The 72,089-nt window shown below is 41.7% G+C and overlaps 1 protein-coding gene and 1 long non-coding RNA gene across 3 annotated transcripts; one reads left to right on the plus strand and one right to left on the minus strand.

Annotated features, from left to right (window-relative positions):
* Window positions 1-26,327: 26,327 nt before the first annotated feature.
* LOC115619802 (cerebellin-1) lies at window positions 26,328-29,403 on the minus strand. Its single transcript, XM_030512676.1, has 3 exons — window positions 28,759-29,403; window positions 28,440-28,559; window positions 26,328-27,262 (listed from the first exon to the last, which is right to left on the minus strand). Exons 1-3 carry the CDS (start codon window positions 29,023-29,025, stop codon window positions 27,065-27,067), a joined length of 585 nt encoding a protein of 194 aa, XP_030368536.1. The 5' UTR covers window positions 29,026-29,403; the 3' UTR covers window positions 26,328-27,064.
* A 103-nt stretch (window positions 29,404-29,506) lies between these two features.
* LOC115619923 lies at window positions 29,507-47,373 on the plus strand. 2 transcript variants are annotated; one of them, XR_003995170.1, is made up of 4 exons: window positions 29,507-29,617; window positions 39,914-40,032; window positions 44,359-44,496; window positions 47,115-47,373. It is a non-coding gene; the product is annotated as an uncharacterized LOC115619923 (long non-coding RNA). The 2 variants fall into 2 exon arrangements; XR_003995171.1 differs by lacking the exon at window positions 47,115-47,373 and having other exon boundaries at window positions 44,359-46,104.
* The last annotated feature ends 24,716 nt before the right edge of the window (window positions 47,374-72,089 follow it).

Below are 72,089 nucleotides of genomic sequence, written 5' to 3' on the forward strand. Positions count from 1 at the left end.
GAGGAACAGGCATCTGGTGAACCCCTGCTTCTTGTGGTTCCCCAGAATAGTGTCAGTGGCTGCAGAGGCTGAAACTCACCAGCAGTTCCAGCAGACCACACTGGACTGGCACCTCAGGGGAAAAGTGAAGAATGACTCAAGCTGGATCTGTTTCCTGCACCCATGGCTGTCCGGGCAGATGCACAGGAGTAACCACTCAACACTGGCAAAAAGAACATCATTTTGCTATGGATGCGCTAGTGACTTCTCTGTCCTTACCCCATTAAGGAGTGGCATCAGAATTTTCTGGTTTTCAATAGCAAGTTGATCTCAAAATCTCTTAATTACAAAATTATATAAAAATGCATAAAAAAATATATAAAGTGTATTAAGCAGAATTTATATTTGAAAAATACAGCACTTTAATTACAGAAGTGGAAGTGATTTAAGTGATTTAAGGGAAGCGATTAGTGCAATTTCTTCATTAGGTCATAGTTTCACCGTTTAAGAAAACATCATTTAAAAGGTGTGGTATTATCTTTTATTGCACACTGTTAAAACTCCAGCAAAACATATGCAAACACTTGAATACTCTCCTCCTAGCAACCAAGGTCTTTCATCAGAAAAGCAGCATATTTGTCTTTTTTCTGTACTTTGTATTAAGCCAAATTTCTAAATTTCTAGTTTGCAATCCTTCAGGCCATTCAATAACCATTACTCCATTCCTGGAATATAATTTTAGGTGCAAGTCTAAGCCAGAGTCCATCTCTTTGCTCATTTTCTTAAAAAAAAAAAAAGAAAAAAGATGATTAAAAATTACAAAAAAACCCAAAGAGGTGGGTTTTTTTTTTTCCCACTCCAAAACCACCACCCAAGTAACAAGAGTGCCCTCAGCTTTAAAAACCACCTACCAAGCCACCCAAATCACTATGGGCCAGAATTCCACACTGGATACATCTGAATCCCTACCTGAATGCCTGTGTCATCTCCACTTACATGTAACACTATGGTTGTAGGCCCAGATTTTCAGAATTACGGGTATCACTTCCACCGACAGAAATATCAAGAAATTACTTTTAGGCATTAAGCTTCTTCACATTTACTAACCTCCCGCATCTGACCCAACTGCTCAGTTTTCTGCAAGTCTCACTGCAGTGAGGAAAAAGTACAGATGCCAAGTGTTCCCTTGGGATTTAGCTCTGTCTTTAAAGGCTGGAATAATGGTGATGTTTTTACTGAAGAAACAGGGCTTTTGGATCTCTTAAAACCTTTGCAGGATACTGGGAATCAAAACAAACAAAACCAGACCAGAAAATTCCTACACTAAGATAATCCTCTCTTCTACAGCTTTTCTTCTACATCTTACAGAAGGGCAAGTTCTCCTTTCTTTCTTATCTGAGGGAGACCTTGCTAACTCTTAAAAAAAAAAGGAGCAACTGGAATATCTGTCTTCCATGGAAAAGACAAAACATAGCTAAGTGAGAAGATGTGTCCTTCTCATCACTTACAGTGTGGTCAAAGAGCCAGCTCCCCCCTTTTCCCCAAAGAGTTCGCAGACAACTGTCCACAAGTACACGGTCTCCCCACCAGTTCTGCTAACAGCAGGATGTACTGCAGCACTCTGGACTGCTGCTGTTATGTCATTTCAGTGCCTCCAAGGTTAGCTGAGTGTATTAAATTAACGCTGTTCCCAGGCAAAGCAAAATGTCTGCAAACAGAATGGTGTAGCATAATAATGGGATGTGAGGGGTAGATACATGACTAAACGTTAAATGGTTGCAGAAGAGGGGTGCACTGCTGTGGTTTTGACTTATGTGTCTTAGTGCCAAATGCACATTACCACACAGACCTCCCAGCAGATTATGTGTTTGTTCACCACCACTTAACATTTTCACAGTTTATTTCAGTACTTTTGTGTTTGTTTCACCCTTAATAATTTATTTATGAGCTTAAAATTTGAAGCTGTATTACAAATTATCCTGGACGAATCTCATCTGCCTCATCTGATTATTATTCTCAAGTATCTAATTTATAAGACAACAACTGAACATATATAAAATAATAATGAATTAATAAAAACTATAGCTTCCTAGAACTACTAGTAGCTTAAATATGCGAGCAAACACAGTGCACAGTCTGGAGGTCAGCTGTCAAATCTCTCTGAGAATATCTGTCAGAAACATTTAGTATTTAGAATATAGTAGCAAGCCATAAAAATATTTAATTGCTATACTCTTCAAGTAATTCTTGTGATAATTGTGAGCCGTACCAACCTGTGAACCTATAAGGCAGAGCTGGGAAGTAACCAAGTGTTCCGTGTAAGTAAGAAGGCCGTGCAAAATGCCATACATGCCTAAGGGACTCCATGTGCCTGTGAAATGAAATGGCAGAAGCATTCTGGTTCGAGTAAATATTTTTTTACTGTAATATGATCTCTTAAAGTGAAACAATTTCTTTTTCTATACAGAAAGTTAAGATACATCCTTTTTTTACTGACTTAAGCCTCTGCCTAAGAACACTAAAACAGCATAGTTCAACATTATGGGTTGGGTGTTCTAACAAAGTATCAATCGAAAGGACAAGCTTTGGCAACTATGTCTACCCTGACAGAAGGGGCATTATTTCACCCCAGGGAATTTTGGTAACAGCTCTAACTCTATTGCACCCTGCAGGTCCACAGTGCTGTTTATCACTAATGGGGGATCACTTTCATGTACATTTCCTAAACTCAGACAAAGCCCACATGAGGCTTTATGGAGGAAGGGGAAGCACAAGAGTCAGAATTTTCATTCTGGACTTTGTCTTTACCAAGTTCTTATTATGTAGTTTCCTTTATGGTTCAAATTTTATCAGGGCTGGCAAAAGAGCCTCAGATGGAAAAGATGGCCATACTGTCAGTAGCATGCTTCTCTATCCCAGTCCACAAAGAATCACTTACCCCCATTCTTCAAAATGACTCCACCGAAGTCAGTGAACATGCCTCAGCCCCTCACTTCAGTAGGATTTACGTGAGGACTTTAAACGCCCATCTGTGGAACCGAAGCCAAAAGACAGCATTACCCTTCTATGACAGTCTGTTATTTTTTAATATTCACTGACTCTCCTTTTCATCCACAACACATTTGTCATTTTAACTGCTCATGTCCACTGTCCGGATATCTCCATTACAGAAGCAAGGATTCTAAGGCCAGTAAGGACAGTTTGTCCTCGGGCATGCAACATGGGGTCATGCAAACATTACATTCCCATTTGAAACCTAAATGCCACTTGGGATGTTCCCAAGTCCACTGAGATGTGTGTTTCAAACCCTCACACAGAGAGGTTTCAGTTTAACATTTTTAACAATGTTAAGATCTAACAGGGCCATGAGACATTCTGGTCTGACCTCCTACATCAGATTTTTACTTCTGTATCAACCCCCCTAGCTCCTATTTCACTAAAACACCTCTTTCTGAAATATTTCCAGCCTTAATCTGTAAATAGAAAATCCATCGTCTCCTCTCAGCCGGTTACACTAGTGTTAACTACCCTGCACTTAAAAGCGCATCTCAATTGAGCTTGTCAGGTTGTCACTCCCCCTCACCGACTTTCACCTCCCTATGGTACACAGTGCTTTGGCCGTCCATGTTTTGGTCCCATGGGGTGCTCATACTCTACAACCTGGGTGAGCTGGAGTCAACAGTATGAGCCATGCTACCATTCAGAAACACACAAGCAGTTGCATGCACACCTCCACAGTTCTAGGTACCTCTTTTAACCACGAAGGATTCATCAAAGCCCAGAATCAAAGACGTGTCCTATGTTCCTCCTGAGCAGATCCTCCTGGGGCACTCTCACAGGGAAAAGATGTCTAGTTTAACTCTGAAAGCACTTGCCTAAAGCTTTGAGAGATGGTTCTAATTTTAGGGCAACCTGCTTACCACATTTTTCCATTTCTTCTCATTTAACCACATTCAAATTTTGAAAGAAAAATATCACTTACCTCCCTTCTTAAAAAATTTCCACCATGGACTAGTTTCACTGCCCTCATTCAATCAAACTACTTGCTGACTTGAAGAGGTACATTCTTGAGTAAAAAAGGACAAAGTCTTCCATTTCTGGGCCTTCTTTGCAACAGAGCCTGTGAAAAACAAAATAATGTACACTAATTCACCTTCAGTGAGTGCAAAAACAGTGCCTCGGAGTGATAGCTATTGGTTTGTCCCCAGTAAGCGCTGTATAACCTCGTCTGTAAACACGACAACGAGTAACGACCAGTATCTTACTCCTCTTACTCTCCTGTGTGACAGACCCTTAATTACGGCTATTACATTATTAATTGTTTCAGAGAATTCTACATGGCTAAAGCTGCATTCTCCTCTGAACATCGAAGACAGTATTAAAACCCTGGTTAGGATAGCTCCTCAGAATCATCTGCTGACGTTCACCCCAACTAAGGAATGCTCTGTTCTAGATAGAAAGCACACAGCTGCCTCCTACTCCCAGCTGGTGAGAGAGCCCGCAAAAATGGATATACCACTGAAAAGGAAGAGATTTCCACTGAGAGAAAAGTCCACCTTTCATTAAGCTCTGACTATATCCTGCAATGTTCACCCATGCAATGCTCAAGTTTGTGACCATTGAAGGCATGCGAGACAACAATGATAAAGCAGTATCGCAAATCATGACTGTGTAACAGAATACTGAACTAAGAGACCACTCACTAAGGCACTGTACCACCAGCAGCTATTACTGCACCACAAGCAGAGCTGTAACATTTTAATTCTGCATGCATAGCGTTCACAGGCATCCTTCAGGAATAAACCTAGCTCTACATACTTCTATATTCAACTAAGAAGGATGTCTATCAGGTACCCCATGGAGGAAACAGCACAGTCTCAAGATTCACGTTTGTACCAAGCAATGAATGATTCATAAACTCTTTATATGAAGGTAACACAAATCAATTCTTACAGTAATTACTAGAAAATTAATGTAACTGCCTCTCAAGAGCATTACTAGAGAACACAGTTATCTTCTGCAGGTATGCAGATGCAAGCTAAAGCTAAGTATATCCAACAGGTAATGATGCATAGTATGATAATGCATTTGGTCTAGACTTGTTTTGGAGTATGTAGCGACTTATTGATAGCCAACATCTTACAACATTATCTATGTGAAAAGTAATGCTCAGCAATTTATCAATTCTTAAAGCTCTGTGCTTCTACGTATTACTGTTGATGCTGCTCTCAATTCGGATTCAGTTGATTTTTGTCAAGGTTCAGCACTGTGGCTGATCTATGTTTCCCGAGCTCCCTCAGGATTTGGAAATACAAATTTCTACTTGATGAGCCTGTTAAAAATATTAAGAACTGCACATGAAGCACTGCCTTTGTCTGCCCCCAGTCTGTCCATGAAATCAACACTGGTTCAGGATGCTAGCAAGGGATACGTATGTACTAAAACCAGAGGTTCCAGGAAGAACATTTTATTATCCATAAGCAAATTATACTCTTAACAGCATACTGTCCAGCTGTACTACCACATTCAATTAAGTCTGTATGTGCCATGCAGGGAAAAAATTTTCAGATGAACCACACCTGTAAAGGGAAGTTTCTTCAGAACTTCACAGCCACATAGTGATGAAGCAAAAATACCAGATTTAAAACACTACTCTGCCAAAACTTAAGCCTGTTCCGCACATGTACTGTAATCATTACTTTAGATGATTCTAAAGCATGACTGCATTTCAACCAGAGTTTAATTACGTCACACATCTCAATCATAAAAAGCTGCTGCAAACAATTATGATATACAAAGACACGAGTCTCAGTTATATCCTTAGACAGCAGTAACATTTCTTTGTGAACACTTCCCTTTCCAAGTATCTCTTAATCAACATCACGTCAGCTACAACATCAGCCATGTTCCTCAGCTGTGGGAGCTCAGCAGCTTTCCACTGATTGAGTCAACTGGGAGGGTTGCTAAAAATCAGGTCTCATGTGATACTGAGTTCACAAAAGTGTTCTAAAGGACATTTTAAACGAATCACAATTCTGTTTGCAGTTTAAATCCTGTTTAGTATTTTTGATGAAGCTCTATGACTCAAAAAATACACAGTCTAAATGAAGGACTGCTAAAAAACCTCTGATTTGCCACAAAAATTGATCTTCAGCTGCCCAATTCCATTCTTAACAAGACAATTCAGAGACCTACAGGAACATGCCTTATTGATTCATTCACAAGTCACTAAAGCCTGCTGCCCGTGTACTCTCCAATAAGAATAAACACACAGTGCTTCTCGTGTACTGAATTACAGGAAAAGATGATGACTCCAGATCTGTTCTGCTAGAGGTCCAGTGAGACTAAACATACCAAATAAATGTAAACACAGTACATCACTAAGTTAATGATAAATGTGTGTAGGAGACAAAGGGACTTACATTTTCTACTTTATTACCCCTTCAGTTGAGCCACTGCCTTCTCTGCAATTTATTTACCCAGAACAGTTGGACCCAGATGCATACCTGTTTTTTCACAGAGGTACTTGTTTTTCTCAATTTTGCAGATGGATTAAATAAGCCAGGAGGAGGCCAACCTACATGTGTGAGGTCACACAGTGGACTGTAATCTACACTGCAGCAAACGCCTGAATCCATTCAGGCTCAAGACCTAGTTTGGCATAAACCTGGTGTGTAGCTGTACTGCACTATGTATTTTATAAACATATCTTTCAATAATCTCCTGTGCTTCTTATGAAAGCAATATTCTATTCTAATAACAAGTAGTCAGAACAGCAAAGCCTATGCTGGACAAGCTTTCCTATTAAATTCCACTTACGCATGTCGGCTGTGACCTGTAGTAATTTGGGTAACCTAATAAGGCTGAATGCTCCGTAAGAATCTGGGATGATAAAATGTCTGCCTGCAAGATAACGAGGAAGTACAAGAGCAATTGGACACCAAATACTACCTAGCAGTCAGAACAAAAGTGAACTTAAAAAACAGATGTAAGAAAATATAGGAAGAGAAAACACATTATCAAGAAAAAGAAAATCTGCTTCACATAGTCCTACAGGTACTTTCAAGTACCACCATTTCAACATTCATTTCCAGCTCAAAACATCGCATCTGCTTGTCTGCTTAGGGGAATATGCTACATTCAGACTTAGTATCAGGCTTTACGGTAACTACAGCTACTACAATAAATCCAATACAAATATCTTAAGTATGGTGTCTCCTCAGACTGACAGGTTTTGCCAGAAAAAGGCAGTCTTCTGCCTTCTACCTTATGACATAACAGGTTCTAGAGAGTCCACTTCTCTTACATCATTCTAATACTCTTCTTCCTTTACATATGCTTCTGGTTAAGTGTGCACAGACCTAGTTAAGCCTAACACTCTCTACGGCAAAACTTAGCTGTTCACTTGTATCATTTCAGTCCCTTAATGGCTTTAGTGCAATGCTATGTAGAGAATGGCTTCAGAAAGCAACCTCTGCTCTGAGGCAGCTGTTAGTTGGATAAATAAGGTAACAAGCAATTTAGTGATGTGCAGAGGAATTAGAAGACTTTTTTAAGCTCTTTAATATTTACCCTAATTCTAAAATCAGCCAAAACCCCAGCACAAAAACTACTTTTCCTTCAGAATTGTCTCTCAGCAGGGTAGTGTGCTGCTAACTGCCAAGTTATCGCTTTGTGCCATGCCGCATGTTCAAAGCCACCAGTATTCGATGTGCTAAAATGTGACACTTAATCTCACAATCAGAAATAAAAACGAAAGTTTCAAAAAGATTTCAGAATTTAGATGAATATAAATAGCTGCTTTGAAGATGGAAAGCATTTTAGAGATTTACATTCTAGTCTGTTCTGAACAGATAAACAGACAAAACTATGTTTTGTAAAGGAAGAGTAAGATTTCCAGTTTAACACTTTCCCTAGTTAGATGGTAAGAAATACTAGGAGCCACAGAAAGAATTATTTACATTCCCTGTACAGAAAGCTTATGTTTCACTTCTGCTTATTACTTCAGTTTCTGAAAAGCATCTAATTTTATAACCTTAACAACTATTAACGTAAGTCACAAAGCTTTCCGCACTTGTACATTCCCACTATCATCTTTCCCAGCTGACTACAAGGATCCAAACCAACCAGGACGCTATCCTTGTTTAGTCAAGAGATTCAGAAGTTTTAACAAAGGTGTTCCTTCTTCTGAAAGACTCAACTACTGTTGCCAAAGCATTCATACATACTTAGAATTAAAATTGTTGAGAAAAGGCCTCTAAAAGGAAAATTAATTGGAAAGATTTATTCTCTAACACTGCTTCCTGTCACTTCACTCCTAACGACTGTGTTCTCCCTTACTTTTGCACAATTTGATTTCCAAATCCCCCGAGAGCTCTGTGAGAAACCTCCAGGGTGCTTTCAGGATGTAAGGGTCAAGCTGAAGAAGATGGGGATGGAGTGTGCCAAAGCCAAGTCTCAGAAACTCTGACTTCAAATCCGTCATGGGCACAGACACCAGGGACAGTAAAGCACAACCGATAGTCTCTTAGAGGAAAATCAACCCTGATGGGAACCTCTTAAAGATCCTAGAGTAACTGCCAACAGAATCCAAGTGACATTCCTTAAATCGAGGAAAAAAAAGGTTTCCCAGAGATGATCTACATGGAAATCAAATAGCTTTACAAATTTCTTGAATGAAAGCCTTACACTGGGAAGCCCAAACAACGTGGCTTGTATGCTTGGGTCATGTGTAACACTTGGTATTTAGGGAAATGCTCCTGTGCTGTATTCCTGGACTTCTTCCCACCCCATCCCCCAAAGACATGTTTCCTTAGCCAGCTGCTTCACTGTCCTCACACCAGCCTCCAAATTCGTGACAAGATATTGCTGCTTTGGTTTAGACATTATATGACCGTCTCTGTGCTGGCTGGCTCCATTACTGCTTAAGAAGTGCCAGCCAATCTCTATCTTTGGGTTCCCTAACAACCTTATTTTCTTTTTTACTGGTTAATTAACATAATCACTTCCTAAGAACAACTGCAATACCAGTTAGTGGAACAGGTGTTGTAACTAGTAAAAGTCTATAAAGAGAAAAATCCGTATCCCACCAGATGTATGGAGAAGATGTACCTTCCAACATCACAAATTCCCTTGTGGGGACCCAAAAGAATTCTGTGCCGCTTTTGCATGATGTGCTCCAATTTCACCTTATTTGTTATTCTCTGTTTAATCAAATTCTTCTGTAGTATAAACTTGATCATCATTATGCAAATCTCTGCACTAGACATGCAAATATATAAACATTTGTGTGCCAAATTATTAAGGTTTTGTCTATAATGTTATGCCCCTATTTACTATCTATATTTTATGTCTTATGGATTTTTAAACATTTAAATTTACATCAGTGCTGTCACATATCTGCTAGCAGAGACAGTTTTATGAGCACTAAAAAAGCTGTAACACACAACCACTAAATACTAATGACATAAATGGTATCCACTAATGGTGTCTATTTTTATTACAATGCAAAACTTCAATATATTGCAATTACCATTGCTCTCAGACTGAACCATACACACTGTATAATGCCAACTTCCATCTCTGTAGCATAAAACGGCATTATTTGTTGTGTATAGTTCAGCCCTGTACCGCAGATGTTGACTGCTCAAGTCAGCAGTTGTAGCTAAAATTCACTCTATTTACAGAGTCTTACTGTTAACTAATACCCTAAATTGTCAGATATGCCAATGAATTAGACATCTTTCAAAGCCTACTGCACTAATAGCATGTAAGCGTAGCACGTCTTCTTGTACCTGTCAACAGCCCAGTAACTTTGCAAAGGTAAAGCATGTCAAAAAAAGAAGTAATCTCTTTATGCTCCTCTTTTAAAAAATCTTTAGTGAGGAATTTTTTTCTAAAATACTGCAATACAAAAGTGCATTCTGCAAAGTTCAGTCTCTTGTAAGTAGGTTTCTGTTTTACCTTTTTCATGTTAAATTTTAAATTCTTCTTTCATAATTAGAACAGTGTCTCTTTTTTACTTCAGCTATCAAAGAGACAAAAGCTTGCTCTTAGGATTTTGAGACAGTGGAAACTTCAACTTTGTCTGTACAGCTGGATTTAAAAAAGTGTATGGCAAAATCCCTCACATGTGAATTGGGGGGCAGTGGGATTAATTTCATTTCATCTGTGCATTTTAACTTGCCAGAAACGTCCACCAAAAAAGGACAGCTAAGTTAATTTCTCAGACTTTCTCCTGCCTGTTCATCGCACATAAAACAAGCCAAGTAATATTCCCTTCCATTGACTTCAACTGAGAATAACCTCCAGAAAGCTGGAAGTTTTGTTTGCAGCAGGAGACATTTTTCCTATTTCCATGCAGCCAAGTAGTCATTTACACAAGGAAAACACTGGAGACAAAGTAGGTGTCAGACTTGGTAGCATTTTACATGCATTTTCTGACACAAAGCAGACAGCAGAAACGTGCACACCAAAATATCTCCCTTCAAGGGCTGACTAGTGAGAACAGCAAAAAATAGAAGACATTAGTGTAATTATTACAGAGTTACCAAATACTGCTTGTCCTTAAGTATACAATGCAATTATCACCCTTAAGCATGGAAAACCACTCCACCTTAAAGCAGTATTTTCTTCAAATGTTCCCACTCAGCTTCCATAAGTCTAAACATACATGACCGACTATAGAAAAAGACTGATGTAAAATACAACAGAATAACATCACCTGAAGCTCGCAACTGGGAATAGTGATATGGTATTACTTATTTTTTCATCTTCCTTTCTCTGCCAATAATCTTGAACATGACAAGTGCTTTCTAATGTAATCTGAACCCACTTCGATGTCCTAATATTTTGCCTAAAAAGGTTTTATCAAGGATCCCAGTTAACTGTCTCTGTTCTACAATAAAAAAATATTACAACTGAAAATTAAATGACAGTTTAATTTCAGAATACAGGACTTTTCAAAAGAGCAAATCCAGTAGTTTAAGTATTTGTAAGAAAACACAGCATTTCTAAGTAAAATATTCTAGCTCACTTTCTCAACCAGAATAAAATAACAGCTCATTATTGCAATTCAAAATGTGGGGTTTGTTGTGTATAGTATAGGGTTTTTTTTTTTCATTTTTAATCCTCTCTACACATCTTGAAACATACCAGACTGACTGACTGCACTCACTAACACAAAATGAAATATTTGAGTACATTAAAAGCATTTAATTTTTTAACAAAGTCTAAATTTTTCTTGAAGAAACTGTTGGGTAACTGCAGTCCATTTTGAGGAATATTTTTGGGACATTTTGAAATGCCGTCTTTGACAACCTGTACTGTTCACTGAAATTCTTTCTCCCTGCTTAACAATAACATTGTACCAAAGGAGGAAATGAGCTCTTTTAAATAAGACCTTGGACAAAATCCAAAGCACATCAATTTGAAAGAAATTGGTTGACTTTATGTAAGTTTGTAAGTGCAATGCCTCTGTCAGAAAAGTAGCAATAGGTCACAGATCTGCTAAAAGTCAAGCCAGTAAGTGCCTGACCCGTTTATTTGTGTGTGGTTTTGGTTTTTTTTTTTCCCCTGACTTGGGGTTCACAAGTTTACCAGTATAACACTCTAATGAGCAATGCCCAATGTTATTTTATTTCCCTCACAGACAGCACTTTGGTGAGGTCCCTAATTTAGGAAAGTAGCTGCCCAAGAAAGGCTGCAGTATCAAGAGGAAAAAGCGAGACACATGTAGAGGCCAAGTCAGATGGTCTCCACAAAAGAGTGCTCCCAGGCTCCTAATCCAGGTGTCTTTTAGATAGCCAAACTAGATGGCTGGAATTCGAACCAGGATCTAAACTGACCTCCCCTAAAAAACCTCACTCAATTAGTTTTGTGAGTAAGGATTTCTAGTTTAGCCTAAAGAGTGTATGTTCGCTAAGGGCACTGAAAGAGAACACAGGTAACACCACAGCTGCCACCCAAAATCACAAATACAAAGGTCTCCACATACATTCACACAGCAGTATGTCCAGTGGGTTTGTGAACATACAGACTTGATGGCTGTTGCTGGACACCTTTCCCACCCTATTGCTCAAGCCTCTTCAACAGTAAAAAAGAAGGAGCTCTTATGGAGCATCTCTCTACCCGGTTACACACAGTAAAACCATACTTCTTCAATGAAATGATAAAAAACCCATGGAAAACAAGAGCCTTTCTGTACAATTCAAAGGGTGGTCGATCAAGACCTAAACTAAAAGCCTTTTGCCCCATTTACCTGCTTGGACATTTGGCTACAGATAGTTTTGTTTTCACATGCAAAGACACTATTTTAAAAAGCACTCTAGGAAGGATGGCTGGCTGTACCTGCATTCCCTCCAAAGGCAATGGGGAGGAATATTACACCTAAGGCAATGTTTTTTTGAGGTGTTTCTTCTCTTTATAACAATACAATAAACCAGCTATAATATCTGGAAGGTTTAGACTTTTGTCTTGTAACCATGCAGATGAATAGCTTCAACCTTTGAAAGAAATTGCAGTATGAATGTCTATTTTATTCCAGCGTTGTGTCTGAGCAGACTATTAATAGAATACTGATAAATGTTACAATAGCTGTTCTTTTTCCTTTCCCTTCTACTTTTATGCCATTGCCAATACCTATCCTTCCCCTGGTGCTGTCAGCTGATGCCTGTCTCATAACTCTCAGGGTAACAGCATTAGAAGAAAAAGAAATTAAGTTCAAATAAAACTGCCAGGTAGAATTCAACATTATGAGATTATAGATTGAATTGTTTTCTGAAGCAGGCACATATATGCAGAGTTATACCACTAATGACCTGCAAAGACCTTACATATTAAAATTTAATTACTATAATATTATTTAAGAGAACGGAGATGATACTAAAGCTGATTATTTTTCTTTCTGTAGTAGCTCAGCGGTATTTAAGGGCAAGTAATACCCAAACTTCATCTTCTCCATGTATTTTCTGAGCACCGCATGTGCACAATGTTCACACAAAACCATCAGGTGCTATGAAATCTTTGTAAAATACGCATGTGGCTAGCACGACATTTAACTAGGCCTCTGCAAATCTCACTAGGCATTCTTATGCACATAGCTGCATTTGTGCAATTCTCTTGTTTGTGTTCGTGTAGTAAATCTAAAAAGATAAGGAGCTGCAACTGTTGGTCCTGTAAGTAAAAATAAATCAGGGATATTATGGAGAAGAACATGCAATATAAGGACTACACAATAATAATGAAGAAATCCAAAAAGTAGTTGCAAGCCATGCAAGTAAGAACAGATGAGGACTTCATTATGATATCAATGGCTTTAAATTATCAGTATAGAATTGTTTAAGTGTCTTGTGAAGCAAACGAGTGAAGTTGCTTAACATACAACAGAAAAGTTATTGATGCTATAATTTATGTCACGTATCTTAAAACCACAGCCAGATACTTCACTCGGATTGCAGCAACAGCTATCACTATCAAAAACCAGTCCTTAACTGGCTGTTTAAAGGAAGCCAAATAAAGAAGTGCCACAGAGAATAAATACATTTTTCGTTCCCTGAAGCAATGTCTTCAGTGAGTTAGAGGAAACAGCTATGCCCCAGAGAAGCTTATAAGGCTGTAACTGATGTTTCATTTGCTTTGAAAATTTCTTTTTCTATAGCTCCTGGGCGATTAGGGTCAGAGCAATAATAGCCCATGTAAAAGACACTAAGGGACAAATATCTTTTTTTCTCATAAATACCTAAATAAATTTGAGAAAGACAGAAACATCTAGATGTTTGTCCAACCTTAACGCAACCCAATCCAGCAACATTTTGTTCAAAAGACTCCAGCATGTCCATGCTTAGAGTAACAGTCCTACTGAGTAAGGATGGTCAAGTACTGCTGCAACATACATGCATGCATTTTAGGAATAACTAACATTTGCTTATGGCTGGAAAGCTGCCTTGGTGAAGACAATCAATCTTATAGAAATGCTGCAATAAAACTAACAAGAAAACTTAAATGTAGTAGGTGTGTAGCAGGATGGTCAAGGAAAAGGAAGCATATGGCAATTTCAGTTTTTAGGACAGCTGAGCCAACTGTGGCTCTGTTAGGTGGAAGCCTGAACAGCAAGAGACATCAGAGGAAATCCTGCATGTCTGCCCACCAAAGGAAACCTGACTAGTGGGAATTTCAGTACACAAAGGACTAGACACTGTAACTGTATTCAAACACTATTATGGGAATGAAAATAAATTAGCAATGCTAATTGCTGATAGCCAGTGAATGCAAAAGTGTAGGAAATTAGAAGGATGCAGTAGTCATGGTGAAACAGGTATCAAAAGATTAAAGAAAATCTAAGTAGATCTGGGAAGGCAGGTAAAATTGACAAATGGTACATAAAACAGGAGCTGATAGAAAACGGGGATTGACAGTTAAGATGCAGAAGAAACAGAAAGAAGCTGGAGCATTTATCAGGAGTCTTACATAAAGCAATGTGTAAATATATCTTGACATTTATAAAAGGCAAGGATTTCTCTTCATTTTCTTTGTGCACTTATCCGTGGAGACTATCAGTTTTGTAGATTACATCATATGCGTAAGTCTTCCAACATACTGAAACATTTTTTTTTCACCTTTCCTGAATAAGAGGTGTTTTTATGTAATTTAGTCTGATTCACTGTGATTTCTAATCTTTGTCATTGTATCAAATACCTTAAAGATATTGGGCATGCTTCCCATAGCACAACTGTATCAAAGAATGAACAAACTGAGAGTAAGTAAAAACATGCTGGTAACTTTAACGATTACCACTGGTAACTTTAATGATTACCCAAAGAGTCACCCCGAAACTGTATTTTAAATGCTAGGAAGTTTGCTGTTTCTTTCACAGATGTCAGAGATCCAGCACTTTTCACATCCCATGGCAGCTCACACTGGTGTGTCCTCCAAGCAAACTTCAAAGATTCCAGTAAACCAGGCTATCGGACTCTGCAAGCCACAATGGAGGAAATGTTTCTAGCATTACACTGAACTCTGTTGAAACCTGCTCTCCTCCACTTTTTCCCTGCCCAAACCTGCTCTCCTCCACTTTTTCCCTGCCCACTCTGTGCCTCACCTGTGTGCAGCCTGACTGACTCCCTGCAGACCTTTCTGTCAATTAGAGAAGAAATCTTGTTTTTTCTCAGTTCATTAACCTTCTTTCTACTCCTATAGACCAGTTTGGAAAATCCATGTTTACAGTAACTGCATGCACTCTGCACTCATCAAAAGGAGTGTTACAGTGTTAAATCAAAGCCCACAGTTATAGAATACGCTGTTTCATCTACCATTCTTAGTAAGTCTGTTGTGTGAGGTAACAGCATTTAAAATAGAGCAGCCAACTTAAAAAGCTGAAAAGGGCACTAATTTCTGCAAAATTATTCCCATGGAATGCACAACTGGATTAAAAAAGCTTTGATCTTTTCATATTCACCCTTCTGAATTGGATGTAAAAAATAAATCCCTTTGAGCATTATGGCTACATTTTAAAGATGAATCCAGTAGCAAAAAAAGATTTCCTATGGATAATTATATTTTGTACTAGTTGTAGGGGAAGGGGAGTGGGGGGGAAGCATAAATACCCCAAGGTATGACAAGTTTGCGGTATAGGTGATATATGATAGTAATTGACATCCTAACAACAGGAAACTATAAAGATACCCTTGAATTATTTTCTTTTCTGTTTCTTCCCTATCTGCTCTTCCTCCTTTGTTTCTTCAGTGAGCCAAATGTGCCAGCCAGGCAATTTAATCTTCCAGGGATAAAGAAAGTCTTCCTTGTCTAAGAAAAATAAAAACTTCTACTGGTCAAGGACAGAAAGCCCAAGAGGAGGAATTATCTCCTGACAGTGAGCTATGCTTTTTTTATCTCTAGGAACGGAAGCAGCAGTATTCTGGAAGAAATAACACTGATTTAGCTAGAATGTAAGGCAGACATCTTCTGTTTGATGTATGTTGCCTTCTGGACAAGAGTAGGACAATAGCTTGTATTCCCTGAACAAAATACCCCCTACTGTGTTTTCACTATCATTTAGTGGGAAGTATTTTATTCCCTTGTAACATTAAACTCTGAACCATGAGAAACTTTATGCTCAGTCATGAACCTGGATGGATGCTTATTTAAGGAGCTACCAATAGGGTAATTCCTCTAGGCTCTTATGCCATGCATAACTGTGAGAGAGAAGAGTCATCACCCTACCCTGTACGGATAATAAAGTAAACCATGCCAGCCAAAGAGGTGGAATTTGCCTCCTTGGAAAAACAGGCACAGAAACTAAACATCAACTATTGCGTAAGTTTACAACCCAGAGCAACCTTTTTCTCACCATTTTTGCTACTGCACTTAACAACACAGCAGTATGCCAACCAAGGTCAATAAAGAACTATTTAAGAAAGTAACTTGTTGGTCAAAGAAGCAAATGTGCTAACTTTGGCTTAAATAAAAATGCAGAACAAAACTCCACTTCTGTCTTGTTTTCTTCACAAATGCACATTTGCCATCTTGTCAAGATCCACCTTAAAAGTAGCTGACTGTTGCCTGTGATTCCTTCTATTCCTTCTAAAAGAATCTTCCATTTTTAAAAGGCCACTTTTATCTGCTGGTTTAAACACAAAGCAACCCTCATACTTCTATTATCTAGCCTACATTGCTGGTAAGCTTATGCTTAAGTGCTTTAACTTTAAGAACATGAACCACCTTGTTGCTTTCAACTGGATGAATATATTTTTCACATCAAGCACATTCTTAAGTGTTTTGCAAAACTGTGGGCTTCTCAACAGAATAACTATATATATCGGTATCTATCTCCATTATTTCCTGAGGAACCAATGAGAGATGTAGGTAGCCAATACTTCAGCCAGAATTAACGTATTACTGGTTTCCAGCAGAGAACCTAATACTGTATTATCAACAGGTTCTTCTAAACAAGAAAAAAAAGAAGTTATAAAAGGAAAAGCACAGCATGAGCAACCTATAAAGGTAGTGGAGAAAACTGGAAAGGGCTATTAAAGGCAAGAATTATTTTAAGTTAATCTGAGGGATGACAGAAAGTAGATATACAAAGAGGTAGGCACAAACCAAGTAAACAGAGCAAAGAGGGTCTCCACCTGATTGGCACAGCTGAAGTAGCAGGCTGTATGAGATGGAGGACAACTAAGCCAGTGAAAACTGAAAAGCTGCACAACTTGTAGAAGAAACTCAGCAGATGAGGAACTGCACCAAAAGGAATGTACAAAATACGTCTCAAGATCTAAAGGACTGTACTTCTACAGCATATTACCAATGTTGCGCGCAAAGACGTAAACTGCTGTGGCAAAGGGTTTGAAACTCTCCTGCAAGTGGTCATGTGCAGCCAGACGTCACCTTGCTTGCTCTGAAGAGCTTAGTGCTTCCTACTGTGCAACAGATCCTTTGCTTCAAGCTTGCAAAAATGCTTTCCTGCTGGACAGATGCAGAGAAGTGTCTTGCATTCTCCCTCTGACCCTAAGAATAGACATAGGGTTAGCTGCAACCTGGCCACAGTGTAACAGGAGGGAAATTTCCATAAACTGCAGATGTAAAAGGCTGAGTGAAAAGCATCTGAGTCAGACAGGAACTCACTCAGCTGCACTATGTGCAACAGCCTTTGTGCAGAAGTATTCATTAGACACTAGTGTAGATACAGCAAGACAGAAACACAGTGTGGTATGATATGCTGTCACCATTAAGGTAGGATGTGACAGATACATTCATAAAATATAAAATATACTCACACATTTTCAAATTAAGAGAATACATGTGAAGCCAAGCTGAATAAACAGCCCTCCCTTCTTTGGAACATGCTGACATTAATAGCACTAATCAGACCAGCTCCTAAATATATCAATTTAGAAACAACACCCCAATGTTGTATTTACATCTTCCAGCTTTGTTCGAAACACACTGCAATAAGGAAAACATTAAAAACATGTTTAAACTAAAATTACTATTCTGCAGTTGATCTGTGATTATATAGGACTCATTTATCTTCCCAGTTGCTGAAGTGTAACCAAAGGGATTTGGCTGCATTACCAATGTTATTTAGCATAAAGCAGTCATGACCAAACCTGTGGGTATCGACTAGTTGGCCTAGAGAACCTGAGCGTCAGTCTGCCTGGTTTCAGAGAAGCCAATACTACCTCATGCTATGACCACCCCAGCCTGTCGTGGTTTCAGCCCAGCCGGTAACTCGGAACCACGCAGGCGCTCACTCACTTTCCCTGTTTTTCCCTCCCTGCTCCCAGAGGGGTGGGGAGGAGAATCGAAAGAATGTAACTCCCACAGGTTGAGATAACAGTCCAGTAACTAAGGTATAATACAAAACCACTACTGCTACCACCAATAATAGTAATGATAAGGAAAATAACAAGGGGAGAGAATATAAAACTAAAAGGGGAAAACAATAAACACAAGTGATGTACAATATAATTGCTCACCACTTGCAAACTGATACCCAGCCCGACCCGAGCAGCGATCTGGGCCTTCCAGGCAACCCCCTCCAGTTTATATATTGGGCATGCTGTGCTGTGGTATGGAATACCCCTTTGGCTAGTTTGGGTCAGGTGTCCTGTCCCTGCTTCCTCCCGGCTTCTTGTGCCCCTCCTCACTGGCAGAGCATGAGACTGAAAAGTCGTTGGTTGGAGTAAACATTACCTAGCAACAACTAAAAACATCCGTGTGTTATCAGCACTGTTCCCAGCCTGAAGTCAAAAACACAGCACTGCACCAGCAACTAAGAAGGAGAAAAATAACTGCTACAGCTGAACCCAGGACACAGCCATAAAAAAAGGCAGAAAAATGTGTCAGAAACAAAAATTGTATTTCTGTCCTTCATATTGTGTTCTCCACATTTTCGTATGGACTTCACTTGTTTTGTCTTAAAACAGCTCCAGACCAATTCAACTATTTCCTTTCCCACACAGGACGTGCATTAAAAATCTTCAATACCACCTAAAAAATTGCTGGTTGACGGTGAGAACAGAGAAAAGACGGTGTCTTTATAAAACCATCAACCATTTCAAAAGAAAACAGTAATGGATATTATTCAAATGAATACCTTACCTTCTATGTTATGTTTCAATGCTTTTAGCTGTTCTTTTTATGCATGTTTCACAAAATACAACTATTTTATTTTTATTTTGTTATTTTTTGGAAAAGTTTGTCACAGGACTAGAACAGGTTATGCACCCAAAGCCCTAGACTGCTGGAACTTACTGTGACCATCACAGATAACACTGGACAGCTAAGACGCTGTGACACTCCAATTATTTTCAAAAGCTATCCTAGGCATCTTAATTTTTTTGACAACTGCATCCTTCTAGCATGTGTTTGCCGCTGAAACTTTTAAATGCCTCCACGGCTATCCAGAAGTTTTACATGATCTTGAAAACATGGCCCGAGAACTCAGTTGTGTCATGTAAGGCCACAAGTCAAATGCAAGTAAAACAAGAGAAGAAGAAATATGGGTATGTTTCTTGCAAAGTTCTAGTTATTCAAATAATCCTTGTCTTGTTCAAGTGTATCTGATGCTTGCAACAACTGAGGTAATAGGACTGGAATGTATTCTCTAAAAACACTGTTTTCTGGCCTTTGTAGTAAGACCCCATGGGCAAAACAAGTTGCAAGAATTTGCACTGCAACACAGCTATGCAAATTCATGTCAGCAGAAAAATCTCATGTAATGACCCTCTGGAATTTAAAACCACATCTTGAAAACTGAGCTCTAGCACCTCTACTTTAAAAATGAAAGATTTTCTTCTTCCCATTATAGAGAGAAGCTGGCTTTCCTCTCTGTATCTGTTCCAGAGCCCTTTCTAGTAAATTAAGTCTTTCCACTATGTGTATTAGAAAAATAAATACGACTTTGACAGGTCAAAAGGTTATGTTAAACCAGTGCTTCAAGACTCAGTGATGCCTTAGCTCAGCCTGGGAAAACAGTTTAGTTCTGAGTTTGGTCAGAGCTGTGCAATTTTTCACATATGCAATAAGCTAAATGCAAAGTTGTTAAGTTTATGCATATTAATGGCAGTAAATTACTAGCAAGGTTCTCAATTAGCTTAATCAAGCCACAACAGGCACCCGGGAATACTGCAGGAAACTCAGTGAAGATCTCTGCTCAATACACCAGTGAAAGAGGTTGGCCATATGAAAACCTGCATGGCTACCTGAATTAGTATTTCTGTTCTGTATATAATAACTGCTGAGCCTCATCTCACTATTCACAGATAGAACTGGTCCTGCCATTTCAAAAGAGGTGTTTCAAAACTAGAGGCTGCAATTCTCTTGGTTGTAAGAACAATCGAGCCCTTGGACAAGCTCTTCGAAGACTAAAATAGTGAGATTAATCACTCTGAAAGAAGACAGCAAAGGAACAATAAAAGGAGATTAAAAAGAGAGACATGAGAAGCCTCTCTTTCCCTGCACCTCAACAGACAGAATCGCAAGAAAATTGAGCTCTGTGAACAGGTGAGAAATAAAAAAACAGGTAAAGAATGATAAAAACATTCAGAAGGGAGTTATGGATCCACACCAATTATTTTAAAACATATGCCCAAGAATTTTGGGAGAATCAAAGTAGAAAGGAGAACTGACCCATGAAATTTCACATCCTGTAGACCAGATTTTTAACAATTATGAAATCCAGAATAGTACCACATGCATGGGAAAGAATAAAATGTTTCTCCATTCTTTCAACAGAAACGGTATTTATCAGGTCAGCAGATTAGGCAGTCTGACCAATATCCTTAGTGTTTTACATAAAATTTTGAAGGAAAGAACTGTTAAGAGTGAGAAATACAACACGTTCATAATTTATTTTAAGACTCAGCATTTTTATTAGATAACAGACAGAGAAACATAGAGCTGCCTTGGGGACAGCAACACCAAAACCAACTATCATGCAAGTAGTGGCATAGGACTTTTATTAACAGAAAATGTTCAGGATTATGTTAATTTTCACTACAATATTTATCTTTTAGAAAGGTTATTTATTACTAACAACACTGGGAAACACTTAGTATAGAAGCAGCTTAAGGAGGATGGCCCTGACTTCTATGACCCTGAAGCCCAAAACATCAAAAGCAGGTTAAAATTTGTTAGCATGAACTGCAAAAATTACACTAAAAACTCCACTATAAGCTGGATGACTATTAATTGCAAACAAAGCAGGAGACCTCCTGTGATCCTAGTCCTTGAATGACTGTTGTATAGACACAAAATAAAAAATAAATAAATAGCACTACTGCTGGATGTCTCTGGTAAGAAATTTTCAGCGCTTCTGACTGAAAATGTAACTGAAGTTGATGCACTGGTATTTCTTCTAACATACTGTACACAACACATTACTAACACGAATGACAATTATTCACATCTTCTGTCTTCATTTTACTCAAACTCTTCCAAAATCTCTTCCTCAGGTTTTCCTTCTTCTGATAGCGTAGCAGAATTTCACAGTCTCCCCAACTAGAATTACTCTCCAAAACACAGCAGAGAAGCACACAAAAGAAGGTACGAGGATAAGACGAAAATATGTATTACTTGCTACACTACAGTAGAATAAAAATTAGGTCACCAATCACAAGAGTACTAGCAGCAGCATTCTGTGAGGAAGATCCATGACACTGAACCCATTTTTGTTAGTGATTAGACAGGAGACCCTTGGGAATCCTTTTGCAAGTCTAGATGCCTGTGCAATGCTAGAACCATTCTCCAAGAGCTCCACAACTGCCTCCTGAAAGAAAATTCCCTAAACAAGATTTTTCAGTAACCCAGACATGTCCCGAGTTCAGAACACCAACTGTTTCATTTCAGGAATCACATACTGTAGGATTTCACAACTGGTGAAATGTACAACGGCTCATTACCACAGCTTCCCACCAACACAGGTACAAAGCTGCAAAAGGGCAAACGGCATTATCCTCATTACTTGAGCAACAGAAGGCTCAAAGTTGCCATGGTGGAGATGGATAAAGCTCTGTACCCAAATGTGCACAGCTGTTTACACTGGGATCAATAATCCAAGACCACTGGAGCAGAGACATTCCATTGCCCTGTATCCTAGGAAGCCTGGAGATGCCACTAGAAGGTGGGGGAAATTACCCAGTGGGATATCTCCAGTGTAGCCTCAGGTCAAGACTGGGTTTCTAGAGGGAGTGTTGAGAGCACAAGCAGGAGCAACGCCCCAAGACACAGGGACTGATTATTGCTAGCCCTGTCCAAGCCCTTTTCTTCCAAACCAAGACACATAGCTTGTCTGACTCTCCACAAAAAAAAAACCAAAAACAAACAACAAAAAAAAAAAACTAAACCCACACAACACTCCACAAGGCCTCTTTTCTTCCTAGGTAAGCAACAAGAGCTACCTTTTGGCAACTCTTAGCTGGCAAGAGTATATTCTATGTTCCCCCACTCACCCTGCCCAAAAAGAGACAAGAAAATCAGTTCTGTAACCTCCTTCTACCCCACATTTCTGCATTACAGGGGTTCCCACAGAACGTGAGCCTTCCCACTCTCCCTCTGCACATGCCACCGGAGGTGCCTCGAGCAAAACGCTCTGATCAGATCTCCTCTCCCAGACCACCTTTCCATTTAAGTGGAAAAGACAGAGGTCACCCTTAGGGACACAATGCACAGATGAGGCACTGCTGAGGTACAGAAGCTGCTTCTGCCTTGTTCTCCCCCAGCCCTAACAGTACTGTCCCCTCCCTCCCTGCCTCTAAAATCCCACCTGGTGGCTGGCCCACACAGTCCCATTCTGCTCCTCTTACCTGCTGCAGCCCTTCACCCTGCTCCAGCCAGGGCTCTCCAACACTGGCTTGTCTCCATATGCCCCTTCCAGAAAGGACCAGGGCAGCCGGGCGAGCAATGAGCTCCCTGCCTGGGGCGGAAGTACCGCTGCCGTCCAAGATCCTGCAGCTGAGGGAGCTGCTCCCTCTGACCCCTGAGGACGGCGCTGCTCTCCGCTCGGTAGCGGCTCTGCCTCCAAGCCGAGCCCTCCGCCGCGCAGCCGCTGGTGGGGCTGGAGGGAGCCGGCTGCGCGGCCATGCACGAAGCCCTGCCTCTGCTGGCTCCTCGGGAACGGCCTCTTCGAAGTGAACTTATTGAGCTCCGAGCTGCACCTGGGGGGTAGAAGAGAAGAAATTATGTTCTGCAGTGTGGAGTGTGCATTAACTATCCCCAGAGTTAACTGCATCTGACTTTCTCTTCTTTTGGACCAAACTTGCCATCTCCTGCTGGAGTTATTTATCTTTATATTTGCATCGTTTGTGCATAAGTGAGTTGGTTTGTTTCTCCCATTCCACCCCCTTACCCCCACGCGCTCTCCCTAAAAACCCAACAATTAAAAAATGTGGATTTTTCCCTTTAATTCCCCTACACTGTGTAATTATATTCACATTAGAAATCAGTCAACTCTGGTCATTACCATTAGTGATACACTCATAAACCAAGCACTAGTCATGCTAATGAACTGAATGAAACATAATTTCTTGTTGTGTAAACTAATGCTCAACGCTAATCAGCAATAAATTCAATCAGACATTACTTACATCAACTGAAAAACACATTAAAGCCGGGTAAAGCACAGTGGCTGCTCATATTTGGAGGAAGCACGCACCCACTCGTGCTCGGGAGCAGGCTGAACAGTACCACGGCGGTGGGGTCTGCGTACGAGGCCCCACAGCCCTGACGGGACACGGCCTCCCCGCAAGGGCCTCGCCGGTGGCGGGGAGCGAGGGGACCCTGCCAGGAGCTGGCGGGCCACGGCGCGGCACTGCGGGCGGGACAGGCAGGCAGGCCCGCCAGCTGAGGTGGCCCCCGCCGGCTGCTTACCGGTCGCGGCGGGGCCGCCAAGCAAAGCCGAGAGCGACAAAGGCCGCACCAGCCCCTTGCCCGCTCCCACCTCCATGCAACCTGGCTGGCGATGACCGCGGCCAAACCCCGCTGCCCGCCCGCAGGCCGCGGCCGAGTCCGCCGCTCAAAATGGCTGCGGCCTAGGGGTGTGGGGCAGCCTCAGCGGCCGGGTGAGCCCGTCTGAGGCCAAGTGAGCAGACCCGACCCCAGCGCGCTTACCCGCACCGGGCAGGCGACCGCTTTGCACCCAGGTCCCGTTTACCTTCGTCTCGGTCGCCCCTTCAGAGCCCCTTCTCCTGCTGGGGAGCAATGCTGCGGGCCGGAAAATGGCGCCGCCTCGCCTGGCTCGTGCACCCGCTCAGGTGCGAGGCTCGCGGGCAGCCCCGCCCAGCCCGCCCGCGAGGCGGCCGCAAGCGGCGCCCCCGCGGCCCCTCCCGCGGCCGGGGCTCTTGGGAAGCGGTTCCTGTTACCCGCGGCCCGGCTGCCGAAGAGACCCCCGCACCGCGGCGGCTCGGGCGTACCCCTCGCTTCTACACGCCGCAGCCGGGAGGGGGTCTGCGCGGGAACAGGGCCGCAGCGGAACCCGCCCGCCCCTCCGGGGACCCGGGGCAGGCCCCGGGGCGCGGGCGCGGGCAAAGGGCGCTCTGGTCGCCACGAGGGCTTCGGGGCGGTGGCGGCTTTACCTCCACAGCGAGGATGCTGCAGCGCTGTCCCTCCCCGGGGCCTCAGGGCGGCTGCGCCCCGCGCAGGGCTTACGCCTGGGTACCGCGCAGCGGTGAGCGGCGCTCGCTGCGCGGGCGCGGAGCAGAGGCGGCTTTTCCCAGGCAGCCACGGCGGCGTTTTGTAATAGCCGCAGAGCGGTGATTTGCAGCGATTGGGGGTAATACAATTTCCAGCTGCACAATATTAATGAGAGGCTCGCAAGCAGGGGAAAACTTTCAGCGGAAGGTGGCGGGTTTATTTGCTTCGTGTTAAGGGAGAGGAGAAAATAGAAAAGCAAGCAAAAAGCGAAGCATCAGCACCAGCAGCCCCCGCACCGGCAGCGCTTTCCGGGGCACCCCGCGGCGGCCGGGCTCCTTGCGCGGGCCGCCGCACTTCTGTTGCAACCCGGTGATTTCTGTTTCCCCTTATGTTTTTTGTTGGGTTTTTTCCTCCCTCTGCCCCCTTGCCGCGGTCACGGGGGGCAGGAGCGGCTCCGCTCGCCCTGCCCGTCCCGTCGCTTCTGGGTGGGAGGGTGAGGCCGCGGGGGGCCGGGCCGCGCCGCGGGAGAGGGGCGAGAAGCCCAACTAGGAGCGTCGTGCGGGAGCGGCGAAAGGCTTCAGGGAAAAGTAATAAAGTGTCTCATATTGAGAGGAGCGCGCAGCCCGGAGAATCCGATATGTAGGTTGTCTCGGGCAGGTTATAACTCCAAGTGAAAACAACTCGGCTGCCTCCCGTTATTAACTCTTCTCCATAAATCTCAGCTGTCTCCCTGCATGGCTTCTGCCAGCGGCCGCAGGTGCCGCGGCTCCCGCGGAGCTGCCGGCGGGGGCCGCCCGCGCCTTCCCCTCTGCTGCCGGGCGCGAATCGCGACCTGCGCCGGTCGCTATCGCGGGCGGGGGAGGCGTTTTGGCCCCCGCGTCCCTCGGTGACACAGGAGCAGGTGCTGACTCGCGGCCGATGTGTGCCACTTGGAAACGAAGGGCCGCGGCCACTCAGGATCAGGTGGAGCCCGGCCCGGCCGTGCTCCCGCCGGCCGCCCCTTCGCGGAACCGCCCGGCAAAGGTCGGGGCCTGGAGAGGCGTCCCCGCCCGCCTATTTCCAGGGCAGAACCTGCGAATAAAGCGAGGAGAGTTGCTTACTGTGCTTGTGTTGAACCCCGCCTCGGAGCTAGTTCAGTTCCTCCCTGGGAGCCGGGATTCGTGGAGCCCCGCCGGGGCCGCCCCGCGGCGCGGAGCAGCCCCGCACACTGAGCGCCGAGCTCGTGTCACTGGTTTATTTCAAATTAAACTTTAGATACGAATGAAATCCTCGTACGCACATTTTAATAAAAGTAGTAATCTCTGAGTACTGCAAAATTATAGCATTTACATCTTCAAAAGACTGTAAACAAAATAATACTGGCAAATAAATAATACGAGCATCGAAGTATACATCGTCAGGTATTTTTAGACGGACATATAAAATGCGATACGGTTTATAGAATATCATACAGATAAATGCTATAAATAAGCGGACAGAAGAGTCGGCGGGAAACTTCCTAGCGGCGGCTCCACTTAGGCTGCCGGCACCGCCAGCGGGGTTTGCGCGGCCGCGGGGCCCTGCGCAGCGTGGGGGGGACGTTACACGGGGAGGGAGGAGGAGAGAAGGGCGCAGAGGACTGCGGCCGCACCCGCGGGGGCTCCGCGGCCCTGGGACAGCGCCGAGCCGCCTCCTCCCCCGGCCTGCCTGCATTGAGGAACCTCATTTCTGGTTAAGAAAAATAAAAGTCCCATTTAAACTTTATTGAATTAAAGCAAAAATTAATTTTTTATATTCACACATATATTACAGAGTAATAGTAAAAGTTCGGTATACTTTCTGGCGTTTAGTTGGGCCACATTGTACAAGAGCAAAACAAGCATCAAAACATTTAGCAGCCTTAAATTTCACAATCACTCAGAATTACATAGAAATATTGAAATACTCTAGTCAGCCTTGGCTGTGAATAGTTCTTCATGTAGAAATTTTCCCTTTGCCAGCCCGTACACAGCAAGAATTGCATTTTCCCTTCCATCATGGCATACATGTATTCAAAAATACTTTGCTTTTTTTGTTTTGTTTTAAAAGTTAAACTCAGAGAAAGAGTCAAGATTAACATGTCTTAAAAAACAAAACTACAAAATATGCTGTAAAGGACAATGGAAATATCTAAAATCTACTTGTGTGAGGCAGAAACCATAGGGAAACGATGGCAGATTACACCAGTGACACAGGGATGGGAACCAATTTTGTGGGAGAATATAAATGGGGGGTTGATCAATTATAGCATCTCCCGCCTGTTGGCTGCAACATAACAAAAATAAGTAGTAATTCTTCAAAGCAGGTGTACACAAACCTAAGCAGGATTTAGCTTCTTTAATATTTGAATGTAAAAAGTCTGCTGTCCACAACTCTTTAAACCCAGCTACCACTTGTGAATTTGTAAGAGATCTCTCCCTTTTCTTGGGTAAGAAGTGATTTAAAGCGGGAACACCAGAAATCCAGAGAATGTCGAATACTTCCAGCCTCCCATTAAGTTTCCTCTCTCCAGTTTTAAATAAGCTCTGTCTCCTTTTTCCATCTGAATCAGGACTCCATTGCTAGCAGCTTCTCGGGTCACATCTTGGTCCCCTGCAAAGGCAGAAATCACTGGCCACCCATTTAGCATCAAACTCACCTAAAGAACAAGATAAAACAAAGCCCTCCGTCAATTAAAGTCAGACAACGACACCGCCAGGGCTCGCCTAGCAGGCGAAATGCTTAGTTAAGAAAGGGCCTCTTTTGACAGCTGAAACTCCAGTTCCATAAAAATGAAATATCAATCTGAACCCAGCAAAGGTATGTACTCTAAAGGAAGAAGCCTTTCACCACTGTTTTAAAACGACAAGCACATCAAAACACCCGGTGCATATAAAACAGGACATTGATCCTATTTTGAAGAATTTCAATAGGGTGCCTGTGTTTTCAGGCTATGAAAAGAGGTCTGCTCATACTTATTGAAAGATGGCTTTATGCGAAACCTCAGAGACAGCGAGGAGCAGAGCCACAGCTGCCAGAGTCAGCGCGTTTGAAGTGTATTCAAGAGGTAGTTTTCCTTTGTTAGGAAGCAAAGACAACATGCCACAACACAGTCAATAAACTCTGCTCAGCTTGCATTAATGATCCCAGGACTGCACACCCTACATTAATAATACGCTACCTGCCCAATCTGGGTGTGTGAAGGTGCTTACACCAGGATGGTGTTATGCAGCTGTACATTCACTTTTGCAATTGTGCATTGCTACACGGGCAGATTTCCTGCACAGATCATGCTACCTGGCTTCAGGCCGGTAATTTATTATCCCTACCTAGAGATGTGTATGCATCGAACTGCATACAAAAGGTGTGTGAAGGGTGGCTGCATACACTCATACAGAGCTACATTCATTACCGTATCCATGCCACAGGCACCTCCCTGCACCCCAAATCCCTACGAAGTCTTTTGCCACCCTAGAGCGGGTGAGAAGCCCACCGCGGGCTGCGATTCCCAGGGCTCTGTGCAGGGATGCTCCTGCGGCATGGGGCAGCCCGGCGGCCCGGGCAGGCCGAGGGGGGACAGCCAGCGGGCTACCGCCTCCCGTCCCGTCCCGGCTGATGCGGGCAGGGGCTGGCCAGAGACCGGGAGTCTGCGCAGCCCCTGGGGAACCATCCCCTCGGCAGGGAAGCGCCGGGAGGTCTGTGCTCCACTCCTGGCGGCGGCCCAGGGGCATGGCTCTGCCCCGCCGCCCGCATGGCCTCGTCCCCGCCGGGCCGCGGGCCCGCTCCGCTCCCTCCCGCGGTGCCCGCGGAGCGTGGCGGCGGCGCTTGAGGCTGACCTGGATGGTTTGCCTGTTGTACACTTTCACCACGTGAAAATTGAAACTGTAAATCCCCTTCCTAGGCGCGATGAAAGTGCTCCGCTCCGAGTCGAAGTTGCTGCCGATATTCACTAGTACCTGGAAGGAAATGGAATGGCACCGTCAGCACCTCCGCAGGCCCTCCGCCGCCGCCCAGCCCCGCTGCTGCCCCGGCCCGCAGCCCCTCCGTCCCCCGGGCAGGGCTCCGCGTCGCCGGCCCGGCCCTGACGCCTTTCCCGGGAACTTCTCTGCTCCAGCGGCGGCGGCGCGCTCGGAGCCCCGCCACCCGGCCGCGCACCTGGTCGAAGTAGATGATCATGGTGCGGTTGCTCATTTCGGAGGGCTCGTGGTTGGTGCTGCGGATAGCGGAGAAGGCGACCTTGGCGCTACCGGAGCGCACGGAGATGCCGAGAGCCGTGCCGGTGGGGTCGGAGGTGGGGTTGGAGTCGCACACCACGAGGCACTTCCCCTCCAGCACGATGGGTTCCGTCTCGTTCTGCCCGCACACCAGCCACGCCGTGCCCAGCAGCATCCCCAGCAACAGCCCTAGCCCCGGACCCCGCATGGCGCCGCACTCCCTTCGCTCCGCGCCGCGCCGCTCCGCGCCGCTCCGCGCCGCGCCGGGCGGCACGTCCGTGCTCCGCTCCGCTTACTCCCTGCCCCGCCGCGCTCTCAGAGCGGGGCCGAGGGCGCCCCGCCGGGTGGGAAGCGGCCGCGAGGAGGCACGGTAACGCCCGCACACATAGCGCGGCGCGGAGCGCTGCGGGGCCGAGCGGTGCGGTGCGGAGCCGCCCGCCGCGCCGCGCGGGGCTGAGGGAGGCGGTGGGAGGCGGCGGGAGGCGTCGGCGCTGCCGGGGCTGCCGGCGAGCACAAAGACGGCGCGAGGCGCGACCCCGCCTCCTCACCGGCCCCGCGCTGGCGTCAACGCCCCGCGCCCGCCTCCGCCGCGCCCGGCCCAACCGGCGCCCGCCGCGCACCGCCGCCGCCAATGGCCGCACAGTCCGTCTGCCGCCGTCGCTTTTGTTAGGCGGCGCGGGCGCGGGCGCGGGAGCAGGTGCCGAGCAGCCGCCCACGCCGCACCGCACGGTACCGCGCCGCACGGTACCGCATCGCACCGCACCGCATCGTACCGAGCCCAGCCGAGCCCAGCCGCACAGGTAGGAGCGCCGAGGCGCGGTGGGGGTCGCGGGGCGGGAGAGCCCCCGCGAAGCGGAGGGGCCCGCGGCAGCTCGGCGAGGACCGGGGTGTAGGGCAAAGCCTGGCTGAGGGCCCGGCGGCCGGAACGGGGCGAGGAGAGCTGGAAGGAAACGGGCTGCTGCGCGGCGGAAAACAGCAGAAACAGCATTACCGCGGACGGATCCGCCCCTCTGCGCCCTCCCCGCCGGAGATCGTACTGAGGGGCGGGATGCTGAGGGTCCCCTTTCACGGGATCCTCGGTCTCCGCTGTCTCCTGCAGCCGCCTCGTTCGCATCCCGGGGAGGAATGGAACGCAGCGCCCCAGCCAGGCTTCCCCAGCAAGAAACTTCACAAAACTAGAGACTTTTCCGCGTCCGAGCGCCCGGCTGTGGCGAAAGGTCCCGGCCTGGGGTCGGCCCCGCCCCGCGCGCTTCGTGCCCTGCCCGGAGGGCTCCAGCCCGGGCCGCTTTTTTAGGGCCATTGTTGCTTCCTAAAGTCCAGATTGCTTTGTCGTGGTGGACATGCGGCTAGTGCGCGTCCTGGATGTGCTCTCAAAAAACCATAGCCCGGGATTGCGAAAGAAGAGATTTACGGATGGACCGCTTGAAACAAACCACGGGAACAAAACAACTTTCTAACTGGCAAATCGGTTTGCAAAATTAAACTTATATTCAGAGATAAAAACTTATATGGAGTTTGTAGCATCCTCCCTGGGAAATTGAATGTCATCCAAAACTGGGTTCCATTGCAAATCACTATGAATTTGGGTAAAGGCTTTCATGTATTTTCTGTGCTGTTAGGGTTGTGTGATTCTTAAGATTTTACCTGGGAAATCGATTACTTTCTGAAAACTGCTACAAATAAAACTTTCTTCACGTTCCTGCCCTGCTCGGTTACAGCTGTGCCTGTACAGTTCTCGGACAGAAGTCTCTGAAGTACCAGAGCCTGCCCGTGGGCTGGCACTGGCTGGCTCTGAGGGGCCAGATGTGGTTGTAACCAATGGCCTCCAACCTCAGGGAGGACCAAAGTACCCCACGCTGTATGTTAGACATTCAGCAGTGAAGCGGTCTGGAAAGCAGTGTAGTTGTAAAATGATCGTAGGGGAAGGAAAGTGGTCAGAATGGAAGTGAAGAGGTGACAAAATAGAAACAAAAACTCTCCTGAAAAGTAAAAACTGAGATAAAACTGAGCGGGAGGAGTCACAGCCTCTTAGAAGGTGTGACATGTTTTACTTCCAGGCATAAGCTTATGATTTATAATGTGTTATTACTGCTTACCTTCTTAACTGAGTCCAAAGGCAGAATCAGAAACTTTATGAAAAATGAAATTAATATTTCTAAGGGGTACTAATATTGTTAAAGCAAATAAAAACCAGTAAAAATTGACATTCTACACCCTTGTCAGTACTAGGGAGGTTACATGGGGAAATGGGAACTGAAGGAGCACAACTGTGCCCTTTTCAGTTTTCTGAGTGCTGGACTGTGTGTTTTTTCATCATACATGGCAGCTTTCTTTTATGTAAAAAAAATTATGTATTCATATATTTCCCTTTAAGAGACTTCTTGTACACAACAGAAGTCAATTCTTTCGTGCTACAGAGCTATTTAGTTACAGCTTGCTGGTTTGGACGCAGGAGGGGTTTTCCTCCTGAGTTGGGAGTTGTCCTCGCTGTTTGTGGGGACCCCTGGGAGGAGTCAGGGTGGCCTTCCTCCTCCCGCCACCTCGACCGCTCCACAGGCTCTGAGGGATGGAGTCAACAGAAAGAACAAGAACAGATAGGCCTGGAAAAAGGAACAAATCTGTCACTTTCCAGAAGCCCTATTCCTCACAGAGGAGGTGGGCAGGCAGGCAAGGCGGGGATGCGGAGCTTCCTGTGCCAGACACCACTGTTGGCACAGACAATCAGTCTTGCACACTTGACTAGCACGATAGCACCCAGCTTCTGCAGTTCTGGCTTTAATAAAGTAACACCAGCCATGCAAATTAGACATTACTTCATTTTCATTAAATGTCACATGCAGTGCTAGGCTGTTATGTTGATTTTCTCTGTATTGACAACAGCCTCTGACTCGCGCTGGGAACAAAGAAGAGATGCTCAGCAGGAGGATGTAGGATGATATACAAGAACATGGCGTAATTAGTGATGTGTGGCAGAGAGCTCCCAAGCTAGGAATGCAGATTTGCAAATCCAGATGTTTACAGAGGGCCAGGAATTACATTACCCCATCTAATTACAAACTGCCTTGTTAATCAATGTCATTGAAATACAATAGGGCAATAGTCATTCAGATACAATGGGAATGGTGTTAAGGAACTAACAGATGTTGTAGATATTAGACTGAAACTGTTTGTCAAGCAGAGGTCTTTGATATTTGCTTTTAAGAAATACTTTTGAGGATATGGCGAAAATGTGCCAACTGTCTGTCCATTGCACGGTAACCAGCCATGTCTTCCATGTTGACAGATTGACCACAGACTATTAGTCTGTGAAACTCCCCAAATGTTCCACCCATGGTTAAAGAAAAAACTCAAAGAAACTGTTTGAGAATAACCGGGGGGGGAAGTGTGGGAAATAATGGAATGATCCTCATAAGTCTCTGAAGAACCGCTTCAGGATGGTTCTTATCCTGCTCGGATGAGAGGGTTACTTATTTTGTTCCAGAAAAAAAAAAAAAAATACACAGAGATCAAAATAACCTTCTTACAAATGCAAGTTTAAAACTCAGAGGTACTAAATTGTTATCTGTAGCAATCAAAATATAATTTAGCCACAAAACAGTTTAAATCGTGAGCTGCAGCAACATTACCTGCCCTGCATTACTCTCAGTGAGACTTAATCCTGTTTTAGGAAAATCATCCTTAGAAATTCAATCTCACTAGATATTTGACTTTAGCTTCACTTAGAAAGAAGGTCTCTGAGGGGGGCAAGCATAAGGTTCTCTGGAAACAATTACAGAGAAATCTACTGGAAACCTTTCTTTTTCCTTCGAGAGAATAATTTATCAAGAGTTTAGCTAGCTGTGTATAAAACCACCTTTTTACAGACTACTTGCCTTTTGATTTAATCCTTCTTGAGTAAGAAATGCAAGGTCTAACCCGTAACTGGATAACTTCTATAAAATGCAGTTTGTTCACAGTTCTCAAAATGCAGTTGATTCAGTGCTATATTAGTTTATGAAGTATAAACAGCAAAAAGCAATTCAGGGATTTATATATACCCATATAAAGTTAAGATACTTGTCTTCCCAAGCATCTGCTGGGATTCTGTACAGAGTCTGACATTGGGGAAAAATGAGATTTAGAGCAGAACAGGTCTTGCTGATCCATACTGTGCGCTACCTACAACCATCTGATTTACTGTTCTAAGACAGGTTTGCATGTATTTATGGTGATTTGCTTATAGTGTCACCTTCAGCTTCCACAGCAAGCAATTAAGGTATCTCAAAGAGCAGGCTGAGTTCAGTGAGAGAGTGCACAGCAGGAGCAGATGAAGTGTTAAGGTGCCATCCAGCAGAAATTATCTGTAATGTTCCACACCCTGAAGAATAAGAAAGGGCACAGAGGCTTGCCAGAGCAGGCTGCACAGAGAAAGGACAGAAAATAGCACAGACAGGCTGGGTCAGGTCCCAGGGAAGAGAGAACACCACCAGGCAGGGAAATTCTCTCAGGATCACTTGTGGTTGCAGGACAAAGATGGCACCACTGAGGGTAAAACCCATCGGTAGCATGAACACCTAAAGAGTGCCTATGCTTTCCAAGGTGTGTACCTGAGAATAACTGCTAAGTGATCATTTGTGTATGCTCATATGCAAATGTTCTGTAATTTTATTTGGCCAAATTAAACCAGATTGCTTCCCAAAATTAATCATGCACTCCTTTCTACAGAAAAACAGTTCTGATTTTTACTTTGAGATCTCACTTCTGGCCAGAGAATATAAAATAGAATAAGCTTAGCATTTTCCCTGTAAGTTTATGTGTTTTGAAATGTTCAAAAAGTTTGTGATAAAATGTCAAAATCAAAATTCACCTTTTGCGGTTCTCAATCGTGGCAAACCTCAGTCTTGGAAGTGGGAATTTTTGGTGCATAATGGTAGTTGCAAACAGAAGGTGAAACAGGAAACTCTTACACTGCCCTGACCAAAGTAGGGATTGCAGCAGTAAATGAACATAAAATTGTCTACCTTGAAGGATCATTTGGCTGCACAGATAGTGGGTCTGGTATATTTTGAAGAACAACATTGTTTATTAAGGTAATGTCGATAATGCCATCTGCTGCTTTTTATTGACTTCCTGCAATATAGTATTTGACTTCTAATCTCCCATATATATATATTACATAGGACAATTTTAAAACTGGGAAAGAATATTAGCTCACTGCTAAAGACATTCGAAAACACCATCCTTGAGACAACTATTAAACATTCTAGTTTATACAGTCATAACTGTCCAGATATAGTTTAGTGCTGTCAAGCTGTTTTCTTTAAAAAAAAAATACATTGGATTTGAGTCTTACCTTAAGAGGTATCTGCTTTGCAGCTAGATCTCTGTTGCTATATTCACTGATAGCAAGCAAGCTAATTCATTACTTGGATGGGATATTAGCAGATTTTCTTTCAGGTACAAAAAAATCTTAAGTGAGTCATGATGCCAAGGTCAGGAGCTTGATTTGTTTTTCTTTTCATAGACTTCTGTCAAAACAAGTGCATTGTTACAAATAAATAACTCAAACTGGAAATTACTTGCTATTCAGATAGGTAATTATATTTTAACAGGGCAAAGTCCCAACCCAAGCTTCCCGAAAACACTCAGCTAAAGCCAGCATGGGTTGGAACAGCATGTGTGATCAGCGTAATTGTAAATGTGGCCATGTCGGTCATGCTGCCTCTTCAGACTTAAAAGAATTAAGAACAAAGCTGTCCAAATGTTAACTGAAACTCCTAATAATTAGGGGTTATTAGGGGCTGTTGGCTGGCTTTATTTTCTACTGAAGTACTCTTGTATTTGTGGATTCTATTTATACGCAGAATTAAGAGCCCTGTTTGAACAGGTAATCCAATCTCCTCTGTGTAATTTAGCCAATGATTACTTTTTTTTGGCCCTTACTTTTGGCTGTGTTTCAGGATGTACGGTGGAACTGCAATACTAAAACTAATCTCATTTAATATATTTTATCTGAAAGGATAAACCAGGCCACCTTACAAATGCTTGGTAAAACTCTGACTGTTTTTACTTACGGAGGAAGCACCCCTGATGCTGAAGGGAACGTCTCCGTGTGCATCTTTCCCTCTAGTGGTTGCTCTTCTCAAAGAAAAGCAGCAAGACTTCAGCACTTCTGTATTGGGTATAAAGTGATGGGTATAGGATGGAGGGAAGCTAGCCAGGAAGGAGACAAGTAGACACAAACTTTTATGTATCAGTAAATTCAAATCTCATGATGAGCCATATCAAGACAGAGGTACAAGAGCCACGGGTTTGCAATATTTTTGTGAAAAATGCAATGTTTCTTGAAAGATTATAGTAATTGTGATCACTCGCATGCAAGACCAGCTTCTCAGCCACTTCACAGTTGCTCACACCAATCCGTTTTGTTGGTCTGTCTTGTTTTCCCATATTCCCAGTGCTTGAAGGACTCATGGGGTTAGAAAATACATCAGTAACATAAGCCCATATACCAGATGTCCCTCTTGTCTCCCTTCCAAACATTTTTCTCCTATCTGTTACATACTTTCTCCCTTTTGTCTGTCTGTTTCATTTCAGCAGCACAAGTCCAAGTCCACATCCAAGTCTCCATGTTCATTGCTTATCGCTCTGCTATTCCTGCTCTGGGATTAGTGCTATCGTACAACCCAGCACCCCTTCCAAAATTGCTATCAAAGTGATGAGTCAAAACCATGACTGTTAGAGTGATGAGGTGGCTGAGACAGCACTGCAGAGACACAGCTACCCCTAAGTAGAAAACAAGGCTGCAGGGGTACAACCGGCATGTGGAATATTTCATTAGGATTTATTTATTCTCTGCACGCAGCAGTGAGTGCTGCACACACAATGAAGTCCATGCGTGGTATTGCATCTCTGGCTGGCTTTTCCAGGCATTGAACCAGGGACTCTGTGGAGTTTAAACACCTCAAATGGAGAGGGGAGAAAACATTCTGGAATTTCTTTTATGTCTCACATGGATGCTGAACTGTGAGAGTTTTCCAGCCCTTCAGCTGGAGACATCTCTATTCCTGTCCGCTTACTCTCACCCCTTTCCTTTCTTCCACTTTTACTAGTTTTGTACCAGGGTTACTCTTTCTAGCCAAGCTCATTTATTCTGGTTTTGAACAGAATAGTCAAAGTCCTTGTAATCTACAGTAGCTGGGAGATTCCCTTAACACTTGCTGTTTACTGCTCTGACAGTACATGATAGGTAACAAAGGCTGTTAGATACCTCCCCTTTTTCACTGCACATGTTGGACATACGTGGTACCCAGCATAGAAACTATTACAGGGCAACCCCAGCGTGCATGCCAGGGTGCACTTCCATCAGAAATCAAAATCTGACATCACAATGAGGACTGCCAGATATAGGGGTTTAACTTTTAACCGTGTTACCAACAATTAAGATCTGGATATTAGTATTTCATTAAGGGCTCCTCATTCTGAGTAACTCATTTGTTATTTAACCAGTTAAAAGTATCTACAGCCTTCCCAGCAGAATTTAGACCAACCCGTGGTTAAAGAACAGATCTTTAAAATAATGGATTACGTACAAGATCTTTGAACTCCTACTGGGACAAATCTCACTACATTTATTTCTCTCTAGGTTTGAATGGGAAATTATTAGTAGTTATGTGTTTTTTCAGCAAAAAAACGAAAGAGTAAATTCCACCAAACACTGACTACAGCTACTTTTTATCATAAAATTTTACAAATTCCCCACCAGTGAGCTCATTAGTGTAAATGATAGAGCCTTATCTCAGGTTTAAAGTCAGCATTTTTCCTTAGCTACCAAACAGCCTGTTTTCTTTCATGACATGGTAATGGAGGACTTTACTCCAGAGAGCAGGGAAAAGATCCCTCTCTGTTCTTGCAGGGCAATTGAGTAGGGCTGGTAAAAAGCAAGCAGACTGAGTGGGATTTCAGTGCTGTCTGCATCCTTCTGGAAACCTTTTCTAGAAAGAACAAAGCCTTTGCAGGGGAGAGAAGTGCACACTGCCCCACAAGCCGGGCAGATGTCAAGGGATAACAGAGGAGGAAGGCTATTTCTAAAGAAAATAGTAAGGTCCCCCTAGTCTCCCTTCCTATTCTATCCTCCAAAATCTTGTAACATACATACAAGCACTATGAGATGCACACGTTAGTATCCCAGAATAGCACCAGTGTTGCTCAGCACACACTGGTACCTTACCAGCCCTGGGAAACTGCAGAGTCATAGGCACAGGCAGTGGAGGTCTCCTCTTCACTTTCCAGGAGCACCTGCAGAGGTAGTGGAAAGAGGAGTGGGGCTGAGATCTTCAAGAAGTGGTTGCCACAGATGAACATAACACTTAAAATTTTTCAGTTGAAAATGATGACTTCAGGTGACTTCAGTGGCAGAGAGAGGGGAAAGGGAGGTCAAAACCCTGAGCACCAACCAAATTCTCCTGACTTATGGCTGGAAATGACTAACCTAGTAACTGTAGAGTAAACCTGTAAGCCAGCATACAAACTCTGTTCCACACTGCTTACTGAACTCTACTTTTTATGTATAGTGATCTCTTGCATTCAGCACAGTACACTGTAAAAATAACTAATGAACACGGGTCAAGGGCTAAAGCTGGACTGTTCAGAGCACTCACTGTGTTTGGGTTAGCAAACCCAAAAAGGGTCAGAAAGGGAGAGGTCATTACGTCCAGTGTGCATCTACTGTTTTCTGAAATTGTAATATAGCAGATTTCCATCTTCTGAACACTCCTTAAAGAGTTGTTTGTGGCTCTGAACGAGAGCTCATCTCCAATACTCATTCAGGCAAAATCCCATGTGGCTTCCGGCTGCGCTGGGGAGCCCAGCTCGTGCCCGCACCCGCAGCTCCTGGGGGCCAAGTGGTGCCTGGTGCGCTGGGCCCCCGGCAGGACCAGTGGCTCTGCTCTGGCCTCAGTGTCAGTCAAGCTGCAAGGCAATGTGCTAGAATGACACAAGAGGGGAAGATACGATAGCTGCAGATGGGAGAGCCTTTTCTAAGGAAACGCAGCAGTCTCCAGCAGTGCAACAAACCAAATAGCAAACAAGGGGATGTGGACACATAGATTGTGTAGGTTCAAGTTAATAAAGGCTAGAGGGACATAGCTATTTGTGTCATAAACTCAGCAAAAATTTCTGAAGGAAAGCCTCTGTCCCCAGAGTCAAGTGCATTCTAGTTCAAAAAAAAAAGAAAAACAAAAAAAAAATCCTGAAAGGAAGTAAAATACCTTAATTTGGGGAGGAGAGAGTATATAAAACAGAATGTCTGCAATTCACTCATTGGAGCAACACTGTTTAAATATTAAGCTGTGAAACAGAGCATCATTATTAATTTGACTTGGGTCAAGCAGTGCATTCCTTCGTCTCCATTCCAGATTCCGATTTTGCAGCGAGCTGGGCCTGTGTTTCCCCTGTGTGGGCAGGTTTGTTCCTCCTCTGCAACAGCATCCTTTGGAGTGCTGATTCCCTGTAAAGCTCCTTCCAAAGCCTATCAAGCTCAGAGTCCATTTTTTCTTTCATCTCCTCTCAACCTCGAATTTACCTCCCCATCCATGGATTCAGATGTTTTATGTCATTTCTGGAACTGCATTTGCACTACAAGATAAGGGGAGAAAAAGAATAAAGAGAACCGCTTCACAAGAAGAGAGGACTTTTAGATTTCCATTTTTTCAGGTTCACAGAGCACAGGGAGGTGCCTGTATGTTGCTGTAAGCTCCAGGCCTGCTAAAAGGCTCAGAGGGGTAGAGAAGGGTTTTCTTTATTTACTGAGCATCACAAGGACCCCCTCAATGGCACCAGTGCAGAGGGTGACTAGGATACGTAGGCAGTTCTGCTCTTCCATAGGGGCCAAATCTACTTGTTCTGGAAACTGCTAATGTACATGAACTTCAGAGGAGATACAAATTGCACTTCATGTAGTTGTGACTACTGCTTGGGCCAAATTCTTATTTACACTGGAATATTTTTTTCATACATATTAAATACCAGAGAGGTGTAATGAATTGTTGATGAATATGGGTACCTAGTTCTTCATTTACACTGCTTCACATGTCCATTTCATCCCCTGAAAAAAACTTCTAAGTTAAGCCTGTCACAAATATCATATTTTCTTACATATTCCTTCCTCTAACTATACCCACAAGCAGATTGTCCATCAGTGCCTCCAGCAGCTGGTGACAAACTGCTGTTTCAGTAATTACTGAAGGTCTGTATTACATTTGTGATGCTGTTCACCAGAGGGGTTCAAATCTAGAAAGACAGGCATCATCATTTTTCTTTTGAAGCTGAGACCAAGCCTGAGTCACTGGGCTGGCCACTGACTGGCTCAGCAGATCAGCAGTGGCACCAAACATATTGTATTTATTGAATATTACAGAGGGGAACAATGAGATATAGGGTGGTAACAGCAGTGATACAAAGGGAGCTAGACAGCACTGGATAAGGAATTGAGTCAGGTATTGGCCAGCCACCAGAATGAGCATATTTATAACAAAGATCATTTGACGGTCAGAATCAGGACATAAAGGAATCTGCTTTGTTTGCAGTCCCCTATATTTGGAATGATCCACACTTCATCACAATTGTTCAGCACATCTTTAGGATAGAAAAAGGCTTATGTATTTACCATTATTTTGACAAAAAATACGTTTTTCTTTTTTCACTTGATGACTTTTCTATTCTTTTAGCTTTTCAAGTAAGCCAGCGCTTCTTCATGTGGGTTATAGAAAACATTTACCTATGGAGAAGCCTAGCTGCATTCAAGGACTCTGCACCACACCCTTTTCTTACAGGGTCAGCAATATTCTTAAAGGCTGGAATGTAAAAATTGTATTGCACTGTATTTGTGCATTGCCTTTACTTTATCCACAGAAACTCACCTCACTTGCCTAAGTCTTTTTGCATAGTAGGTTTGATTTACAAATTGGCAGTAAAGTGCTGTAGTCTCTGACAGTTTGCAATTAATTGCACACAATCTGTTTAGGCTTCAAGATGCACCTTTCATAAATGATGATATATTCCAAAAGGCAGTCCAATTGGCTGCTTTGCATACTGCATATTTTTTTCATATTTCCAAGACAGGACATATGCAAAATCATTTTACCATGGCACAAATACAGGAAAGATGATTTGGAAGAAAGGCCAGAGGCCAGAGGCTCCATTTCTAATTCTTCCTCTCACCTGCTGCAGACTGTGGGTAAGTCATCTAATATTTCTTTGCCTTTCTTCTGCATCTGCAGAAGGCTGTTTGTTCTTCTAAGAGCTGGAATTCAGTGAATGAAACTCTAATGTATTATTATTAATATATTCCAATAAATGGTTGCAGTGCTTTAGCATTGCTTTGAAGTCAGTCAAATAAATATTTAACAAATAGTGAATTGTAAGAAATGGCAGTTCAGTCCATCTGATATGCCTTCATTGAAAAGTTACTTGTGCGGTGACCTCCTCAGAACAAGAACCTGATAAAGGTGTATGTGCGAAATGGATCCCAGAGTCTCAAGAAGCTTCTCTTTTCACTTATCCACTGCATAAAGACTGACCATGAGTCATGTTTGTGGCCCAAATCACTAAAAGCAACTTTTACAACATAAAGCATTTAAATGTACCAGTATATACCTTATACTGGCATCACGCCTATGTTCTTACAGCTAGCTCCTATTTACTTTCATTATTCTCTCCTTCCTCCCACCCTGTCTTACTGTTTTGAATTACGGGCAACTCTTGGAAAAGTGACATACACTTTAATTATACATGCAATACTATAATTGAATCAAACTACTTTGTGTCCCAAAAAAGCTATTCTTTATTTGCTGGCAGGCTGCTTGTTTGTGATCCTACCATTGTCAGTCACATCAGGAAAGCCATCTTAGTCATAAAATAGCTATTGCAGAGGAAGTATTATTGGTTCTGTACGGGGCTCTTTAGCAGTAATTATGTACTGCTTTTAGTGATTTTGAGAGTCACCCAAGCATCATTGATGCAAACCATTTGCAATGACATGCAATGATGCCCATACGGTATTTTTACAAGCAAAATAAAATAAGACATTTTGGTGGTAACATGTAAATTAGCCTTGAGGCTTGCAATGCAATGCTCATCAAGTGTGTAACATTTAATTACAAGACCATTGAGCATGAGTGAGGTCCTTTGAGCTTTTCATCCACACAACAGATTCTCCTACTGAACAAACCATTTGAATCCTCTCATCAGATATGTAGCAAATCCACCACTCCTTCAGCAGGCCAAGTTGGCATGTAGGGGACTGATGCCTTTCAGGACCCTATTTTGGTAAAGTACTTCGTGGAGTTACTGGTGCTTGAGATACCTTGTTGAATGCCATGTGTGACAAACTGAGAACTGCAGGCACTAGGTTAAATATATACCATCAGCCCATAATCAGAGGGAGTTGCATCTAAGGTAGCAGAGCTCAGTCCCTGGGTCATTCTGATTTCTACCTAAACAAACAAAATCATACTGCACTTCAGGAGCATGTAATGTGCTATGTCTTCACACATTCATTCAGAACTGCTTGCCTAAGTGTACACGAGCATAGGAAACTCCAACAATTCAGTGTTCTGCACTGAAACAGTGCAGTTTGCATTGACTTGTGCATGGAAATATGGATTAGCTCTTTCATTGGGTCTAGCCACTAGCACAAACAAAAATAAATTATTGTTTGTCTCAGTTTTTACTTCTAGATGCTTCTGAAAAGGTAGTGAATGTTTTGTTGTGGGTTCTAGGTTTCAGACCAGGTACCTATTTTCTAAATCTTAGGTTCTGATATTCATAAGGTGGCTGGTGTGGCCAAAGAGTGGTAAAACAAGGGAGAAATGCCACAAGACAGGTTAAATACATGGGCATAAGTCCTCTGAGCCCATTCAGAGCTATATAACTGCCTGCCCTCTACAAATACCTTGCCAACCTCCACTTTGTTGCCAGTGGAGATGCCTGGGGCTCCACTGACAAAGCAGAGGACTAGCAAGTGCCTGAGAAGATGCACGCAAAGGTTTCTCTTTTCATGCTGTCTCCAAGACCGATCATGTATGGTATGTAATGAACAACTGTCCTCCGTTTCTCTCTCTGACCAACTTTCCCCTGCCTCTGACAAACACCTTACATGTTCCTGACTGGTTCAGAGCCCAGTGACTACTGTCCCCAGATATTGGGGGCTTGTGAGCGAGGCTCACACCCCTGAACCACAGTTCACTGTCCTCATCCAAAAGAAACAGGACTGCAGCAAAGATGGGGGAAAGAGACAACTGGGATACTGCAGCACTCAGAACAGATCATGTTGTGCAGAGGTGTTGGCAGCTGGTTACCCAGATACTGTATATATTGTGAGATTTGGGTTAGAGCTCATAGACTCTCTGTTAACGTGTTTTGGTTTCTGGCTGTTCACATTATTTTTCAAGTGAAACCCTCAATGAACGTACTCGTGGGTGTTTTTCATGAGTAACTCTACCAGTTTAGTGACAGCGCTAGAAAAGGACATATGTGGAAACTGCAATGTGTCTCAACCAAGCAAATTCTGTGGCAAACATGTAGAGCTTACTAAGCCTTGCCTAGTCTGATAATGAATTTTGTAATTTCATAGAGTCATAGAATAGTTGGGGTTGAAGGGACCTTCAAAGGTCATCTAGTGCAACCCTCCTGCAATGAGCAGGGACACCTTCAACTAGATCAGGTTGCCCAGAACTACATCCAGCCTGGCATTCAATGTACCCAGGGATGGGAGGTATGCCTGGAGTGTTATATGTGTTTTCTTAAAGTCATAAAGCTTGAAGCTATATATATAGTTTGGCCTTTGTTTAAAAAAAAAATGTAGAAAGTTTCTGTTCACATTTTTAGTCTCTATCTTTGATGAGCTATATAAAAAACAGACAAAACTACACAGAAAGATAAAGGGGGAAAGAAACAAATACTGCTGTGAAAGAGTAAACTAAATTGTGTAACAGTCTAGTCTTGCTCAAAATTTTAAGGGCCTCCTCATTTTTGAGTTTTGAATACTTTGACAAAATTACCATGTCAGGAGGAAGAAAAGTTTACAAGAATTTGGTTACAAGAATTGATTGAAATTAATTGAATTAGCTTCTTGATTATAATAATAAAAAAGAAAATCAATTAGCCATTTCAAAATCAAAAAATTATGCTGTTTTCCAGTATGCTTGAGAGAGAAAATATTATTCTGTAGGTTTGCTGGAGATAGGAGTTTAGTTTTCAGTATGTATCTAGTGTCGCAGATGTATTTGCTAACTTACTTGTTACAGACAACATTATGTGTGTGTTGTCCCAGTCCTCTCTATGCTGGAAAATGAGAAGCCTGAGGAACTGCCTGCTCTGCTGGATGTGGCAAGGGATATGACTTGATCTGGAACAGCTACTCTTAATGTTCTAAAAAAAATCTGGCTTCCCAACACTGAAGTGTTACCTTTTTATGCAAATATTAGTCCCAACAGTACGCTCAATCCTTGCTATTTCATGATTAGTGTTCTCATGTCCAATCAATAAATCCCCAGAGTCTCTCCCTGTAATGCCCATTTTGCTCAGTTTCTGCAGTAGAGAGGTCTATTTAGCAGCAGGTTTTCAGCAGACCAAAATGTGGAATCAATAGCCTGAGAATAATCTGCCACTTGTCCTTATGAAATATTTGTGTTTTCCCATGCAAGTTCTAACAGACCAAATGACTTTTCCAATATGTAAGGGTTTAGTGCCTTGTATGGAAATGCATCAACCACACAATTGCCAGCACACACGGTAGGATCTCTCAAGGTCACTAGCGAATTGATTGAAGAGTTTCAATAAAGCTTGTAGCCAACTCATGCAGATACAGAACACCCACCTAAATGGTTACAAATTGCCTATGAGTGACTACAAGGTGTAGATGAGCATAGCCCAGGGAGAACATGTGGCTTTCCTCTTGTGAGCTCACTCCACGTCTTACCTCCTTTCTGTTAGATGAGACAAAAATCGAAAACCTCTCTGCTGTCTCTGCTGTATGTATACCTCACCTAGGGAAGGGACACTGGTGCCAGCCTTCTTTCTCAGTTGTTTTTACCTGCCTGTGTTGTTGCAGCCTGGTGCAGTACATGACAGCAGCCCACTCCTCAGTCTGTCCCTTGAGTGGACAGCAGGGGCGGGGGAGCACTTCTGCATGCACATCTGCATTCTGTCCCTCAGGTATCCCGCTCTGGTTTTAACTGTACCATAGGACCATTTTTTCTTTTGAAGAGTAAATACAATAAAATTATTATTAATAATTTTAATAACAATGGTTATTTAAGAGAACTTCAATGCTATTCATAATTAATTTCTTTTCTTGACTCCTTTAAAATAGTCACAAAAATACAGTAATCTCCACTTTTCTGATCTGGGATATATCTGTTCTTATCTTGGCTTTCAAAGGAGAAGCCCTCAGCAAAGGGTCTGAGGTTACATTTTCATTTTTATCTTGGTTTCCTAAGGAAATGAGGGTCATGCCACTGCTGCCTGTCTGTTCTTATTTTTCTCTCGTATTGTCTTACAGGAACTTTTGAGCCTCTCAGTCAATCAGAATAAAAAAGCATTGTAAGTCTCAAGAATAAATACATGCCTGTAACACTTCATGGATACTTCTGGTTCGAAAGCAGAAGGAAACACGAATCAGAGCTCTTGCTGAGCAAAGGTGAGGACAGCACAGCTGGTGCCATCTGCTTGGCAGCAGCCAATGGGCAAACCAAGACTGGCCACTCATCGGCACGAGGCGAAGTTTGGACAAGCCAGGGCAGAAATGACTTCTTGGCTGGCGAGGGTTCAACAGTGAGATCCAGCTGCTCCCATGGGTGGGAGGCTTCCAGGAGCACAGGGCACATCTTCCTCACAAGCGTGTCTCTAGTTCTGTGCTTCACAGCTGTAGTTACAGTTCTGTCACCAAATTCTGCCTTCCCTCCCAAAATAGTCGTGATGTTTTGTAGATTACACATGGCAATACCATTCCTCTTCTAAGGAGATTACAATTTTGGGATATAAATTATATTAATTCCCAAAACCTACCTTCTAGATTTTGAGTTACAGACTGGAATATAATCTCACTGTACCAAAACCATCCAGCTATTCTCAGATAGGCCTGATCCTTTTCTTAATGTAGCCAAAGCAAAGCTCTCACTGAGTTTAGTGTGACATGACCAAACTTGGGCTGTGCTGCTTTTTATTTGGTTAGTAGCACTTGACAGGATAATGTAAGCGTATCTTTTGTACGTACTTCGTATGTGGCAGCACTGTATGGTAGGCAAAAGCAGTATGAGAAATCCCCACAAAAATAATTAAAAACCCAAACAACCGATAGTAGGAAAAAAAAAAAAACCCACCATGAAAAAAACCACAAAATCAATAGATTATGAAAGCTGCTCTGAGCCTTCCACTGCTATCATCTCAAGGCTTTATAATCAAATATCAAAAAAAATACTTTCTGCAATATCAAAACATTCACAATAATAATATAAAAACTCCAGTCAATCTGTTCCTGCAGGGATCTGATCTAAAAATCCACAAGAAAAAAAATAATAATTGCTGTGAAAATGGCAGTTAGCCAGTTCAATCATTCTGCCAGCCTGGTTCTATAATTGTATGCTAGTCACTGCATTTCAGTGCCACCACTGTAGATAACTTCAAAAGAATTGCTCAAGCAAACAAACTATAACCAAATCAGACAAAATATGAAGCCTTTTTGAAAAGCTCCTAAGTGCTGTTATCAGGTGCTCTATTTGTGGCTTCATGTCTTTTTATATCTAGTGTAACTGATTGCCTATCATTTAGAAATGATAACTTAGAAACTCTACCTGGCATCCTCCTGCAAAGGAGCAGTTCTTATCAACTTTAACATTCCTCAGATTTCCTTATCTCGAAGGCAAAAGGCACTCCAGATGGCATAGGAAACCTTTGTCCTTGCTGTCTGTGGGAATGAAGTTTTAAGGAAATCAGGTTTCTACATGGAAGACCTCTTTGGTTTGAGACTAATTCTGTACCTTTCCTGCATACTTATGCATAGTGCCTTAAAATCTAACAACTCCTTTTGAACCTACAGCCTGTAGTTCATAATGGCAGTATTTGACGGGTGGGGGAATATTCTTCATTTACTAGTATAACAAGAAAAGGAAAGAAAGCTTTCTGGTCCAGTGCACCCAGAGTGATTTGCTTCATTCCTGTTTGACACCTGAAACCCCTTGTCTGACCAGAGATTTATAATCCCACTCAGCTCTTTGTAGTGCACTGTTGTACTTAACAGATATTTATAAAAGCCTCCTGTACTTGGGGACAAATAATAAATATACACTAGTAACAGATGTTTGTCTTTTCTTGAGCTTAAAATAAATAAAACTCATTGCACTTCCATTATAACTTGTAAATCTTGTACCTTTTTGGTACCTTTTGGATGGTTTTCCTCTTGAATGTGTGAATCCCAGAAAACAGAGTTGGCCGACTAGACCAAAACAAGAAGGTTTAAAAACTGAGGGGTATACACAGGAACAAGAGGGTTAAACCAGGATGCTTTCAGTTGGAGAAGCTCATGTGAACTCACTCTGTCATATTAAATGTGGGAAAAGACCTGTGGGAAAGTACACAAACCCCCAAAATAAGAGCTTTGTAGATGAGGAACATCAAATCAAAATAGCATGGAAGCAGAGTGCAGATCTGGCTTGTATGTATTATATACTGCCTTCATGTTTTGTTCTGCTACAGGCAGACCCTCAGAAATCACCCTTCAGCCTTTCAGCTGATAATCTACTTTCTGACAATACTAGCAAAAGACTAACATTGCACTTGGCTCTGCAGTAGACTCAAACAGCCCACAGGCACGGCACAGGGTCAGCCTGCTGCTAGGCTGTTTGTTTATTTCAGTTGACATTTTCCTTTGTCAAGAATCTGTTCCTTGTTATTCAGTGCGTACAGCCCTGCACATATCCTATGTGTTTAACTGTCTTTAGATAAAAGTGGGTATTTTCCCATGTCAATAAATGTTCTGGCATGAAGCTGTGAGCTGGCCTCCAAGAGAACCACCCCCTGCTGAGTATCTCACTTCTGCATTGAGTTTTCTTTGTTAATCATGTGCAAAATAAGAAGGCTTCTGTCTAGCAAAAACCCATAATTAATTTTTCATATGAGAGCCAAAGTCTTGAACAGAATCCTTGAGTGGCTTCAAAGAAAAAGGAATAATAAAACCAAAGAGCTACATTTCCCTTTTCACTATCTTAGTTATTTGATATCTTAAGAAAACTTTTTAACACACAACTACTGTTCTTTCAGCTTCGTGGTGACATGTTCATTCTGAAGACTATAGATGACCTTCAACTTTGTCCTTCATTAGCAGGATTACACCTAAACACTCGTTCATTTTACTGCAAATGAGACAGATGCAATGTGTATTCTGTTCAGCCCCAGCATTAAGATTATCCCAAGAGTGGCATTTATGTTCTTGTAGTTCCTTGGTATAAATAAATATCAAACTAGGAAGACCAATCTGTACTCCACGAGGAATAATAAACTAAAATAATATGCCATTGATTCTGTTTGGGTTGTCTAAATGTGTTTTTATGATTGTATATGTTTATGGCTTTCTCACACAGCCACCATGAATTCCAGGCAATTAAAAAGGACATGAGTTCTGAAGCATTTTAAAAGGGGCTTTGCTTTCCAATGGCATGTATTAAAAGTAGAATACATTTTTTTGACAAAGCTGCTGCAGAGTCAACAGTTACATGTTTCTCCTGCTCCAAATTTCTTCTTCTTCTCCCACCTGAAATAACTAATTAGAATATTTCTGTAAGTTGAGAATAAAGGCAGGGAAAGATTCCTTTTATGTTTTCACATGTATTAGAATCATTGCTAGCGTAAGACTCAGCCTGTGGCCCCAGACTGGAAAGTAGTTCAGAGAGAGTATATAGCAGATCTTCTGTCAGGTGTATCAACCTACCTATATACTGTTCCATCTGCTTTTTCACATTTAACCAGTCCGGTGTCACCACGCACATGATTGAGAACAGTTCTGTCCTTGCTGCACACTGCCCAGCATTCATCCCCACTCGACTGAAGGACACAGATTTTCCAGTCCTGTAGAGAAGACCTATATTTAATTGGATAAATAAGTAACTGTGCTCTAACCCACCGCAAACTGGACAGTCTGTGTGGCGTCACGAGTTACTGAACAAAGAAGTTAAAATACAAGCAGTGAAGAAGCAGTACTTTTGATCAGACTGTTAACATCGTTGCTTGCTTTTATTATTTATATCAATTCAAACACAGAGTAAAGGACTGAGAGAAGAAAAATATCTTTAAACAATTTTCCAGTTATGGTAAGTCCAGTTTCGAATGTGTATGTTGAAGAAATACTTTGGAAGATTAGGAAAAAAAAAATAGATTTGATAGGTAAATCAAACAGGTACATTTTAAAATGTATTGTTCCTCCCTCAGGTCAAACTGTCCCTAACCACATGACTATACATGAGAAAGTGAGAGCGTGATAAAGCTTGATAATTTGCTTTCTCCAGTAATTTTTAGAGGAGATTGAGATTCCGTGATTATAAGTAATCTATACCCTACATACATAGAAATTCTAGCTCAAGAGTCCACAATTCTGAAATTCTGTCAGAGTCCACAAATTTTATGGGGAAAATCTCTAGGGATTTCTGCCAATTTGGTCATAGGACATTGCCTTCCCTGCACTGTTCACTGTACCTTTGGTTCATCCATCTATTATGTAAGTATTTTACTGGGTGCATAGTCATAAAGGGAACTGTTATCCCATTATGCGTAAGTACAGAATGCCAGCTGAGTTAATAGAAATGTATCATCATGTCATTATTAAATATTCATACTGTTGTAACACCAAGAGAACAATCCTGTCAGGTTTCCTCTCTTAAATTTTTAACGAACAATAGTCCTTGACAAGCTGACATGAGTCTGTGAATGAGCAGGAATTGACACAAGCTTTCCATGTTTCCAGGGGAAGGGTGTAAATCCTGCCCAGAACTCTTGTTTAGCGATGAGATCACTTCTGGAGCTGAAACAAGTGCTCCTGAGATAACCTCTGCCAGTACAAGTACCCTGATGAGCCAAAAGTGCTTCCAAAAGCAAGAAATAGCAATCCTGTCCCTCTGGGGAGGTTAGGAGGCAGGAAAAGAAAATAAGCAGAATTGCGGAAGTCCAGCTTATTATTTTAAAATTATAGCCCAATTTTTATATGTTTATTCAAAGCAAGTTTGGAGCCTAGCAAAATTATCCATCATTAATGAAGACACCTGATCTGGCTGTTTGGTACCAGCCTGTAACAGCAGACTGAGTGCTGCCCCGGTGAGAGCTCTGCTGTAGGAGCCGAGCTCTCCTCCTTGCCCAGGCGGAAACTCAGAAACTCTCCTGCTTGTCTATTACAGCAGGAAATGTTTTGAAATCTGAACAATGCAGGAGATCTGAAGGCAGACAGCATAGATAATGAAAAGAAAAAAGAACTATTACTTGGAAATGATTGTTGCTTTGTCACTTTTCCTTAATTTCCTTAGTAACTGGTAGAAACCGTTCCTTAGAAAATATTTAGGAAATAACACCATAACAGCGTTTCCTTGCCTCAGTCTTAGCCATTGTTTCCATCCTTTTACTTTTGATGACAGGTGAGTTTCAATTGTAATCCTTTTTATGAATACTCAGTGTATAAATACGCAGATGAAAGTCTCTAATTTCAGAGTAAATTTTAAAGATTTTCCTCACCTTGAGATGTGTAACAACTGCATAACATTTCATTTTGTTCTTCGAAGGCTTTATGATAGAAATTTTTGTTTCAAATAGTGCCCATATAATCCCTACATTCAGTTATGAAAGCAGGAGCTGGAAGAATTATCTTCAGTTATTTGTTAAACTCAGGTAAATAATAATGATGTTCACATTTTAACATGTAATTTGAAAGGAAAACTGGGTTTCATGTTTTTAAACTGAGTACGGCTAGAACAGACTGACCAGGAGTCAGACCTTCCCCTGGACAAAGTATTTTTGAAGTTAATGCAGCAGAAGCAATGTACATCAACAAAGAATGAAAGTATTAGCGAGACTCATTCTGGAAGAGAACTCTTTGTTGATGCACACTGAAATTGAGGGAGCTGCATGTAGGGGACTGCTGGGATTTTTAGCCTCCAAGCTCAAGATTATAAAATTATTTCCTGCATTGCCATTTTCATTTTCGGGCCTTCCCTGGCTGTTTCTCTGCAATACAATGTCAAAAACGTTCCTTATTCCACAGAAAGGTTTGGGATATGAAATAAAGTTCTTGTCAGATATTGGCATGGAAGAGATTTTTCAAAACCGCCAGCTTTAATAGCAAATACTTCTCTCCAGTTCATCGAAGACCAGCTTTCAATGGATACTTTATGTAAAATGACCCAGTCTGATCAGGAGCAATTGAACAAGGCTCTGGAGCAGTCTGTTGCCTGATGACTGATAGCTTAGTGAGGATGTAAAACATATATATTTGTGTGTCTGGTTAAATCTGGCAGAGACGTTTGAACAGCAGGTTCCCAGATTTCTTGCATGGCTCCCTGACTACTGAGCTGCTGGCCACTGTGGCTCCTACAAAACTGCTTTGGCTTTGAAATCTGGTGCCTTACAGTGACACACTATTTATCGGAATATTCCCAATTAACCTGACTTGAATGTTATTGCTATTTAGCCCCAAAATGTTAAGATGGCACCAAAACAGAGAAATATGAAATTATCTAGAAAATCATGCATACCTTCCTATTTGTGTTGCATGACAATTCAACAGTTGAAGGTCGTCTGCAGTCTTACAGCTATTAGGTTTGGATTGCTGTGCGTCACGAGCCTTTTCAAAAGAACCTGACAAATCTCTCTCATTAATAACAAATGACAATCTCTCTGGTGCTACAATGCATGTTACATTTAATCAATTTGCTATTTGTATTCATTATGTACATCTCCTATTTTGAGTCATGAAAAATTGAAAAGTAATTATAACGTGGAAGAGCATTATGGATAACAAATGAGATAAGATGAGAAAAAGTACTATTAATTGGTCAGTTGTGCTTGTCAGTACATTTAAAGTAATTAAGGCAGGGAATGAGATAAAACAATGAAGTCTTTGAAGTAAAATAGAGCACCAGGATAACCACTGGTGTGGTACCCTGGTTATGACAAAAATTCAATCATCTAAACATGTATGGTGTTAAGATGAGCTTTTAAGAGCTGTTTCACTACAGCTATTACTTAAAGAAATCAAAGTAACTTCCCTGAGTGAAATGTAATTGCAATGCCTGGTAGCATGACCGCGCTATAAATAAGTCTGTCAGCATCTCCATTATAGCCCCCACTGCCAGGGGCTGCTAACTCATCTCTCTTACATTTCAGCAGCCTCAAAGAGGGCAAACAAATCAGTGACTCAGATGTCTATTTCTGTACTAAAAAAGGAAGAACAAGTTAAACTGTTTTTAATCAAGAGAATATCAAGATGCTGACAAACTTTTAGGATTTCATTTGCATTTTCCTGTGAACCAGAGCTTAAAGTATTACCTTAAAAACTGGAAGTAGAAGAAACTGAGTATCTCTTTGAGACAGAGACAGTCTGATAGAGTTTTGCAACTTGATAAGACCTTGAAAAGTGAAACAGCCACACTGCATTTAATGAACAGCTACTGAGTAGTTCTACCTGTTGGTTTATATGCCTTTTACCAAACCTATTAGTCCACATTACTTCTGTTGATGGTATACATAAACACATAAGAACAAAGGTCCACATTCAGAAACAATGAATGTGCCTCATTTAATACTGAACAGAACTTGGGAGAATATACGTGTCCTTGGCCAACACAGCAGTCCTGGGAATTCCTCTGTTTAACTGTTTCCTCTGCACCCCAGAGGTACATAACTCTCTGGGCTCCACAGCATCAGCCAAGATCAAACTGAGCAGTATGCTGGACCCAACCTGTGCAAGCAGCAAGCACCCCAGGGGCTAGTCCTAGTAAGCATGCTGGATCTGGCTTCTTAAAAATGCAGTTATGGGCCCTACTTCAAATTGAAATGATTAACACCTAATATAGTACTCAGAAGAGCAGAGTGTAGACTGGGCTTGTCATAGGCAGTATTCTGTGTCTGCATGGTAGATCTTCGTGGGGAAGAAAAAAAACCAAACCAAAAAAACAACCAATCAAACAACAAAACCCCAACAAAATATGGAATTAAATTTCATACATCAAGTTGTCAATGTGTTTCAGAATTAAGATCTATCCTTATAATCATGCTTTAGGCAATGCAGTGGTCAGGGGACTCCTGCTACACAGAGTCACAAGTGTAAACTTCAGACCATTTCTGCTGAAAAGGGTAGCCTTAAGGTTGAATTTGAACAGAAAACAGAGTAAAGACATAAGAACAGAAAAAGACATGGCCGACGATCACTTTCTTGAGAAAGAGAACTGCAGTGACAAAGGAGGGCAAAAGTGCTGAGGAAGGTGATGACTGTATTGCTGTGACATCTGGGAAGTAGAATTTGATCATAAAAATCTGCTCAGCATTAGCAGTTATAGTAGCTTTTCTCTGACATTGCCCCTCAAATTTAGAGGGAATATCACTGATTTCATAATGAAAGCTATTCATTTTGCAAAGGTTTATTTTAAAGTGTCATGAGGAAAGGCATTCTTGAGACACTAAGAAATATAATGAAAAAGGTGCAAAAAAGTGTAAAGAATTCTAAACCACTGCATTGTCTAGATATTAATGTAAGTGACTACTAAATGCACTGGCTGGTTAATGCTTCCTACCTCTTAAGGAAAGAGAATTACTAAAACAACATTTAAAGAACTGCAGGAGTCAATATAACCAGTAGTAGCAACACAATGATTACATGGGAAACAAGACACAGTAAAGCTAATGTGCTTTCTCAGGTAGGATTTGATCTAGAACTTGACAACTAAAGCTATTCAACTATGCAACATGAAGTCTTCCTTACCTTCACATAAAACATGTTAGTACCTTGCCCCTGCGTGACTGTGTATGTACACTGTATAGTCTATTCGCCATCAGCAGTGGGGTGTGAAAATTCTTGACTTAAGTCATTCTAGCAAGGAGTTCCAGCTTATCAGGGAGCTTTTTAAACTGCTTGTTCAAAAGGATTGCAACTGTTTATTTGTCACCATCCCATAGGCAACAAAATATTAGGGTCTTGTGAAGTCACAGAAGTATGAGCTTTTTGAAGAAGAGACTACATATGCATCTCTACTCTGAGGACCCTCTCTGAAGGAGGTCAAGGATGTGTGTCCTGGATACAGAGGTTTGTAAATAAGGTTCCAGACATTGGTATAAACAAAAGAGTAAAGGCAAAGCTAAAAAAGGAAGTGATATACAAGACAGGATTTTCTAGACTAGTGTGAACTTCAAAAGGAAAGACAAGTGTTTTTTGGTGTTTTATAGGATACATCCCAGCCAGCCTCAGCAAAATAAAACATTCTGGCTCCCAGCACTTCATAGTGTTTGCCTGGCCAGCAAGACCTTGATCCCTGTTCTGCGTGTCAGACTGCTGCATCGGTGCAGACCCTCCTGTGGCTCTCTGCAGGCACAGCAGTCTCTGCAGCTTCTGGGGCTGGGATTGAAGTAAGTAGATTTTATATCCAAATGCGTAACAGATATTACAGGTATTAAAATATTAGGTGATGTAATTATGTAACCTAGGGCCATGCATCCAGACTCCTAGATTTATTAATACATTGTAGGTCTTGTGTTCATTTGGAAGGAAATTTATATATCAAGCATTCTCAGTGGTGATATGTACTCAACTTCTATTGGCTCACAGCTGGTTGGAAGTCATTATATGATTTCTCAATAAGCATCAGAAGTCAGCCATAAAGTTCAATTATTTTGACATAAGAGATCAATAACAGGAATCTGAAGCAATTACAGGCCCATGATTCAGAAACTGTTTGGCTAAAAATGATCACGTGGTGAATCAGTCCCTGACTACAGCTGCAAGTTCAGTCAGTGGTGTGGTTCTTCACATCAAAGCACATCTAATCAATGCTTTATGTTATTAACATAAGCTGTTATTACTTTGCATTTCCAGAGCACACCTCACACTATGGTCTGCATCCCAGGCTGAACACATCATTTACCAGAGTAACTCTGAATGTAATATCGAAATCTGCCCTCATTCATATCTGTGAAAAGCACAGAGATAACAGCGTACATCTGCTTTTTAAAATCAGCATCAAAATGCTGCCTCTCACATTAAATATTGATCAAACTTCTGAGTCAACAAATTTCATCACTGACGCAAACAGAAGGCAGTACTGGGATGCCCACTGTCAGGGCCAGCCCTGAGCAACTGCGCTGGATGCCCTTCCAAAGTGCTCCTGCTGCCTTTTCCCTCCTGGAAAGTGGACTGGCAGCAAGCTCTGCTGTCACAGCTCAGCTGCATGGCCAAGCCATTACCATGTGCGTCCTAGCTCCACACCACGCTGTCTCCAGCCCACTATCCCGAAGCAACACTGCTAATACCTTAAAGTGTCAATAATACAGAGGTACTACATCTCTTTAATGATTGCCTGTTCCTGGTGTCTTCTCTCAGTTCGTTTGCTGTAATAAGCAGACAGCTGGCACTAAACACCAGTGGTTTTTCCTGGGTATGATAATGATTTGACATAAAAGATAATGTTAGATACAGTTAGGTACAGATGTGACTTTGGCAGTTTCCCTCCTTTCCCATTTCCTTCTGGAGTCTTTGAAACAAATCTACAGCAAGCAAAAATGAGCAGTGAAGTATTGCCATTCTCTGTTTTATTTTACTTACGTTGCTGCATCTGAATAGACATTGACTGCTGTTTCATCTGAATGGGCCCAAACAAGGTTCACCCTTAAGAAACTGAAAGATTTCCACTTTATTGCAATCATTACATTGCAATCCCAAGAATGTGGGGGACAGTTCTGGAGTACCACACATTAGCCTACAATGCAAAAAGAAAAAAAAAGTAAAAATATGTATTTAGGCTCCAACATTTGGTGCTTAAGGTCACAGCCTAGGCTGTTCAGGAATGAATTAAACAGCAGACAGTACATCTAATAATTTGACTCAGCAAACCCTAGGGCTATGCACAAAATGCATTGCTGTATTTGTTTCCAAATGACTTATTGAACTAACTAAAACAAACAACAAAAAAACCAACCAAACATCAACAACAAAACACTAAACCCTCAAATCTAAGAAGGATTTATTTTAGTAGGTTCAATAGTTGGATAGCTGTTCACCTTAGAAATGAACATGTCCTGAGTCCTTGTATAAATAATTAAGAATGTTTCTGTGTCCGCCTATCATTGATGGTAACCAGAGACCATGGCTGCAAAAAGACAAGACGAAAACCTTTCTCTTTTTCCTTTCTATCCTGATTCAACAGTCAAAATACTATTATTTTAAATAGCTCAACCAATAATAGAATGGTTTAAAAATAGGGACAAGTATGTGAGATGCTGTTTATATTTTTTGCCTAATTTGCTCACAAAAGAACCCTGGAAATCAAGACAGACTCACAGCACGGAGCAGTGTTAAAGAGCACCCTTCAAGTTTCTTGGACAGCTATCAAGAAACCAGAGCTGTCTTCAGAAGCAAACAGAAAGAACATTTGAGAAGCATAGCCTACAAGAAAAATAACATCTTGTATCTTTTAAGTATTGCATCTAATACTGCTTCATATCCTTTAGAGATATAAAGGAAATTGTTGATTATACACTAGTATCATCACAATACCAGCGTGGTCTGAATCAGTCAACATAATAATGCATGTCTAATTTTCAAGTCTGGGTTCATTAACCTGACAAAGATCCCAACTTCAGGCCATTCAAATCATGCCTTAAAGCGACATGGCTATGTGCTGGTTGTCCTATGAGGGGACTTCTCAAATTAGAGCTTTGCACATGGGGCTCCTTGTTATTTTCCCAAAGGCTGCTCCTGTAAGCCACCCATGTATGTGTGCAAGGTCACAACAACAGCTACCGCTCTCTTTTGAGTTACTTGTTTCTTCTTTCTGTAAGAAAGCTTCTTGGAAACTCCCAGGCCTGTTAAAGGTAAAGCATGCCAGCATCCCAAGTGGCCAGACAGTTCTTCAAAGGAATCTCTCAGGCTTGGCATTACTTGTGCTTTTTGTCCAAGGACAGAACATTTGTTTCTTGAAACTGGAGCAATTAGTGTAACTCAGCAGCCAAACCAGGTTGTCTTGCCTGGACTAATTCCTGGTGCCTCTGCCACCCGCTTCCACACCAAGGTTAATCTGCTCCCTGCATTAGGCTTTCCTAAAGCAAACTTCTTTCTGGCTTTTCCCCAAAGAGCCCCAAAAAGCCACTCACTCCTAAGCTTTCCATGACCACTGGGACACAGATAAGACAGCAGAAGTGAGACTCAGACCACTTCTGTTAAAGGGAGGCAACATCTCCTGCCACTTGATGCCAGTTTGCAGGTTTAGCACTATCCTATGTTTTCTGCCATGTTTTTTTCTCTTTCAGAAATATTCATATGTGTATTTTATTTGTGGGGGTTTTTTGTAGAGTGTCAAAATTTGACATGAAGTTATTTTACTTCTTCCTTCCTTGGGTTCTGTGGAAGGCATCTGTACCATTCTGCTTGAGCGCTGACAAATCCACCCCCCAAGAGACAACTAATTAGTCACAGGGAGGCTTAAGTGTCACTCCTAAGGAAGGAGGTAATGTCATGGTGGCAAAACCTGCCACCTTTGCCTGACCAGCCTGAAAGGAAAAAGACTATTACCGCACAGTCCAATCCTTTTGTGTGACGGGGGAAATGATATTGACTTATCTGAGGTGGAAGATGTAATAATCTAAAAATATTCAGAGAGAAATCATCTCCGAGCAGTGCTAACATTTTCACAGGCAGCTCTCTCTTCCAGTGCCACAAATGAATCAGAGTATCAGCAACTAAGCCATGGGCAGTTATTTAATGAGTTAATCTTATTAGGATGTTTGAACTCTCAGAAGAGGCTTAACCCATTAGCTACGTGAGAGCTTTGAAACAAGCCTGCAAAAAGGACTATAAGAATATATTAAGAAGCAGTTAATACACTGTGGACTTTACCAGGCTGTCTGGCAAAAGGAGCAAGAGGTCGTTGCTGGTGAGCTTCTCCTCAAGCCCTGCAACCATGGTAGCTAATGGGCCCCAGTCATCCCTACAACCCATCAAGTAACATCGCTAATAGTTTGGATTCCTGTCGTTTCTAAGGTTAGCTTTGCTATTCTGCACAATTTCATCTTGCTTACCAATTTTGAACCTTATAGCTTTATATTTAAACCTAGACTAGTCTTACTTGGTAGATAAGTCAAAAAACTCGTAATAATAAGTTAAAGTTACTTAACTTCACATTCTCCATAGTGATGGTATCGCCTCTAACCCTTTCTTTTTTTTATCTTGAATTTAATTAACATAAACACAGATTGTGATTAACTAAATTTAAAAGAACAGCGGAGTCTCATCTAGAACATCACGTCGTTACTTCAATTTCAGTGGAATAACACAGCTTACACAATTGTACCTCTGGAATTTATATTGTACAACTGGTTTTTGCTTTTTATATTTACTTCTATTAGCTTTAGTAGAATTATTCACATCAATACAGTGAACAGTATTTGACCCTATAACATTAAATGAAAGGCATTAATAGCAGAACCTACAGAATATCTTCCAGCAATAATTAAAACTCAGGGCAGAATAATTTTTTCCATCGTCATAAATCACAATGAAACGTGGATACCTTATGTCTGATTATTCAGATCTGCTCCACAAAAGCAGTCAAGAAATGTCCCTCACATAATTGCTAATGCTAATTGCATTTAGTCTGGTTTTAAAAGCAGTGGTATGAAAGTTTCATATTGTTTAAAGTATTGTAAAATGTAACTGTTAAGTAATACATTTTCAAGAGTTTGAGGAACATTATTAAAGTTCATTTCCATTCAGCAGCTGCAGGAGTTGGAATTATGAAAGTGAAGAAGCTGTAAAATTGAAAAGGTCAGTAATGACATTCATCTATTCCAGCTGTCAAATCAGGGGAATGTTAACAAAACTAGTCTCTGGTAGAAAAGCTAATTGTCTACTTGTATTTTGGCTGCCCCAATACACATACTCTGCTGTGGCTAATCTATAGGAAAGACCAGACTGGAACAACACCTCATTTTTGAACAGGTCTCTTGTAAACAAATGAACCTTATTTCCCTAAATTAGCAAACTTTAATAATTCTATAATATAATCAGTCTACAACACAGCCAAATGTTTCAAGTTACTGTTTAAAGAAAATAGTATGTAAATGAAGTTCATACACTTCTGGAAGCAAAGTTCAGTTTGAGTGCTGGGAGTACAGGGCAAATTTTTAATTTTACTCTGACGTATTCTTGCAAGCAGCATTCCTAAAATGTCTCCTACCAAGGCATGTTTTACTATAACAACATAGAGAAAAGTTTCTGCAACATACCAGGTCTTTTATAGGTGACCTGGATTTAACGACCGCACACTGTGAAGGATCTTCTCTTCAACAGTCCATTCCCACAAGGTGAGACAGTGCAAATGTACCACACTTAAATGCAGACCATCGGTGGAAACTATGACCATTGTTATCGAGTGACAGACCCCTTTGCCACATGCAGGAAGAGCCCTCAGCAAGGAACAGTGAACAGTGAGAAACTTGTGCTTTTTGTGATGCATGAAATCCTGCCTTACACAGAGAATCACACTCCTCAGCAACCAAGGACAAAGAAAGGAGCCCCAGATCTGTAGCATGCAACTTATTCAAGGGAATCCAGTGATTAATCTATATAATTCTATTGCAAGCCCCTCTGGCTGTTTTCTATCACTCTTTGGTTTTGTGCTTTCACCCTGTATTCTTCAGCTATCACCAGAGGTCTGTATGTACAACTTGGACAACCACACAGCTGAAGCTAGTGTGAAGACTGTATTTCCATAATGCACGTATACACCTCCTCAGATTTTGATTTGTCCTATGTTATGTAATACAAATGTGACAGAAACTATGCAACTTGACCTATGACAACATAATATCAGGTTAATATGTAGCTTTCTGAGTAATTTTTTAAAAATCTTTCTGTTATTTGACTTTCTTCCTATAGAGAAGTATTGCAAAAGCTAGAAACAATAGCTTTTTGTGAAAACATTCAGTAAATATTCAGGTGTACAGTTGCAATCCTTTAATAAATGGAAGTGACCTTCAAAACAGACATCCCAAAGATTAAGAGAACTTCTCAAAAGATGGCATTTGTCACTAATCAATGACTTGAAGAACTTACACTCTTCCTAGGAATGAATACAAAAAAAGATCTTTCAGAGTTATACCACTTTAAAAGCAAATCACTCATAAAACCCACATAAAAGAACATTAATGAGCCAATAAAACAACAGAACAAAACATCGAACAAGCAAATTGAAAGGGTAAATCCCCTTGTGCCTATCAGCATCTACATCCATGTCTGGAGTGCTGGAAAGCCTCCCACAGATCCACCTGCTGCTCCCAGAGGCTGGTCAATGTTATCAGCATTAACTACCCTTCTTTTATGGTGATATCGTATGTCAAGATATTTACAACATTTTACAAATATATTTCCTTTTTCATAGTCACACAGGTATCTTGGCTCTAACTGGGTCACTGCATTGGACCAGATGTAATCTCAGCAGAATACTGTGGGAAATCTGGGCTACGTTAATGACTGATCCAATTACAGAGGAAATCTCTAGAAAACCCAGATTTATTACGAAACAGGAGATAATTGCCATGTACTTCTAGGGATGACCAGATTGACAAGCCAGTCTCAAATTCTTTAAGGGTGAGAGAGCTGAACAAGAGGTGCCTATGCCATTGTCTACGGAGTTGGAGAAATTCCCATTCTGAGGATATGATGAAAAAGCTGAATACTCCCTTCAGACACCTCGCGGGACTAAATCTAAATGTGTCCTATCCCAGGTAACAGCAGGGCTTATGCACTGCTGTGAGGACAGGGTGGCAGAGGAAAAGGTGTCCAGGAGAGAATGACAGAGGAAGAACCAAGAAACCCTGGCAGCTTTTGTCCAAGGAAAGTATTTACATGAAAGAGCTCCTGATGATTTAATATCAGGTCCTCTTGAAAAGCTACATTTTCTTTCCTGAACTGGAAATAAATGCCACCTTCCAAGTACAAGTAGCAATCTGATCCCACGCTTAAGGAAGCCCAACAATCTACAACAGATTTGCACCCAGACAAAGAAAATGAAAAATACTTGAGAAATATGAGTATAAACAGCTCCTTTTACCACTCCAAGGGCAGGCAGAATTTCACAGCATCCTCTGTGATCTTGATAACCTGCTTCACAGAGGGACCTGCCCTTGCCTCCAGTAAAACTGCATCTTTGCGTAGTCCTGTTAAGGCAATTTGGATCTAAGAGGATGTCTGAAGTTAAACATTTAGTTAATTAGGATCTTTGCTGAATCAATGTTTTTTTTTCTTTTTTTTCTTTTTTTTTCCCAGCTAAATATTTTACCTAAGAAGATGCATTACACAGTTGGAGGTAATATTTCTCCTTTATAGAACTGCCTTCCAGCTCCAAGCTAGTAAATATTTACATTTCAGCCACTGACAGCTAATGTGACCTTTCTGTTGTACTCTTTACACCTGTGCTGTATTTTACTTTCACTGTTAACATTCTTTCTGGTCCATCTTACACTAACAAGCAGTATTTAAATATATGCAAATTTCATATTTTAGCTGATGTTTTAAGAACACTTTTAAGGTCACCCTCTTTGATCTATCACACAGACATAGCAAATTTATGCATCATATATCCTATCTCTACTTGTTTTTTACCTACATCTGTCTCCTCTGATTGCATTTGAATGGGATTATTTTTTATTTTGAATAAAAGATTTATGCCTTAACTGTCAGTTTGCCTTTATTTGAAAACTTAATTTTCTTTCTAGAACTCTAGATTAACTTCTTAGATTTAACTGTCCCTTGTGCATTGCAGCAATAGCAGACATATATTTTCCCTTGTGTATAAAGTACATAAACAAAATGCTCTCAACTTAAAATAAAGAACGTTATTACTCAGACCAATACAACAGTCAGTCCAGGATACAAAATCTGGTGTTGTCATTTTTAATAATGATGGTGAGCAGTGGGAATTGGCTAATAAATATGACAACTCACAAATCCAGCAGCCTCCAAAACCTGGGAAATGCTTTGCAGAAAAGGCATGTTCCCCCACAATGTCCTCTACACTTTGGTTAGCAAATATACTTTCATGACACAGCACCACTGGGGCACACAACTTGATCCTTGATACTGGCGGATTTATTTAAATTAGGCAGTAATGAGAATCTGCACCAGTGTTTCCAGTTAGTGAGAGGCCTATTTATTGATTCAGTGTGGTATTTCACATCTTCAGTGTGACATGTTCTTTAGCATCTCTCAGCAGTGCTACATCCGTAATACTGTTTCTCAAGCCCCAGAATTTCTGCGCTTTCTTAAAAGAATAACTGGCTCATTGCAGCTGCTGCCTATGGTCCTCGCAATGCCAAAACCAGCTGAGTTCTCTGGGGCTGGGTATAGGGAAGTAGGTCTTTGGGGGAGGTTAATCTTTTTTGGGCTTCTGACCAGTTCTCTTATTTTCTCTTCATGTTGCGACATCCATGTAGACCCGGACAGAATCTGGTTTTAATCCCAGCACCTCTTATAAACACCAAAAACCTACAGCTGGTGATTCTGCACTCTCAACAATATACACAGCTTTTGAAGGGAATTAAAGTGTCCTGTATCAACAAAGTTTATAGTCAGGACCACAAGATGTTGCAGTATAATGATGCCAAGAACAGAGAAAGCAAAAAGCTGAAAAATAGGTATTTGCTTGACTATGTTAGTAAACCTCCAGTCACACAGCAGCAAACCGTGTCCTGAATTCACTTTGCTAAACATCTTGAGCACAGGTTTTTTGAGGAGAAACAGGAATTCCTCATACAAAGAAAATAAGTGCATGTACATGATGGATTTTATCACTCATGAAATATTGGCTAAGATTTGAATGGCAGTTATGACTACAAGGCCTTCTACTTGCCCATTCAGGGCAACATAGCTGCTATTTGATATTAGCAATGATGCAAAACTGTGGCTACCAGTAAAAAAAGAAGGCACTAAGAGAGACAGAACAGGGCAAAGCTGAACCTGTTTGGCAGCCTTCAGTCTGTGCTGCTACATGCACCAAGTGCTATCAGATCCAAGCAGTCACTACAGTAACCAGTCAATCTTGACATCAGCCCCATAAAGATTAAGTGAAAATACCATAAAGCACAATCTCCACATATGTGACACCATCAACACAGAAGTGGAGCCTTCTCAAAGTTCTTGAAAAATCCCATCAGCTCAGAAACACTCTAAGATACATATCTTAGACACAGTGATGAATATGAGCCTCCTGCTGTCATATCCAGGTAATGAACATCTGTGAATTGCATAACATCACTTCTGGCATCATATGACCACACTAGTGGAGGTACTGTGCAGGTAACTATACCACAGGGAAGGCTTGCACTTACCTGCTTTCTTGATAACAGGTTCCAGCCTATCCTTTCTGCTGTGATAGTAAAAATTTATCAATAATGTGTTAAATTGAATCCTACGCTGATGACCTTTCAAAGCATTATATAAGACAGAAAATGAGACCTGCAAGGAAGTAAACTCTGCACTACACACTTACAGGTTGCCTCATCATGCTTAAGAAGTAAATATATTATTATTATAATTCTTTTGTTACAGAAAGCACCTTTGAATACCAAATAAATTGTACAAACCACTGCACCAACACAGCTGAAAAGACTCCTCCTCCTCCAAAGTAGTGTAGCTTTGATTTAACAAGTAATTAATGAATACATAAACCCTGGACAGAACTTTAATCTATCCCAGTGTCAAATAATTAATCATTCATCCCATGTTTAATCCTGTCCTGATAAATGCAATTAATATTTCGCCCTTGCACTGCAGAATAGAACAGTACCTGGCAGCAGAGAAAAGCAGCCTTCCATTTCTCCCTTGTTGTAACTCCGAAGTGATAGGAGCTGTCTACAACTGACAGGTAATCCAGAATACAGTGTTCCTCTGCAGTTGTAAATTAAGATTTAAGCATGGCATATATTGTGATTGTACCGAGGCTTTTCTTCTTTGACCCACTATTAAAAAAACCCAAAACAACCCAACAACAACAACAAAAAAACCCAACCCAAAATCAACCAAACAAAAAAACCACCACAACAACTACCGAAAATAAGTCACCTGAGCTTGGTCAACCATTTTCCTCACCTGAGAGCATTTTGGAAACCAGAGCTTGCACTACTATCTTGGTCTACCTGTACAATGTCACTTAACATATGCCAGGGCTGCGGATAGAGAGCAAAGCTTGTGCAGATTGTCTGCTTCTGTCCACAGAGAGCAATGCTGTGAGTAAAATCAACTGGATGAAGATTTAAGTCCTAATTTTACTGCAGGAAAACATTGGCTTCTTTTTTGAAAGGTTGAAGTGTAATCAAAAAATGTGTTGATGTGTACAAAATTAAATTGCAGGAAAACCTATGTTGATTTTTTCGGGGTGACACATCTCAGGAATCCACATATTTCAGCAGGGTTTTTTGAGGAAGATTCTATAATAAATTGCCTTGGGATCCAGCTGCCCAATTACTCAGAAACAGAGAAGCATCCCTTCAGAGTCATCTCCTTGCTCAGCATTCTCTAGTATGGCCACAAATTCTTCTCTCTAAACAAATTCTAAATATACTATTATAATTTCTTCTCATTCAAATGCAGAAAACCCCCCTTGATCGATAATGCCAATTGCCCTGACAAGTTTTTACAGTCCTTACAAGAAATCCAGCTTTTGGCACAAAACCCTCCCAGAGTTACATACTGATGCTCAAAGGCAGCTTTAATTTCTCCTCTTCCCAAGATCCTATATTATGCTACTATCCTAACTATCATTAATCTAATTCTCCATTATGTCCAAAATCAGTAAGGAGAAAATGTTCAGATGTGGGTCTCTAGTGGAGTAAGACTAAATAGAGCCACGTGGAACCAGGCAGTTTTAATTTTGGGACCTGTCAAGAGCTATTTTATATGCAAACTAATTTGCACACCTGGTAACTGCTTAGCTGTGGTGACTGGTATCTTTAAAATCTAAATGGCAGTTCTAGCCAATTATGCTGGACAGCATTTGCACATTTACAAAGAACTTTGATTTAGGATCATGGTTTTATCAGCTGATATTCTGTTCAGAATATTTGTTTTCCATTAGCTCCAAATACTCTAAAAATGCACCTAACTTCTTGCTACTTGAATAGAATCTAAAGCTGTTATGAACCTCAGTCATATCCCTTTCTCAGAACACTTCTTAATGCTGAAATAAGACCTAAGTACTGAGTAAGCACTGGTTTTAGGTTCATAAGAAACTGACCTGATTAGAAGCAATGGATCATTCAGGCAAGTATGCTGCTTCTGACAGCAGCCAGCACCAGAAGCTTCAAAGGAACGCTCCCACCCCACAAAGAGAAGCTAAACAATAAAGCATGTTGTGTTTATTGTGTTTCTTGATTGAGTCGAGTTCTTTTGCACAGGAGAGAACTTAACAAATGGTTGGATATACTACATCTTTTCTTTGTGCTTGCAGCAGTGGGTGATATTTATACCCTTGTATCAATAGTCATATGAACTTATTGGCCAGCTGCTGCACTGTCACCTCATTTCTGAATCCCACAAGGAAACCTTTTCCATATTCATGAACACCGCATTCATTTATAAGATCCTGGAAACCATCATTGAAGCTATGAGATTTTTTTATTGCTAAAGATTAACAAAGCTTTAATTCACAGTAGAAACAATGTTGTGTGATGTTTCATATATGTACACGCACATAAATGACATTATTACATCTTTGCTATCACATGTCAATTTTATTTCTATTCATTCAAAATATTTAAAATGGAGGAAAGATTAAATTATTGATAGAGGTGAAGATACCATTCTACAATAGCCTTGATTAGATTGCATTATGAAAAGCAACTCTTGTAGGAAAAACATATTTCTACTTTATAACAAAACCAGTATGAAATTGAAATGGTAGCTATCAGCCAAGGTTAGACCCATTCATGCTAATATGACCTTCAATTAGTGAAGCACACATCTTGAGATCCAGCTATTTTATCAGAGAAACAGTATAGGATGAGGAAATGTTGGTATGCTCGAAAAATTCTGCATTAAGGTGACCTTCTACTTAGCCAGGCTTATTAGGCAAAACAAAAATAATTGTGCAGCTTCTTTTTGGTCTCTCTTTAGAAGGTTTTCAGGAAAATTCAAATTACAAATAGTAATTTAACCCATGGATTCATGCTAGTACATAGCATCTTAGACCATTAACACATTCATCCTGTGCAATTCCCCAGAAACACTAGTTTACTGTGCTTTCTTTTACTTAGCAGCAACAACTAACGGTTTTTACTTAGAAAACACTACAGATCCACTTGGGTTCAGATTTTTGAAATAGTAAATATCATTGCAACATCCCTAAATCACCAAAGTAGAATTCAGTATTCCCTCTTATTCTAAGCCACATTTTAAGGGACCGCTATTTTTCTCACTGAGGTGTCCAAATATCAGCAAAGCTGTACTGAAAATCTGGCTAATTTCAATGCTTAAGTAGCTGAATCATGAGAGTTCTTTTATTCCCACCCAGAAATATAACATGTTTGACATGGCGAACAAGTATTTATATATATCATACTCTATTTGTAAGCTTTAATATGTTCAAAGAAGTTTGTGGCTGCTAAACAAATATTTATACTTGCCAGAAAGAAAATCAATGAGATTATCTTGGGGAGTTTTCTCTAATTTTTACACAAGCCCGTTTAGCAACATGCTTTAGGCAAGAAAGGAGTTACATACAACCCGTATTTATAAAGTCATGTTCCTTTTAAGTTAACTATTAGAATACAGATTATTAAATTAGAGATAGATGCTTAAATACCTTGGTAGAAACCATAAATGAAGGTAAGAGATCTTAAGGAAACAACTGGAAGGCTGACTATTAGGAAGCAACCACCAGTGCTAAAAACAGTACAAAATTCATGAGACTGAAGAAGATGTTAAATCATCCTAAGACTCAGCATTGAAAGACAGAAGAACAGGTCGAACAAAGGAGGGCTTCCCAGAAAAGATCAAACTGTTGGCAGGGATAGCGGGGAAAGCATAGGGAAAGACAGCTGGTATATGTTGCCATTACTTACTGAAGTCAGCTGAGATATAACAACTTCCATTACAGTTAAGGCTTTGGCTGTGCAAATCCAATAGATTGGATGAAATAATGGACTCATACAACTGGATCGGGTCATCTTTTCAGTACAGGAGAGAGAGTCTAAAATAAACTTTGTTGTACAATACCTATACCCTTCCCTTTAGTCTGCTGGCCTATTCTGAGTACTCAAATGTGTCACAATACTGTTTTTCTTTCCAGACTTGTCTTCTCTTCTGAAACTATTTCATTTATATCCCTCAGCATGTTCATACAGACCTTCTTAGATTTGGTGAGGGGTTTTTTGCTTTGGTGTCGGGTTTTTTTGTTTGTTTGATTTGGGGTTTTTTGTTTGTTTGTTTGTTTGTTTTTGGTGGTGGTCAATAGTTAAATAAGTCATTTGAAAACAAAGAGGGCAATGCGTTTTGAGCACAGCCTTGTGGTGTGCTTAGTCAAATTGCTAGACGCCCCGTCTGCTCTTTAATACATTTTTGAGTGGAAGTTCGTAATATTTACCATCTTCTTTTTCCCTAAGAGACATTAATAGCCAGAGAAACGAGTCGCTGAAAATGTTTTCCTTTTCTCCTCCCTCCTTTCATAAACCCGACCCAGCCGGCAGCCATCGGCGGGTGTGACACTGGGGGGGCTGTGGGCGCGCTCGGCCGTTTCTGCAGCACCATCCCCATCTGCCGCCCCGCGCTGGGATAGCAGCCGCAAGAAAACCCGCTTTGAACAAACGACATTGGCCTCTCAGCCTTGTGTGGCCAAGCTCTCAATAACTTATTTAGACTTCATCCGAGACCTTTTCCTGCCCTTCTGGCGTGGCCCGTGCCCGCGGTCTGGTCAAACAGACTGATCCGGCAGGACGCTCTGCAAAGCCGCTGCTGGCTTCATGGGTTAGTAATATTTACGTGACATTTTCCAGCAGAGCACTTCTAAAATCCAGACTTTCTCTGCATCAGTTAAAAAAAAAAAAAAAAAAAAAAAAGAAAACCAACAAAGGAAAAACCCCTCTGATATGATTATGATTAAGTGCAGCCGTTAATGTAAACACTGAAGTGGATGGCTGTTGGGATGCTCCCCAGCAACACCCTGGCACCTCTACTGGAGCTTCTCGGGGGGCTGGTAGAATTGAGGTATGTGTGTGGCAGCAGACCAGGGCAGCATATTAAGAAGAGTGAAGCTGCATTTCCTAGAATAATATTTCTAAATTGTGTCTTTAGAGGAAAGGAATAGCTCATCTTCCTAAGATCATGTTCTGTCAACATGCCATGACAATTCAATTTACAACCAGTTATGTACACTGTTAATATATCATGAACACACACACACACTCTGCTTGCTTGCAATTCTGGAAATGCGCATTGGCGTTTTTAAGAGGAGGGTTTTTTCTCTTCACCATTTGACAAAAGACCTTCTGATGTCTTACAGAGCAGCAGTGGCCCACAGGACCATAGCCTGAGAAACAGCCCCACAGATGGAGCTGAAGGGATCCTTCATTTATCAACTACTTGATTCATTTGATATAGGCTGACACTCTTGACTTTGCTGCCTTTTTTTTTTTCTTTTCCTTCTCTTTTTTGTCATGTACACAGGTAGTAATAACACTGATTTGCTAGTGTGGTGTGTTTCTCAAAATACTTGAGTTCATTTTGGTAATATACTTTATCAAAGCTGTATTTTGCCTGCAGCAAAACAAATTGTCAGCTGTTAGAGCTGTTAGAGAGGAATAATTATTTTTCATATTAAAATGTGGCTACATGACAGCTCATTGTATCCTTAAACAGCTACCTATTCCTCAGGCTGAAATCAGAACTGCTTTCAGAGAGTATCCAGTTTGCTACTGAAATGATTCAAATAGGTCGAGTGTAACTCTGTAAATATGATCAATGCAAAAAGCCAGTCAATAAAACTGTCAGTTTTACCCTAATAAAGCAGGAAGGCCTTTGCTATTTCTCTGTGGCAGACAGTTTATTGTCCAGCTGTGTGCAAAGGCTTCAGAACATCTGGCCACTTAACCAACGAGTATGAAGTCTAGAATGCCAAAGGAGCCATAAGCAAAATAATCTAAGTCTGTTTTGTACTGAAGACCCTGCTCACAGCTCTGATATCAACAGATTGCATGGTTTTGGTAAATGCGTCAGATTTTAATACTCCTGGGAGCTTTCAGAATGTGACAAACAATCTTTACGGAAAGACAACCACATCTGAAGAACCATGTATTTTCTAGGCTAGGTCATACTGCTTATACAGTTGGACATAAGTGTGGGAAGTGCAGGAGTGCATTTGTCTCAGCTGGGAGGTGGTAGGGCCCTATCTTGCAGTTGAAACAAGTACCTGCCTTCCGCACTTCTTTCCACCAGTGGTCAAAGCTAAATCTCTCTGACGGGAGGCCCTGGTCTCAGTGCAGAGGCACTATGAAAGTCCCTGCCCTTCTGCCAGCAGGGAGCAGTGCCCGCTGGCCAACATCAACTCCTGGTGCCTTAAACCACAGTTGAACATGTCAAGAGCAGCAGTGGACCCAGCTGGCACGCATACACCACAGTCTTAGCCAAAACAGTGTGGCTATCAACTGTTCTGCTTTGTAGCAAAGTTCACTTGGCTTACCTGTAACCTAATGCAGAGGCATACAGGATAAGCGGGACATGTGCCTGCCCATGGTGGGGGGATCAGAACTAGATGATCTTAATGTTTCCAATTCTATGGTTCTGTGGCCTCATATGCCAAGACAGTGGTTAATTCTTGGTACTGCCTGTGTATAAGGCAATGATCGTCCTCTGTTCTAGTTATGGTACAAGCAGTTCCTGCCCAGACTGGAACAACCACCGCATAACACAACTCAACCAGCTCCTCCACCCTGCAAACCCTCTTGTAAGGCCCCAGGTAGTCCTGTGCACACAGAAATCTCCTTGCTCCTGCAAACACACCAAACCACCACTTTTATTGCTATAGATTCGGACTTAAAAAGACTTGGCATCTGGATTTTCTGGTTTATACCACAGAGTTAAAGTTCAATGTATTGTTTTCAGCTAAGGCTTATTTCTCTCAGGGCGCAATTAAGGCACATGGATTTCTACAGTTGCAAGTGCACAGCTTTGGTACCACTGCAGGTACAGAAGCTGCTGTAATAGCCTGCAGGTAGCTGATGTCAGACTAGCCTGCAAGAGCAGGTGGGCAATGCTGGCATATCTGTGTATTTTCACTTCTGAAAGTGATCCCACATCCTGCACTTTAACAAGCTTCCTCCAGGATAGTTCTGGAAAGCAACAATGCATCATGGCGATACCTGCCTTCATCACAATTTTCTCAGGATACATTGCCCCTCCCTGTCAGATAAGTCTAACACAGAGATCTGTGTTACCTCACAAAAAGGGCAGTGATGGATTTGGAAAGCCAAGAGGCTTAAGTGATCTTCTTTCCACACCTGTGCATTCAGAGGGTCAGTTACAAGGAGGCTGGGCTGACACAGACACTGAATTTGCTGGAGAAATGATGGGAAATGGTTATCTGTTCATCTGTTTAATTATTGTTGTAAAATGTCACACAGTCCCCAAGCACCCTCAGACAATGGAGGTTACAGGAAGGAAACATTAACCCATTACACAGAAGAGGAAAACAAGAGAAGAATGCAGGGATTCAGGGGTAAAAACAGGAACAAATCCCAAATACCCCTCCTCTCCAAGTGAGTTGTTCTTCTACCAAAATACAGAGCTGTCCTCTGTCACCTACCATTTTGTTTGTACTTGTTCAAACGTGAAGAAATCTGTCTGATAAATGAAACATCTCCTCCCAGAAATTAGGTATCTGCTAAGCGAGAGTACTGGCTTCACACAGTTGTCAAGGCAAACGCCTTAGGACTGAGCTGTTCGACCTGCAGTGGAAAACAATTCTGCATTTTTTCTTCCCACTGGGCATAAGTCTTCCCTGTCTCCCTGTTGTGCTAGTGAAAGCAAATTTCACTGGAAACTGAATCCATTTACAAATATTTTGACAGATTGAGACAGTTGCTCAGGAAAAAAAATTATTAAATGTATTCAGATAAAATATAGTGTCATGTGAACAGCTGCTGCACAGACCCACAGCTTGTGTGGACTTCATTTTATTTATGCTTTTTAAAGGCTCTGTGGGTGTCCCTGTGAAACAGAAACACAGTGAGCATTACTCCTGTTGGTGATAAATTAAAGCTTCAGATGATTAATCCTCCAAAATGTGCAGTCTTGTATTTTTTTTTTTGTTTGTTTTTTTTTGTTTTTTTGTTTTTTTTTTTTACTTTTTGGCAGGAAGATATCTATGCAAAATTGTACCAGCACTACTCTTGTATACACTCACACATCTCATTCTATAGATCTCGTCGGCAACTGCATTTGAGGCTGGCTCAGTTTCTGACTGGAACAGGTCATTATATGTGTGCCTCAATCCATCACTTTGGAAGTATCCTGCAAAGCGGTTGCCATTAGAAGCCAGTGCAGCGAAACCAACTATCTTCCATCTAAAACATGACTTGCATTTTGTATCACATCTTATTTTTTTCTGTTCCTAACATTATATTACCTGTCTATATAGTTTCTTCCCTGTAGGGGCACAGATCCTGCTCTACCTGCTTTTTCTGCACCAATTACTGTTATTTTAAGACTAGAAATGCCTGCAAATAAACATTACTTGAAAATTCCCGATGCTTTCCCCTACACTGTCACTGGAACATTATGACCATAAACCGCCCTGCTATAGCAGTTATAATTGATTTTGCTTCAAATTCTGGACATCTGAGCAGTGAAACACTCAAAGTGTTGCAAATACCAGAATCAGTCTATAAGCAAAGGGCAACAAATTTCAGATGCAGCTGTTGCTCAGAGTGACATGAGCAGACAAACTGCTTCTCCGTAAATGCCAGCACTTACCATAATCTCTCTTGCCCAGGCTTTATATAGAGTGATCACAGTCTGCACAAAGCTGTGATGCTTATGGCATATACACAAACACAGTTCTCACCTTTGCAGAACTTGAGATACATGTTTTGACACCCAAATTCACATACTCAATCCAACATTAAACAAATCATCAGTGGGGATAAAAATAACCTAATGTGCATTGCTCTCTGAGAATTCAAATAAACTTTTCATATGGTAGGACTGCAGTACATAGGTAAAAACATGCTAGTTCAAGGGGATCAGTGCTTAAACAGAAAACGGAGTGCAGGGTGCCCCGGCCACAGCCATGAAGCAGCCTTGCACAGTGAGAGCCACGCTGCATGTGAGCTATCCGCAGCATGACATGATCCATGAACGGGAGAGCAAGCTCAGCATGTCTGCCGATTCCTGCCCAGCTCCAGCAACAGCAGGGCAGATGATATTCCAGGACCTTGCAGTGCCGAACCAGCTCCTGTTCTTCAGACAATCCGTGCTGTAGGATGCCTTTACTCAAATACAAGACAACACACAGTTTCCAACATGAGTTTGTAAAGAATTTAGGGGTGAAGGGGATACAGTCACCCAAAAGCAAACTTTGCAAGGATAACATTGCTATTTGGAATAGTGCTGAGAGTTTTTTAAGGGTGAACCACCCCACGGCAAAAAAACCCCGATAATACAAAGGGTCTATAAATGCTCTATTAAAATGTACAAGATGTCTCTTCTTGCTTGTTGCTCTCTGAGTACTTCTCTTGTCAAGTTCTACTTTGTGACTGATGAAAAAAAAATATCTATAGTGTTTCATAACGACAGGGCACAGCTACTTTGAGGCTGCTGATAAATAAGATGGCCTTGAACACAGCTGTGACACTGCAATGTTTGTTGTTTGCCACATCAGAAAACAAATGCCAAACCACTTCATTCAGGGTCTTCTATTTATCAACCCCTTAAAAAAAATGAAACAGAAGCAAAGGACTGGAACTAGAAATAACCACATGGAATAACCTTCTCAACACGAGTGCCAGCTT

This window comes from Strigops habroptila, chromosome Z (genome assembly GCF_004027225.2).
Source record: "Strigops habroptila isolate Jane chromosome Z, bStrHab1.2.pri, whole genome shotgun sequence".
NCBI classification, from domain to species: Eukaryota; Metazoa; Chordata; class Aves; order Psittaciformes; family Psittacidae; genus Strigops; species Strigops habroptila.

What these genes read in the sequence shown, in the direction of transcription:
- LOC115619802 (XM_030512676.1), bottom strand. Translation starts at nt 29,025, where the DNA reads ATGCGGGGTCCGGGGCTAGGGCTGTTGCTGGGGATGCTGCTGGGCACG. An exon ending in TGATCATCTACTTCGACCAG is followed by an intron (nt 28,560 to 28,758) that starts GTGCGCGGCCGG and finishes ATTTCCTTCCAG; the next exon opens with GTACTAGTGAATATCGGCAG. An exon ending in ACAACAGGCAAACCATCCAG is followed by an intron (nt 27,263 to 28,439) that starts GTCAGCCTCAAG and finishes CTTGTTCTTTAG; the next exon opens with GTGAGTTTGATGCTAAATGG.